The sequence below is a fragment of the Planococcus citri genome, chromosome 2 (genome assembly GCF_950023065.1).
Source record: "Planococcus citri chromosome 2, ihPlaCitr1.1, whole genome shotgun sequence".
Classification (NCBI taxonomy): Eukaryota; Metazoa; Arthropoda; class Insecta; order Hemiptera; family Pseudococcidae; genus Planococcus; species Planococcus citri.
The window spans coordinates 73,550,704-73,611,104 of NC_088678.1; the positions used below are offsets into that span (position 1 = coordinate 73,550,704).

At 35.0% G+C, this 60,401-nt stretch overlaps 1 protein-coding gene and 3 long non-coding RNA genes across 4 annotated transcripts; 3 read left to right on the forward strand and 1 right to left on the reverse strand.

The window, feature by feature from the left end:
• Positions 1-6,958: 6,958 nt before the first annotated feature.
• On the reverse strand, positions 6,959-9,180 carry LOC135837696 (uncharacterized). The gene is made up of 2 exons (XR_010557238.1): positions 7,656-9,180; positions 6,959-7,233 (listed from the first exon to the last, which is right to left on the reverse strand). It is a non-coding gene; the product is annotated as an uncharacterized LOC135837696 (long non-coding RNA).
• An 11,245-nt stretch (positions 9,181-20,425) lies between these two features.
• LOC135837697 (uncharacterized) lies at positions 20,426-22,865 on the forward strand. The gene is made up of 4 exons (XR_010557239.1): positions 20,426-21,180; positions 21,643-21,800; positions 21,897-22,040; positions 22,125-22,865. It is a non-coding gene; the product is annotated as an uncharacterized LOC135837697 (long non-coding RNA).
• A 20,722-nt stretch (positions 22,866-43,587) lies between these two features.
• On the forward strand, positions 43,588-46,645 carry LOC135834378 (uncharacterized). The gene is made up of 3 exons (XR_010556661.1): positions 43,588-43,816; positions 43,894-44,068; positions 45,146-46,645. It is a non-coding gene; the product is annotated as an uncharacterized LOC135834378 (long non-coding RNA).
• A 6,037-nt stretch (positions 46,646-52,682) lies between these two features.
• On the forward strand, positions 52,683-55,293 carry LOC135837698 (uncharacterized). The gene is made up of 2 exons (XM_065353061.1): positions 52,683-52,910; positions 53,020-55,293. Exon 2 carries the CDS (start codon positions 53,067-53,069, stop codon positions 55,035-55,037), a length of 1,971 nt encoding a protein of 656 aa, XP_065209133.1. The 5' UTR covers positions 52,683-52,910; positions 53,020-53,066; the 3' UTR covers positions 55,038-55,293.
• Positions 55,294-60,401: the final 5,108 nt, after the last annotated feature.

Here is a 60,401-nt window from a genome sequence, read left to right on the forward strand (position 1 = left end):
TGAAGTCATGAAAGAATACAATATGCGGGTGTGTTCTCCCTCTTCTCTGTTAATATAACTATGAGGAAAAATGAGATCACATGTGATATTTATAGTTTTTATCACAGAAGCTGAGGATGGTATTGAAGTTGGGGTTATTATCTGACGTTTTCTTCTTCTTTGCTCCCCATTTTCATCTGATGCCTGGTCATCATTATCATCACTGCTTTCTTCATCCCCCTCACCATCAGCATTCTTTTTTCCTTTCTGTTGATTTATGTTTGATTGGTTTGATGATTTTGGATCGTTTACCTGCTTCAATGGGTCAACCACAACTGATTTTGAATTATTTATCTGTTTTAATTGGTTGAGCTCAGCTGATTTTGAATCATTTACCTGTTTTGATTGGTTGAGCTCCTCAGGTAATTTTTTATCATTTGGTACATAATAAATTTTTTCAGATTGCTGGTGACTTGTTGATGTTTCTTTCACGAGTGTTTGTGATGATGATGATGGTGGCGGCGGTGGCGGAGGATCAGATGGTAGTGTAGGTACTGATGAAGAATTACTAGAATTGGAAGTAGGATTTGAATTGGCAGGGTTAAGGGTTGAATTAGATTGATTAACTGCATTTGAATTATTGCTAGCAGACTGATTATTTGAATTATGGGAATTAGATCTGTCATTTTGGTTATTTGAGGAGTGATGTGTTGGTGATGGAGGTGGTGTTGGAAAAAGGTTGTCTGAAATTCGAGGGCTTGGATTATAATTACTGGATAATGTGTCAATATATGAGAAAGATGTTAGAGCAATTTCATACATTCTTTGAGGTTCCAAATGTATTGCAGGGAAAATTTGATAATCAATCAAAGGTTGGTTATGATTAATAATGAAACTACGTGATGTGTTCATAATTTTTTATTTTCAATAATATTTCACAGAAATGCTAAGTTTAGAATGAACAAGTATTTTTAGAATTATGCTATTTATACTAAAATTTATCTAAGATCAATAATTGATCATTTTAAAATAAAATTATAATTACAATTTACTTATTATAAAAGGGGTATACATTTACAAAGAACCAAAATATTATTAATTTTAAATTTAAAAGTGCACATCCCTCTGTATGAAAGTAGCAGGATCCATATAAATGGGCTATTCCTGGGAACTGTTTTCTCAGATCAGGAAAACATGGCATCTCTAAAAATTCTGATTGCATTTCTTTGATGATGGGAAACTTCTCATGATTTGAGGTGTGGTTAAAGGGATTTTCAGCAAAGTGTTCGCTATTCAATAAATTTTGTAAATATTTACATTTTTCCACACCTTTTACATAGATCAATGTTGGATTATATTTGTTGATTTTCTTCATGACATCATTCATAACTGAGTCATATGGTTTCAATCCACAATTCCATGGAATATTTCCCAAGTTTCGTGTGCACCATTCATTTGCATTTCTTTGCTCATAATTCACACAGGAATGAATGTATGGAGGAAGCAAAATTTCATGTAGACTGAAACTTCCATCCAGACTAATAGCTGCAATCTCCTTCACAACTAAAGTGTGATTTAATCCATAGTAGTAGGAGAAATCGCAGAATACAATTTTTTTATCGTTTGGTAATTTTGCACACATTTTTAAATTAATTTCTTGATCAACTTATTACAGAAACGAGATGAAATATTCGTTACCACACCACACATTAGAATAAAAAGTCTTTATTATAGTTACTTGCTTATATACCTTTTCTGAGGCTATTATTTTAATTTCAGTGAAGATTAATTTGCACAATATGGTATCTAGATTGCGAAATAATGTAACCTTTGAGGGTTCAATGTATGCTATATCTTCATATGTAATTGAGGATGGAGTTGATTTATTGAAATTTTTGAAGGTTTTCTTTTTCAAAAAAAATTTCACCATTTCAGAGAATACAAATTTGGCATATAGATGATACTTATTTAATACTTCATAATGTGAAGTCAGAATATCATAGTACTGAATCATTTCTAAAAATAGACTCTGAGTTAGTGTAAAAGGTTGACTGTCTTCTACATCTCCCTCAACAATAATACTCCTAGTCTCAAAGTTGAAATGTAGTTTATATCTGCCAATTTTCATGTCATTTTCAACTGTGTCAGCTATAGAACAAGAAGTGTTGAAAAATTTCATCATAAATTGACAGTTTTTTCTCATTAAAATGAACCATTCTTCTGTTGTAATCGTCCATACAAAAATTTCATTCTTCTTTGCTTGATGTATAATACGTAAAACTGGGGTAAAATTTGTGCTAAGCAATAGACCAGTTTCAAGAAAATAATTTTCTAAACTAGTAAACACTTGAGATTTTAAAATCATCGCTCATAAATTTAATTACACCAAGTATGATTACAAAAACACACATTAGCTTGGTATAATATCCAGAAGCATACTAAGAAAATAAAAAACAACATTTTCTGTACAATTTTTTATGTAACATTTCGCAACATGACAACAAATTACAATAAAATTGATACACAATCTTAAATTATCTAACATAGCTGAGTAATCAATTGACATTTTTTTAGGGGTTTTTTATTCATATCTATCAGAAATTTAATACACATATGGCCACAATTAACAGAATTAATTTTTTGGGTAGGTTCGTGATTATAAATTATTTTTCTATTTTTAAAATATTTAATCATTTCTAAAGGAGGGGATATGTTTCCAATGGGGTCATGCCAAATTATGGTGTTGTAATATTTATAATAACAACACCAGTGAGTTCCCTTGTTTTTATAAGCATCTAAATTCACTATTCCACATTCAATTTTTCTAGGCTGTTTAGGTAAACTATCTCTAGAAAATATTCCTCTAAAGTGATTGACATTGAATTTTTTTATTAAATACCACAACTGAGTTGAATCCAAAGGTTTGTTAGATGGTGGCAATCTTGAAGCCCATCTGCTTGTCATCGTAATGTATATAAACCAAAACCTCGTTTATATGGTCCAATGGTAAGACCTTGTCCAACACTAACTGGTGTAAATTTACTACTGATTCCGCTACCTTTTTGATTTGTAATGACTGAACGAATATTACGTATTGCATTCAACACAGAAGAAATTCCACCAGTTATCGTTCCTACGTGAGATAAAGCGGATAATATAGGTATGAGTGGTATAGCTCCGCCTGTCTTAGGTACTGGGATCACACGTTTAACACGAGAACGTGTCTGTTTCACCTTATATTTTTCAACGGTACCTAATGACTTGGCAACCAGACTTTCAAGACTATCTTTAGGATACCTTTTAATAACTTGGCGGGCCTTGTTTACAATTTGATTGAAGGTTAAACCTTTACCTTTAATTTTACGAGTACCACAATTGATTTGATTGATTCTTTTACGCTGGCAGGATTTTTTTTTCAACCCTGCTCCAATTTTTCTTTTAATCTTCATAAGATTTGTTGTCAAATAAGCTGCTGCTTTCTCAGAAAAATTTGAGTCTTTACTTTTAACTCTGTCCCAAGCTTTATACTCCAATTCCTTATCTGCTTTGTGTCTACTTTCCAGGTCTTGATGTTTTGAGTAGGCAATGTCATGTAATTTTGCTGCTTCATCTAGAGGATTTATTCCAGAAATATTTTGATCCAACTTTTCTTCAAGTTTTGTACCTGGACCCAAATATCTGTAGCCTGGATAATGCAATTCAAATGGTAGCTTATTTATGATTGTATTTATCAAACCTTCACCAGTTTGATGTCTTTTATTTTGAGAAGAGTGATCTAACATATCTCTGAACAATTCATATATAAATGAACTAACTTGATGAAAAGTAACAGTATTTATACTTTTCTCACCCATTATAGGTGGAAAAATTTCAAAATGTTATCAAATAATGGTGATTTCAAAATAATTGAGCAAACTACAAAACTGCCTACCAACATAGCTGTTTTTGAAAATAAAATGACAAAAAAAATGTCAAAATCACAAAAAATCCATGGTCTATTGTTTCCTGATTCAATTAGAGGGTTGATCGTTGGAAAGTCAGGGTGTGGAAAAACTAATTTGATTGTAACTTTATTGTGCCATAAAAATGGGTTAAAATTTGATCATGTATATTTGATCAGTAAAACTTTATATCAAACTAAGTATGAGAAAATAAAAAATGTGTTCAAATTGATCCCAGAAATTGGTTTTCATTGTTACTCAAATTGTGAAGATTTACCAAGCCCAGAAAATTGTAAAAGTCATAGTATTGTAATTTTTGATGATATTTCTTCAACAAATGAAGCAAATGAAAAATTGAGACAATACTTTTCCATGGGTCGTCATAAATTCATATCATGTTTCTTATTATGTCAGAGTTATGCCAGAATAAGTAAGTCACTTATTAGAGACAATGCAAATTTTGTGGTTTTATTCAAACAGGATGCTTTAAATTTGAAACATGTTTATGATGATCATTTGAGTGCAGATAACATATCATTTGAAAAATTTCAAAACATATGTAAGCATGTGTGGAATAAAATTTATGGATTCATAATCATAGATACAGATGGGAAAAATGTATATAATGGCAAATTGAGATCATCATTTCATCACTTCATTATTTTGAATCAATGAATCAACACTGTTATTAATCAAATTTTTTCAATACATACACTATGATATCTACAGATAGCATGTCAAATATAAATAAAGAAATTAAGGAAAAAAGTGAAATTTTAGAAGTAGCTAAAGATATCAAAGAAAAATTTAATGCATTAAAATTAATTAAAGAACAAACAGCTCAGCATGTTCAAGAAAATTTACAACCAATAGTTGGACCTCTTACAAATATTGAATCAAATTTAAAAACAGTTCTAAAAAAAAGGGGGGAAATAAACGTGTGACTCTTTCATTATCTAATCAATCATCAAATCAACAATCTCTCAAGTCCCAGTCCAAAATTGAAGAAATAATAAACGATTCATCACTTATTCAACCACCACCTTCACCACAGCCATCCATCACAATTGAGGGATTACCACCATTAGCAGATAGTGTCTATGGATTAAAATATAACCCTACAACTGAAGAATTTACAATAGGAAAAAAAAATGTTGTAGTTGTTGATGACTATCTAATAACTCATGATAATAAAACATACAATTTAACACCAGGCTTGAAATATCTTTTAACAAGTAAATCAATTGATCAAAATAAAAATCTGTACACTGGAGATGATTTGGAAAGCTATCGTGAAATAATATACAGTACAGATGCTGTAAAAAACAGCTCTGGAGCCTGGAAGAATGTTGGAAGTCGTTCTGATAAATTTCAATTTCTTAAAAGCCTTGTTGGACATTTGTATGTTTCTACCCCTGAAAGAACACCTAGAACAAGAAGTGTTTATAGCACCCCCTCAATAAATGAGGGTACAGTTTTTGATCAGGAACCTCAACATCACAGTCAACTTCAAATACCACTCAAAAATTTAGAGAGTCCATCTTCTATAAATAAAAAAGGCTCTGGTTTGAAAAGACATAAATCAAGCCATCCTTATAACACTAAAAAAACTTCAAGGACTACATCAATACAAAATCCGAATCGTCAGAATATAAATAGAAAAAAATTGAAGAAAAATAAAATCAAACATAACCTTAACATCATTCCTCAGCCTCATTACAGATACAAGGTATCAAATAATAAGAAATTTAATGTAATTTATTTTAATGATCCAAACGAACTTGTTTCTCGTTTGAAAATATTACATGCTGAAAAGCAAGCTGGAAATACATCTAGTGAAATAACAAACAAAATTAATGCCATATTAGAAGAACTCCAGGAAGAGTACATATACTAAAAATTATTGTCATGGGTTTAAGCATTAAAAATGAATTGATCAATCAATTGTACAGTCCAGCAAGAAAAAATTATACTCGTAGACATGTAGAAATTAGATCTTTGTATGATTTGTATGCTGCAGATTTGATAGATATGCAAAAATATGCTAATATAAATAATAAGTACATGTATATTTTAGTTGTCATAAATTGTTTTTCTAAAATGGTATATACTGAACCATTGAAAAGCAAGAAAATGACAGATGTAACATCTGCTTTAGAAAAAATATTCATCAGAGCAAACCCCCCAAAAAATTTACAAACTGATGATGGGAAAGAATTTTTCAACAGAGAATGTGAAAAAATTTACAAAAAATACAACATTAATCATTACAGTACATATTCTGTAATAAAAGCTTCAATTGTAGAAAGAGTGATAAGAACCTTAAAAACTGCTCTTTATAAAGAAATTGCTAAACAGGGTTCTTTTAGATACCTGAAAGTATTACCTGAAGTTGTTAATTTGTACAACAAAACTATTCATCACACTACCAAATACAGACCTATAGATGTCAATTTTAGCAATGAAATTGACGTTTTGAAAAATATTTTGAAAAACACAGCCCCAAAACGAAAATATCTATCAGAAAAGTTTAAAAAAAATGACCTAGTTCGGATATCTTTCTCTCGTGGGAAATTTGACAAGGCCTACCATCAAAACTATTCAAATGAAGTTTTTAGAATAAAAAAAATTCAAAATGTATCATATCCTACTACTTACGTGTTGGAAGATTTGAGAAAACAACCTATACAAGGATCTTTTTACCGTGAAGAAATTATCAAAGCTAAACACCCTCAAGTTCATTTAATTGAGAAGATAATTCGAAGAAAAAATAACAAAATCAGAGTGAAATGGCTGGGTTTACCTATATCAGAAAACAGTTGGATTAATGTATCCGATTATGTTGACTAAGCTAAGAATGATAATGTATTTTTTTTTTTTTTTTTTTAATGTAATCCATAATCATCAATAAACTATAAAATTGTTACAGAAATTTTTTTATGTATCAGGAACATGTCCAAATTGAACTTTTTTTAGGTAGGTATACTACACATATATCAGTCTGTGTTATTTTCAAATTGAAAAAAAAAAGCACAAAGTTGTTTTTAAAAAAATTTATTTTCATTAGGTATAGTGCATAATTACAAATTCACCATGAATAAAATAGTAACAGTAAGAAAAAAATGAGTAGGTACCTACATATGAATAAAATGTACTTGTAATATTGAAAAATCAATGATGAAATAATTTTTTAAAAATCATATTGAATATGATGGTACCTCTGGATGTGGGGAGTAGACCAGTTTCATTGCAGACTCCACAGCTCGCTTAATAGAATCTTCAAATTGTTGAATTACAATTCTCCGTTCCTCCTCTAAAATCAATAATAAAAAGAAAAAAAAAACGAATCAGTGTGTAGTTGAAATTTAGCACGGAGAATTATGGGGTGGGACAGACAACCATGTGCGTTTCAGTTCCACCACTCACAATCCTGTTCAAATCTTATGTCGTGTTGCTTAGCAACTAGGACCAGTTTCCCTATACACATTGACATTTTAAATGGCTGATCCAATCCACCCACTACTACCTAGCAATGTAGTACAACATGCGTGAGAGTTGGCCAGTGATAGGTCTATAGTAACCAGTATGGTTGCCACAACGCAGCATACTGGGTATAGGTATGCATTGGTTCAAATGTTAGGTAGGAAATAATATGCTTACTAGTTTTATTCAAATTAAAATTATTAGAATAAAAATCATAATTTAGTTTAAAAAAAAAAACAACACACATCTTACCTATCATCTCTTTTCTCAGAGTTTCCAAACAACCTTCAACTGCAGACTCCATCTCAAATGGAATGAGTTCCTTCATTTTTAGGTCCTTAAATTTCTCTAGTATTTCCTGGAATTCTGTACGAGTAAATGGCTTCCTTAAAATCAACTTTTTTATATAAAGTTCACCATCAAAAATTCTTGTTAAAAAAGTGTTGAAAATTTCAGTTATATCTAGAGAAGACATGATGAAAAATGAAAATAATAAGATAGGTATCACGAAATTACTATACAAACACCACCAAACTAACAACAACACAGAAATTAATTTTACTATGCAGTTCATTCTCGTATTTATATTATAAATTGTAGTCGTTCTCCCTACTAAAATGAACGGATTTTTTTTTCTCATAAATTTTGTGTAAGGTACCTATTTATATTTCATGTCTGTTGATTCACTTTGTGTAATACTGTTCTTGCCTAATTTATAGCAAAACAAAATAATCAAGGTAGGTAACTATAACAACCTTCTAAACACTGTTAAGATATAGGTATGTAGAATGCACAAAAAATGCAAGATCCGAGAGTGCAACATAATAAAAAAATGTAAGTCTATTCTGAACCTGTTTTAAGACTTGGTTTTCTTTAGTTTGATGATCACCTATAATACCCACATCATAAAAATTGCATCATTGAAAGTATGTAAGTAAGGTTATGAAAGTTGAGTAAATAAACTTACGAAAATCTGTTTCATCGTAATTTTTACTGGATTTAATGAAATAATTTTCTGGGGAAAATTTGAGGTCATGTAAAGTTGACTGAAGATTTCTAGTATATAAAGCCTTGCAAATACACAGTACCTACCTATACCAGTATCTGTATTTTAGACAGTTCAGTGTGTTTAATTTGAAGTGAATTTATATAAATTTCGAACATTTCAATTGTGATCAGGTATTTTTGAAAAAAGTTGTGTAATATTTTTTTCATACCATGGCTAATGTATTAAAATTTGTAAAGATGTCAGAAAACGCATTTGTTCCAACAAAAGCAACTTTAAAATCAGCTGGTTATGATTTGAAGAGGTATGTAATTTTTTTTCTTCTACTATATTTATTTCTTCTTTTTTTTTTCAATTCTTTATTTAAACCTACACACTTATTTTTTCAAGTCTTGCTGATTTTTTCCAATATACCTATTTTTAAAATTTTTTATTCATATCCCTTTCTTCTTTTTTAAAGTACCTACTGATTTATTTTTTCAATGTTTTTTTTTTAATTTAGTGCATATGATTATATTGTTCCTGCAAAAGGAAGGGAATTAATTAAAACAGATTTACAACTTCAAATGCCTAACAACTGCTATGGTAGAATAGCTCCAAGATCTAGTTTGGCACTAAATCACTTTATTGATATTGGAGGTAGGTACCTATCTAACTAAAGTATCTTTTAAATTATTGTAATGAATTTCTTGAACAAAGTTCTCTTACAATTCTGTAGGTGGCGTGATTGACGAAGATTACAGGGGAAATATTCAAATAATTATTCACAATCATAATAATGAATATTTTAAAATCAAAAAGGGTGACAAGGTAGCTCAACTTATTATTGAGCTAATACTTCATCCTGAATTAGAAGAGAGTGATGTAAGTATCACTATAGATGAACCAAGTTTTTTATTTTATTATTTATTTATGGTATCTGCTTTTTCAGTGTTTTAATGTATCCTCCCTTAATATTTCTGAAAACTTTTGCTGACTCAAGCACTAATGATTTGTTTTAAACTTACAGAAATTAAATGATACAGAAAGACAAGAGCAAGGATTCGGATCTAGCGATAAAAAATTAGAGAAAAAAAATACTTTTCCATCAGTATGGGTGCCTCCTACTTCTGCTTTCGAGAGGGAGTTCATTGTTGATTTCTTGGGATTTAGAGATCAATTAAATAATTTTATAATCAAAGAATTTGCAATAGCATCCAGAGATGGAAAAGATGATCCAACGTGTTTCATAGTGAGTCCTCCATATTCAATCACCCAACTTCCAGAGGTAAGAAGAAAAGAAGTCGCATGGTTACAAAAAAATTACCATGGACTAAAGTGGGAAGATGGCAATATGCAACTACATCATGTCGTGAAACTTATAAAATTGTTTTTGTTTCATGCTACAAAAATTTACTTAAAAGGTAAAGAAAAATGTAAAGCTTTAGAAGAGCTTTTAAACCGAACAACAATTGATCTAAACAGCCTAAACTGCCCACCTACAAAGGAGTTACCCTTTTTAACACATTACCTGGATTGTAAAGTAGCTGTTCATCATCCAATTGGTAACCATTTATCATTTGCATGTGCCTACATCAATGTTCAGAAATATAGAACATGGATCAATAATGAGGAACATCCTGAAAACAGCAATCAAGAGTTGACAGATAAAAACACAGATGAACAGACTACAAGTCCTGAAAACAATCAACAGTTACCAGATGAAAACGCAGATAAAACAACATCAGGTACACGTAAACGATTGAGAAAACCAATTTACTGTTGTGGAAAAGAATGCTTCCAATTGAATGAAACTGAGGTAGATGCTGTTGGGTGCTTCAAATGCGGAGCATATGGTCAATGTTACTGCAAATGTAAAACTTACACAGAGACAGAAAATGAACATAAGCTTGTGTTAAAAGAACTTCAAGATGACGATTTAGAAATGGAAAACCTGATAAAGCAAATGTATGAAAAATGAAATTTCCAACTCTATTTAATTTTTATTGAGCCATATTTTATAATACATTTCAATTTTTAAAAATATGTAATATATACTTACCTACTAACAAATGTACCTACTCAAATTTTTTGTTTCGTAATAAATAAATTCAAGTTCTATCCATGTTCAATTTTTTCATTCTTCTTAGTTAATAAAATTTAAAACACAGTACACACCTTGAAACTGTCGAGTATGCAATTTATTCAACATACACGTCTTGGTAATAGACTGTTCGTAGGCACTAAAAATATGTACAAAAACGAAAAAATATGTACAGAAATGTGGGATTAATTCAAAACCACCCCAGAAACCGTGTTTGTATACTACTAGCGTACAGCCAAACGGATGATGAGGTGCGATCAACTCACTCAAATTGAGAAATTCAAGATTGCTTGTGTGTACTGCTTCGAAGATGATATCAAACAGATTTGGCCATCTGTCAGCGAGATGGAGGAGTTGAATGAAATTAATCGTTATAGGTGTCCGGAAGAGTACTACTGGATCTGCTATCTTAGAAACAAATTAGACTTGATTCCTAATGTCAACGAGTATCCTATTGCCCAGGTGATGCTTATTCGATCAAGTGCGCTTGAATGTAAATGGAGAAACCGTTCAGCCCTCTTGTATTTTTGGAATCGTTTACCATCTGATAGCCAGCCACCATCAGAAGTCTACTCAAATGGCTATTGGCGGGAGCTATTCGTTAGATTTATCTTACCGAAACTAAACGAACATCAACTGGACATTTTTGTGGCCGAAAGGGGTTGTTGTTTGGTAAAATCTCTGATGACATACAAATCAGCTCTAGTGTATGGTCTTCCAACTTGGATGTACATTCGTAGCAGGATCGATTTAACACATTTTTTGCATTTTATTATCGGACTGCTAGAAGAAAAGTATATCAATGGCTCAGATTTAAATTCCGAAAGAGTGGCGAGTTTGTGCAACGAGATATGGAAGAGTGCTCCACAGCATTTTAAACGATCGGTGTTGGATGATGTATTATATAATGATCTATTATCTCGCATTAGAAGTACGAGCCGTTGGAGCGATAGAAGAATGAAGTTACTCATCATAGTATTGCAAGATGCTACTTCCGAAGAGAGAAACGCATTTTGGCATAAAAATTGGCTAAATTTGATTTTCAGCGCGCATACCAAAGATTTAGTTGTTATGATGAAATTGTCCTTTCGAAATGAAAATGAAATTAGATTGTTCAAAGAGAACGTTATGTCGATATATGAAAATATCGCGAAAGATTGCGCCTTGTTGTTGGAATGCAGATTTCACGAAGGATTTGAAGCGTTGAACGCAGTTTTGTCGTTCTGCTGTCTCGATGAGCGACAGAGAAAGGAGTTTAAACGGCGATTATTGAGGTCGAATTATATCGGAGAAAATTCTATACTGACAATTAACGTATTCTTTCACAATAAATTGCTGAATGAGTTCATCGATGATGCTTTTCAAGATGCTGCCGATCTCGGCGTTGAATTTAGAAACCAACTAAGATCATCTCCTGTAACCCAAAACTGTTTACTCGAATGTATTCGCCAAGGATGCTTCGTTAGGCTGATAGAGTTCTTCGACTCTTTCTATTCAGATGAGCAAATCGTAGTGTCTCTGAAAAAACGTCGATTTTTTCAATACTTCAAAGAGCAACTCATTGCTGGTGGTATTTCGAGCATTGATAGTGTCAATATGCAGGTTTTTCTGGTTTGGCTTTTGGGTAGTGAAGATGAAGTTATGGGATTCAAACAGTCGATACCAGTTGAAGATATTGTTCGTACTATGATGCAAGGTGAGAAGATAAGAATAGCACTATATTGCGGTGGTCATCGTAAACCGGAATTTCCTTGTAAGGTGCATCGTTTCTTAATGTGGTATTTGAACAATGATGAAGAAGAAGTAGACAAGTGTGCAGTGCTGTTTCATGATAAAGTGAAATCCTTCATTACTTCTAGTATAAAACGTAGAAAAATCGTGTAGTTAGGTTTAATAATTGCCTATCATTGTTGAAATCAAAAGTTTCTGTTGTTTTCTATACCAATTCAGTTTGTGGAAATTGATGTACGTAGTTCACTTTGTTTTGTGTTTTGTTTTTAATTCGCTCACCTTACTTTATTATTGTGGTTAGGTATTGATTGTTAGTTGCAGGTATGTAATATCCGATTGTTTAATGTTATAATGGTCGTAATAAATGAATTCAATAAATTTTTCCAGCGAACTCATCATGTTCATTCATTTAATGTTAAGGTGTTCCAAGAAAAATACAATTTCTAACGTTGAATGTAGTACAATATAGGGTGGACCGCAGAAAAAAAGTTATCATCGATCGACTGTGGAGGACGAAAATAGAGTTCAAACCCAATTTCAGTCCTTCATGTTAATTAAATGAAATTTTGATTTTTTTTAAAATAAAAAATGGGCTTAGTTCAATTTTCTGAAAAATCTCTGAAAATTTAAATAGGTAGGTGGGTAATTCTCAAAAAAAGTTTAAATTTCAGTACTAAAATTTTTCAAAAATGAAAACCTTTTTTTGATTTTTTTTTTCAAAAGGGACTTGATTGTAGGCATACCCAGGACCCCTAAGTAAAATGACTTCAGGCTCAAGGCATCCTCAAAGGGGGCGGGGGCAGGGGCTTCAAAAAAATCGGTGCCACCATAGTGTCACATGTTGGAAAAAAAGGCTGTTCACTACTTTTGGGTAGGTATAGGTATAATTGGAGCAGTTATTGGTAGCTTTAGCTCACAAAAAGGTCATCAAGTAGGTAACAGGTACTTTTTAATGGGAGTACTCGAACACAATAGGGTAGGTATTTTCCTTCGCCGTGGACAAAAAAATCACGATAGCCACGACGAAATACCAAACTGTACTATCCACGACGTAAGAAAAAAAGAACTAAAATTTGTTTTACTGGTAATAGAAATAATAGAATCAATAATTTTTCAATTTTCAAAGTTGTGGTCATCAAATACTTACCATTTGAATATTTTCTTTTTTTCAAGGAAAAAAAGTCTCTTTTAAACGTGAGAATGATAAGCCACGGCGATGGATCTGAAAAATGGTAATCTGTACAATTTTCACAGATTACCATTCGGAGGAGGGGTGACTGTATTTCCTTGATGGTTGTGAAATGGGGACAGCACTGCTATCACTGAAACAATACAGTGTAGCCTTTTCACCGCAAAAAAAGTCGAATAGGAGAGCCAGGAAAAAATAAACAAAAATTGGCCACTGCGATGGACAAAAAACTGATTACATCACTTTATGACCTCGGTTTCAGGGTATTAAGTATCATTCCAAAAATTTATATCAGTTGTGTCATTTACTCTCATATCATATAATAATATGTATGTACCATTTTTTTTTTTCAGAAAAAGTGATAGTGTAATTCATTTCTTAAGATGAAGTTGAAAAATTTAAGTCATTACAGGTCACGACGATGGAGTTTTCAGGGTTGGGGTGACTTGACACATAGTGGAGGGGGGTTGGGGACGTTAAACTATATGCACGTGACCCCTGAGTTGGTATCTACACAATACCACTGAAAAAAATTTCAATTGTCAATAGTATTCAAGTAAACCACCCATTACACGATTTTTAAACTTTTTTTGAGAATTACCCAGGTAGGTACATATTAAATTTCACCATTATACAATTTTTTAGTGCTTAAAAAAGAAGCCACATTTCGTTTACAGGAAAAAAACCGCTTCTATGGACCCACTGGACCCTCTAACTGAGATTTCCAAATTTGCACCATTTGCAGTTTTGAAGTCACCCTCGATTAGACATTAGGATATCCCTGTTTTTCACCAAAAATTATCTGAAAAAGTTGAAAAATGGTATTTCTTCATCGCGTCCATGGTCAAAAAAATTCTAAAAAAATTACCCCAAGTACAACTTTTTATGCTGATTAACGTATCAATAAGAAATCCAGAGGACGTTTTTTTCGTGTTCTTGATTTAAAAAATTTCAAAGATTCTCAAAAAAATACATATCTACCATACGATTTCTCTCCTTGAAAGCTCGATATGTATTGCGCTAATCGACTTATTTTATCAATTTTCCATGAATTTTTCTCTTGAAGAATAAATTTTCCACCGAGAGAGAATGTGTGGCACACTACTTTCGATAGGTAGTTCGAAATTTTTTTCATTTTTCTCTTCTCCTTTTAGGAATGAATATTGGCATCTAGCTTAATTTTAAAATATTTTTTAAAATACCTACTAAATGTGAGAATAGCCTTTGTCGTTTCAAGTACTGAGACCTTTTGAAAGGGGCGAGGGGACACATTTTTACATGATGGATTTTTAAAATGATTGATACCTGCATTAAAAATGGCCTAACCCAAAATACCAACAACATTGCAAGTTGTTTAGAGTTATAAGGGTGCATCTCAAAAAACGCCGCCTTTTTTGAGTACATTTCGTACACACAAAGTCTTAAAAAACAGTTTTGATTGTTTTGAATGTTTGTTTGATAGAAATAGTCACAAGATGTGTATTTTTTATTGGTTTGTATCAAATGGAAAAATTTTTCAACTTGATCACTTTTCAGAAAAATGAATTCGCACATAATAATGAATTTCTAGTTTTTTGAGAAAAACTCAAAAACTAAGCACTCTAGATAAAAACTAACGACCGTATGTCAATTGGAAATTTAATTCTCTACAACTTTGTTAACATGAAATTTTTTGGACGCTTCCTTTCGCCTCCATTTCAATTTTAATGAAAGGTTATACTTAACACTTATAACTCAAAATGTTTTCCAAACATTAAAATATTTCCTCTTCAAGATTTTATTTTTCAAAGTGTTCTTATGCTAAATGAAGGTACGATACTAGATCTTTAAAATGAGGTGCTATTCATTCCTCACAATTAATTGTAAGTTGATGAAAATAATGAATCAAGTTTTTTAAAAAAAGTAAATCGCACTCTCCTGTAAAAATTATTTTTTTTGATTTATGTAACTTCATTACAGTTATTACTCCCAAGGTGCGATATGTACTTGAAAAATCATCATGCAATCTATCATTGCAGGCTAAAATTTTGTGAGGAAAACAAAAATGTCAATGATTTTCTCAAGTGACCACTTTCACAAAAAAGGGTCCTAGAATTCCATAACATTTTGAAAAACTTGAAAAAATCATCATGCAACCTCTCTACGTAGATTAAAATTTCTGTGAAAAGTTCAAAAGAAAATGCCAGTGACTTTATTTTTTGACCACTTTCCAAAATTTGGGGCCCAAAATTTTTTATCTCTGAAGAAAAAAATAGAGACAAAAATCAACACGAGACCTATCGATGTAGGTTAACATTTTGCGTAGACAATGCCGAATGTCAATTCACCATTTTTTCAAAACTTTATGAACTTTTGAGCCCAAATGAATGTGATCAAAAAATAGAATCATTGGCATTTTCGGTTTTTCACGAAATTTTAATCTACCTGATTTCGACCAAAATCAACAGATACCTTGATTTTGAGTTGAAAGTTACTCATAATTAATTTTAGCTCCGAAGGTACCCCTGGACCTGGAGAAGAGATTTCAGCCCCTAAAGAGGCGGCATTTTCGAAAAAAAAATCATGGTCCTGGCTCAAATAAAACTAGGTAGGTAAGTATGTACATATTTGAGATTCTACGTCGATCAAAGTATGCTATGACCGTCAAAATCCGAGACCACTAAGACCACTTACAGATTTCTATGGAGCGGTTGAAAATGTGCCAATCGCATATTTTTGGGTAAGGAAATGTGTTTTGATTTGAAAATTTTTCTTGGTAAATATTTCGCATTAATCATGTTTAAATAAATATTGAAAGATATCATTCCCGGAACTGAAGAAATATTTTGGAACGCAGTGGTACCGGTACAAATCTTGAATTTTTTGATTATTTTTGCCAACTACAAAAAATTGAAAATAAATTCGATGACATTTTGAGCCCCATTTTTTTTGGAGAGATGATTCTGTAAACAACTAATTTTAAGATTTCTCACATAAAATACAAATACCAATTTCAGCTATTCTAGGGGGCCAGCTTGGTTTTCAAGGGAGTGGTCTAAAAAAATCGTCATGCGAGTTTATTTTACTCAAAAGAGACTTTTTAGTGATAATAGAACTTGAAATTTTGAAATTTTACATTAAATTTGTAGATATTTTTTCAATTGTTTAATTTTTGGAAATTGAGGAGCCCACCACAGCCACAGCTTGAATTTTTTGAAAATGGAAAAAATGAAAAATACGGAATTATTTTTTCACCAGAGTTCACCACTTTTGACCCAAGATGGCGTATGAGTACACCAATCTCATCCAACCCAACCCAAACCAGTTCCTTGAGTTCTTTGTAGTAGGGATTCCAGTTCCTCCACGCCTCTAGCGCTTCTCCAGTATGCTATGTAACTATGTAACATCTTAGGGGTTGATAAGGGATGATCAGATAAGAGATGAGAGATGCTCTTGTTCTTTGACAGTTTTATCAAACGCGAATAACGTCTAGTTTACTCATAGCCCAGTAAAAATGATGCGAAATATGAATTTAATTCGTAAAAATTGTATTGAGCAGTTACATATATGAAGAATTTTATATTTTCCATTATTATTTGAAGTCTTTATCTAATGGTGCTTTTATTAACAACAATACAACAAGTGATTTTGTCGATTGATTCATTATTGGATATCAATCAATTCGATGGTATGTAAGATTATTATCATTTACCTAGTATTTCGTTGTAAAAACACACGATCACGTTCTGTGACATCGTTCTGAGCATTTACTTAATTCAATTTTTGGATTTTCTTTCAGGAGTGAATCGATATACCAATCATCAGAAAATAATCAAGAATAGGTATACTCAACACGATGGAAACCGTGTCCAATGTGTACCGTGTGTACGACCTCACCTATCCCAGTCCGGCCACCCTGAAAGAAATCTCGTCTATCGTAGTTGCGGTTGATTTATGTCGTAAACATTTGAAGAATGATTTGTTTCCCTATTAGCCATCCGCGGTTTACGACTTGCTGGAGAAATACGTGCACACATTCAGAAACTCGATTTTGTCATGGCAGCAATATCATTTCCGTAATGTATTCGGTCGTAGCGGTTGGAAGAAAATTTTGAGTGGATTCGACGATTTCGCATGGGACTGGGATGGTACCATTCACGAAGAGCGTACAGCGAAACGGATGATGAGGTGCGATCGATTCACTCAACTTGAGAAATTCAAGATCGCTTGTGTGTACTGCTTCGAAGATGATATCAAACAGATTTGGCCATCTGTCAGCGAGATGAAGGAGTTGAATGAAATTAACTTTTATACTTGTCCAGAACAGTACTACTGGATCTGCTACCTTCGAAACGAATTGCACCTCATTCCTACTTTCAACAATTATCCTATTGACGAGTTGATGATTATTCAATCAAATGCGCCGGAATGTAAATGGAGAAACCGTTCATCCGTTATGTATTTTTGGAATCGTTTACCATCTGATAGCCAGCCACCTACCCTGCTGGTCTACTCAAATCACTATTGGCGGGAGCTATTCGTTAGATTTATCTTACCAAAACTAAACGAACATCAGCTGGGAATTTTTGTGGCCGAAAACGGGTGTTATTTGATCAAACATCTGATGGCATATGAATCAGCACTAGTTCATGTTCTTCCAACTTGGATGTACATTCGTAGCAGGATCGATGTAAGACATTTTTTGGATTTTATTAACGAACTGCTAGAAGAAACAATCTGTGGCGCAGATTTAAATTCCGAAAGAGTGACGAATTTGTGCTACGAGATATGGAAGAGTGCTCCGCAGCATTTTAGACGATCGGTGTTGGATGGTGTATTATACCATAATGATCTATTATCTCGCATTAGAAATATGAGACTATGGGACAATAGAAGAATGACGTTACTGATCATAGTATTGCAAGATGCTACTTCCGAAGAGAGAAACGCATTTTGGCATAAAAATTGGCGAAATTTGATCTTCAGCGCACATACCAAAGATTTAGTTGCTATGATGAAATTGTCTTTTCGAAATGAAAATGAAATTAGGTTATTCAAAGAGAACGTTATGTCGAAATACGATAATATCGCGAAAGATTGCGCCTTGTTGCTGGAATGCAGTTTGAGTTATACGAATACGAATACAATCTGGAACTTAGTTGTTGATATGAACAAGCATATCAACCGTTAATCGTTGCTTCTTAACGAATGAAGCCAGTTGAATTGTTTGTAAACCAAAACAATACTCAGTCAGATCGTATACAGCCAAAGACAGCCAGTAATTACTAGAATAGTTGGTAGGTGTGATCTTTATTAAATAGGATATCAACACCCCCTCCCACACCAGCCAACTATTTACACGTCATTGATTCGATCCGAAGAACAATCAAATAACTTAAGATTCATTCAAATCCGAAGAAATGAATTCTGTGACCAAACTGATGAAAAAATAAGATTCCAATCCGAAGAAGTGAATCTGTGGTTAGACTTTTTATAAACAGAATTTGATAAGATGAGAATGCGAATTCTATAGGGCAAAACGCCCTGACGTCACAAGGTGTATAAATGGTGGTATCTCTTGATTCCCCTTACATATTGTAGGCTACATGCTAGTGATTGTACTGATTGTTTGTCCACTTTGCATTTTGATATGCCAAAACTTTCAAACCATCTCGAGGATCCCATTATTTTATGGCTCTAAATTGTAGAGGATGTTGTCCTCTTTCCAAAGGTACTAAATTTTTTGAAATCCGCAAAAGTCTTCCTTGAGGAAATTGACTTAAGGAGCAGAAAAATGCGGCAAAATTCAACTCATTGTTCTATCAGCTTTGCACTTTGCGGTGGCAGAACTTTTAAACCATCTTGAGGACCCCATTATTTTATGGCTCTAAATTGTAGAGAAATTTGTCCCCTTTCCAACAGTAATAAATTTTTTGAAATCCTCAAAGGTCTTCCTTGAGAAAATTGACTTAACGAGCCGAAAAATGAAGCCAATTCAACATATTTTTCTGTACACTTTGAACTTTGAGGCGACAGAACTTTTAAACCATCTCGAGGACCCCATTATTTTATGGCTCTAAATTGTAGAGAAATTTGTCCCCTTTCCAACGGTAATAAATTTTTTGAAATCCGCAAAAGTTTTCCTTGAGGAAATTGACTTAAGGAGCAGAAAAATGCGGCAAAATTCAACTCATTGTTCTATCAGCTTTGCACTTTGCGGTGGCAGAACTTTTAAACCATCTCGAGGACCCCATTATTTTATGGCTCTAAATTGTAGAGAAATTTGTCCCCTTTCCAACGGTAATAAATTTTTTGAAATCCTCAAAGGTCTTCCTTGAGAAAATTGACTTAACGAGCCGAAAAATGAAGCCAATTCAAAATATTTTTCTGTACACTTTGAACTTTGAGGCGACAGAGCTTTGAAACCATCTCGAGGACCCCATTATTTTATGGCTCTAAATTGTAGAGAAATTTGTCCCCTTTCCAACGGTAATAAATTTTTTGAAATCCTCAAAGGTCTTCCTTGAGAAAATTGACTTAACGAGCCGAAAAATGAAGCCAATTCAACATATTTTTCTGTACACTTTGAACTTTGAGGCGACAGAACTTTTAAACCATCTCGAGGACCCCATTATTTTATGGCTCTAAATTGTAGAGAAATTTGTCCCCTTTCCAACGGTAATAAATTTTTTGAAATCCGCGAAAGTCTTCCTTGAGAAAATTGACTTAACGAGCTGAAAAATGTAGCCAATTCAACATATTTTTCTGTACACTTTGAACTTTGAGGAGACAGAACTTTTAAACCATCTCGAGGACCCCATTATTTTATGGCTCTAAATTGTAGAGGATTTTGTCCTCTTTCCAACGGTACTACATTTTTTGAAATCCGCAAAGGCCTTCCTCGAGAAAAGTGACTTGACGAGCTGAAATGTAGAAGTAATCGGCATTGTTTACAGCTACACTTGTAAGGTTTAGCCTACGAAACCAAGGGTGCAAGTATGCAACCTGAAATTCGCGTTTTGCCCTATTCGAAAAATAAATTCCAACATCTCGATACAAAACTAGTATTTATTTGAGAAAATTACAAATGAAGTTGAATAAATTAAACAATATAAACTTAGTACCTATAATTATTTTTCCTGAGCTCAAGATCGATTTACAAATGAAGACAAACGAATTTACGAATGAACAGACCAATGAACCAACCACATCACCAAGCACACACGAGACGAAGAACTACTGTTTTTCTGAAACAGATAAGTATTTAGAAATATTAACTTTTTGCAAGTACTCTATTTTTAAATGCTATAAATTGATTTTCCGGTAAAGCTTTAGTTAAGCAATCCGCCAACTGATTTTTAGATTCGATTTTATCAATTTTTAAGATGCCTTCACGGACATACTCACGAGTTTTCAAGTACTTTAACTCAATATGTTTAACTCGACTATTGCTAGTTGCATTACTAGAAACACTAATAGCCGCATTGTTATCTTCGTAAACAGATATTGGCATTTTTATATCACCAATGGTTTCTTCTATTATACGAGCTATAAACAAGATTTCTTTTGCTGCTTCACAGATACTCATAAATTCAGCCTCTCCAGAACTCTCAGCACAACATTGTTGTAACTTCGAGCTCCAGCCAATCAAATTACCATTATAACGAATTAGATATCCGGTAGTAGACTTCCTAGATCTTGGATCTCCGGCGAAATCAGCATCAACGAATGCATCAAGCATTGTTGTACCTTTTTCATACTGAAGACCACATGAACTAGTACCTTTAAGGTATAGAAAGATACGTTTTAATAAATACCAATGAACAGATTCTGGGTTAGTTTGTGCTCTAGACAGGTAATTTACTGAGAAAGCTATGTCAGGACGTGTAGTATTTGCAACATACAACAGTGCACCAATAGCTTGTTTGTAAGAACAGAAATTATCTACTGATTCATACGTGAGTTTCTTATGTACTGAAATTGGTGGCATTGGATAACTTTCCGCTGTACCATTTTCGAAACCAAAATTAGAAACTATTTCTTCCACATATTTTGACTGATTTAAAAATACACTATTTTCGATCCAATTTACATAAAATCCTAAAAATTTCTTAGGTTTACCTAGATAACGAGTTTCAAATTCAGTTTCAATTAATTTACGTACATTTTCGATTTTAGCAGGATCGTTACCTGTGATTAAAATATCATCTACATAAACAATTAAAATTATAATATAAATTTCGATTTTCAGAATATATACACAAGGTTCACGTTCGATTCTAATGAAGTTAATTGAGATTAAAAATGCATGAAAACGATTATACCAACATCTAGGTGCTGTTGCAAAGCCATACAAAGCCTGTATTACCTTGCACACGTAATTTTTCCTGTCACCTGTAGCCCCTTCAGGTACAGTCATATATTTTACTCTATCTAATTTCCCATAGAGAAACGCATTTTTGATATCTAACTGTACTACATGCCAACCATACTGAATGATTACAGCAAATAACCACCTTACAGTGATTAATCGAGGAGTAGGTGAAGTTGTATCCTTTGAATCGTACCTTTCAGGATCGCGACACCCTACAGCAACGATTCTAGCCTTTGCTGTACCATCATCTTTAACTGTGAAAACCCACTTACAAGGTACAATTTGCATGTCTTTTTCTTTCTTAACTAGTTCCCATACGTTACGTTTATACATCACATTTAATTCTCTTTCAATTGCAGGCCCCCACTTACTGACATTAGTTTGTGATGTTGCCTGACTATACGAAATAGGAATTTCTTTCGATGGAGTAAACAACTGTTCGATGTTACAGAAATTGACCTTGGAATTAGTTTCATCCCAATCATAATCAATAACGTTTTCAACAATTTCATATTCGTTATCATCCTCATTATTTACTAAATTAGATGAACTAGAACTAGAATCAACTACTTCTGGTGTATTTACGTTTGTTTCGTTTATTTCAGATGAAAATTCAAGACTATCAGTTTGATTTGATGGAAAATCATTTTTGTACAATTTTTCCTCATCAACTTCTACATGACACGAATCAATGGTTTTCTTTGTTTTTGGGTCAAATAAAGTATAACCTGTTCTAGTGAAACCAACCAGATACAGCATACTAGAACGAGAAAAGAACTTTTGTCCTTTTGGTATTAAATCGTTTTTCGTAGACACCCTAGATCCAAATAATTTTAAATAAGTCAAATCAGGTGATACATTGAACAGTTTTTCAAAAGGAGTAACAAAATCAATACTCGAATGCGGAGTTCTATTGTATATGTAGCAAGCAGCGTCGATAGCTAGCCCCCACATATTCACAGGAAATCCTGACTCAAAAATTAAAGCTCTCGCACGTTCCTGTAAGGTTCGATTCAACCTTTCTATAAGGCCATTGTGTTGATGACAATGAGCCTCTGACAACTCTCGTGTCAAGCCATAATAAACTAGAATTTCATCTACTTGTGAATTGTTGAATTCTGTACCTCTATCGCACCTAAAGATGTCAAACTGCCCCATCCCAGGATATTTAGCCTGGAGGAAACGTAAAGCTTCTTTTAGACAAGGAGTTACCTCCTCCATCGATTTTGATTTAATAACAAAGACTTGTAGATAACGGGTGAAATCGTCAATTACACACAGTACATACGAATTCTTTTTCTCAAAAGTTACAGGTGTAATAGGACCAATCAAATCAGCGTGAATAATTTCACAAGGACGTACTGCTCGATACCGATCTTTGTCAAAAGATTTACAGGTTTGTTTAGCCTGTGCACAAACCGGACAATTATTTATCCGAGCTGTAGCAATTAAATCATTCACCCCTTTCGTCACTGATTTCAATTTATTTACAAAAGGAATTGAGATATGGCCCATACGTCTATGCCAAATATCCCCCTCCTCTTGTAACAGTTTTAATTTTTGTGGAGAAATTTTAGATTTATTTCGTCTACGTTTTTTATTTTCTACTTCTGCAAGTAGAACTACAAGATCATCACGAATATTAATTTCATTTGAATTTAATTCGGATTCAGATTTTTCACTATTTAGGGACTGATCAAACGTTTTTGCATATAAAATGTATAACTTGTTTCGTTCATAAATATTTGCTATCTTAGTTTTTAATTTTCTACAAGAAATAAAACCAGATCTAGGATTTAAAATTAACGACGTTTTGAATTGGGTATTCAACGCAGATGCGCTAATAATATTAGAACTCGCTTTAGGAATAAATTTTACATTAGCTAAATAGACAATACTTTTGGTTTTACCGTTATTAAGTAAAACAGGTAATGTACCAGACCCTAAAGCCTGTACGTTGGAAATGTTATCAATAGTTCCTACATTTTCAGCAGATTCGAATTCTACATAATTCATTAAAAAATTTTTGTTTGATACAATATGGTGCGTCGCACCGGAATCTACAATGAAGGCTACATTATAATTAAACATATTCATTGATAATGCATTAGTACCTTTATTTTTAGGACAGTCCTTTTTTTCGTGTCCATAAGCGAAGCATTTGTAGCACATTCTACCAGAATTTTTGCAATCGGCCGCAGAATGAAAATACTCGCCGCATTTCTTACAACGTATTTTATTTTTTTCTTGTGGAGTCATCTTCGCAAGCTTTTCGCGCTGTTCTTCGTTATACTTCATATGTAGTGGTACAGCATTCGAAGTAGTCGGATCAGTAACTTTCTGCTGCTTGGATGGACCATGACCATGAGAAGTATCATCTTCTGCCTTTCGTTTATTATTTGGTTTACCTACCCTACTTTTAGAATTAACCGCTACTTTGGTAAATTTTTTCTTTATAGTTTCAAAATCTACTACAGGTAATGAAGAAATCGTAGTGTAAAACGAAAAAAATACGGATTTAGGATCATTAATACCTTCGATCTTGTGCAAAAAAAATGTCTTAACATAATCATCAGAATAAGTCGTACCTATATCTATATAATCATTAATTAATTTCTCAAAGTCTCCAATGAAACGTTCTTCATCGAAACCTAACCTGTATCTCAAACGTTGAGATCTATCATGTAAAGAGATGTAATCTTGGGTTCGACTACTTCCGAATAATTTGCTTAGAGTATCCATGGTATTAAAAGCGGTAAGTACAGTTGAAATACGATTCGCAATTGATTTAGATACAGAAGCGCGTATATACTGAACAGTTTGCGCATCCAAAACTACACGCTTGTTAGGAGAAACATCAATTTGCATACCACAGTCCGTTTCTATAAAGGGAAGCAGATTTAGCGCTCGTAGATCTAATTCCACCATCGACTTCCATGTTTTAAAATTCTTGTGACCATGTAATTTCTCATGCTCTTGCATATTGCGTATTTGGAAAGGTGGCGTAATATACAACTTATCGAGAGCAAGTAATCGCTGCATTTCATCGGAACTGGAAGCTTCACCTCCGTCGCCACTACCACCGCTAGCTTTTTTATTTCTCGTAGACATGTTCTGGAATAAGCAGGAATTAATAACGAGTACAGAAAAAAAAAATTCTATTTTTTTAAAAAAAAACTTGGATAAAACGGTTGAAGTTATACGAATACGAATACAATCTGGAACTTAGTTGTTGATATGAACAAGCATATCAACCGTTAATCGTTGCTTCTTAACGAATGAAGCCAGTTGAATTGTTTGTAAACCAAAACAATACTCAGTCAGATCGTATACAGCCAAAGACAGCCAGTAATTACTAGAATAGTTGGTAGGTGTGATCTTTATTAAATAGGATATCAACAGTTTGTACGATGGATTTGAAGCATTAAACACAGTTTTGTCTTTCTGCTGTCTCGATGAGCGACATAGAAAGGAGTTGAAACGGCGATTATTGACGTCGAATTATATCGGAGAAAATTCTGTACTGACTGTTAACGTAATCATATACAATGAATTGCTGAATGAGTTTATTGACGATGCTTTTCAAGATACTGACGATCTCGGCGTTGAATTTAGAAACCAACTGGGATCATCTCCTGTAACCCAACACTGTTTACTCGAATGTATTCGCCAAGGATGCTTCGTTAGGCTGATAGAGTTCTTCGACTCTTTCTTTTCAGATGAGCAAAACGTAGTGTCTCTGAAAAAACGATTTTTTCAGTACTTCAAAGAGCAACTCACTGCTGGTAGTATTTCAAGCATTGATAGTGCAGATATGCAGGTATTTCTTATTTGGTTGTTGGGTAGCGAAGATGAAGTTATGGGATTCAAACAGTCGATACCAGTTGAAGATATTGTCCGTACTATGATGCAAGGTATGGAGATACCAATAGCACAATATTGCTGTGGTCTTCGTAAACCGCAATTTCCTTGGAAGGTGCATCGTTTTTTAATGTGGTATTTGAACAACGATGAAGAAGAAGTTGACACGTGTGCAGAGCTGTTTCATAATAAAGTGAAGTCCTTTATTACTACAAGTACAAAACGAAGAAGAATCGTGTAGCTAGGTTTGATGATTATTATTGTTTGAAATCAAAAGTTGCTGTTGTTTTCTATATAAATTCTCAGCTTGTGAAATTGATGTACCTACGTAGTTTACTAATTTGTTTTGTGTTTTGTTTTTATTCGCTCATCGTAACTTCGTACCTAAGTATTGTGGTCAGGTAGATATTGATTGTTAGTTGCAGGTGCCTATCTATGTAATACCTATCCGATTGTTTAATTTTAATGCTCGTAATAAAAGTACCTATTCAATAAATTTTTCCGGCGAACTTATCATGTTCATTCGTTTAATATTAATAACGTGTGTTCCAAGAAAAATACAATTTTTAACGTTCATGGGTCATTTCACGTCAATTGGACCAAGAAGTGGTAGGTGGGTTCGGCGATTTTTTTGAAATTTTTCCTGTGGAAAGACCTTCCGAAGGGATGACCAATGGCGCAAATCGCAGCCCTCTAGCCCTTTTTTAACGGCAGCCAGGGGGTGTCAAAGTTTTCAGTGAACCTAAAATATCATCCATTTCAGCAGTGGATTGCTCGATAACCGCGATACCTACCAAAATGGAACTTTTTCCCATAGTTAGAGGTTTTGAAAGGCTTTTAGGTGATATCATAAAAAGCAGTGTTGCCACTTTTTTATGTACAAAAAATTAGCTCAAAATGTTTCAAAACGTAGTTTTCATATCGTTCCGACTCTCAAAAATTCTAAAAAAAATATATTATGGACAACTGTTCATGCTGAACAACATATTAAAAAAATGGGATGGTAACTTGTAACAAAGTCGATTTAAAAAAATTTAAACTTTGTGAAAAAATGTGATTTTTTGATTTAAAACATGAAAAAAAGTTTTGATTGGTAATGACCCGTTTGACCCCTATTTTTACGTATCTGTTGAAAAAGTTGAAAAAACCCCTTCACTCGATGAAATGAACTCAAAAAAATTCAAATTCAAAAAAATTCAAAAAATGAACGAATTTTTATTTTTTTGTTGTTATTGTAATTTTTATCAACTATTTCATGAAATACGTCAGAAAGTGGTCAAAATAAGACAACTGAATAAATTTAAACTTTTTTTGATGTTTGAAATTGAAAATTGAATTTTTTCGAATTTTGATTTTTTGTGATGAGTTCATTTTATTGAGTGAAAGGGGTTTTTTCAACTTTTTCAACAGATATGTAGGGGTCAAATGGGTCAACTTTACCAATCAAAACTTTTTTCATGTTTTTAATCAAAAAATCGCATTTTTTCGCAAAGTTTAAATTTTTTTAAATCGACATTTTTACAAGTTACCATCCCAATTTTTTAATACAATGTTGTTCAGCATGAACAGTTGTCCATAATATATTTTTTTTTAGAATTTTTGAGAGTCGGAACGATGTGAAAACTACGTTTTGAAACTTTTTGAGCTAATTTTTTGTACGAAAAAAAGTGGCAACTCTGATTTTCATGATATCACCTAAAAGCCTTTCAAAACCTCTAACTATGGGAAAAAGTTCCATTTTGGTAGGTGTCGCGGTTATCGAGCAATCCACTGCTGAAATGGATGATATTTTAGGTTCACTGAAAACTTTGACACCCCCTTGCTGCCGTTAAAAAAGGGCTAGAGGGCTGCGATTTGCGCCATTGGTCATCCCTTCGAAAGGTCTTTCCACAGGGAAAATTTCAAAAAAAATCGCCGCACCCACCCACCACTTCTTGGTCCAATTGACGTGGAATGACCCTCATGTATGATGTAATAGAATATGGTGGACCACAGAAAAAAAGTCATCATCGATCGACTATGGAGGACGAAAATAGAATACAAACTCAATTTCAGTCCTTCCCCTATTATGACAAAATTTTGTAGCATTTTGCTAGCAGTGTTGCTAGCACCTCTAGCACCATTTTGAACACCTTAGTAGCAAATTTGCTAGCATAATGCTAGCATTCTTTGCTAGTATTATGCTAGCTCATCTGCCATGCTAGCACTTCATGCTAGCTTGTCACTAGAATTATGCTAGCATTTTCCTAGCATTGAAATGCCCAAAAATTTCAAGTTTGACCTCTTCTACAGTTGAACTTGAAAAATGATCTACTCTTCACGACATCGACTTTTTCAAGGGACTGAAAGCTAGCCGAAAGCTGAAAGCCAAAAGCCTAAAAAAGCCGAAAGTTTCATGTTTTTCACCAAATTTTGGAAGTTAAAAGCTAGCCAAGTTTCATTTTGAAAAAGTCAAAAGCCAGTTAGAAGTTTCATTTCATGCGGCTTTTTACTAAGCTTTTTTTTCATGGTTTTCGTTACTGTTTTATTTCTACTAACTGAATTTTTTGAAATTTTCTAAATTAATAAATTGAGAAATTGGGCTTCGATGCTCCAAAGGTATCAATTTATCATTCTAAAAATATGAAATTTTTATTAGTTTACGAGAAAAATCGAATCAAAATTCACTTATTTTATTTTTCATTCTAAAATTTAATATTTTTCATTCAAAATTTCAGCTTTTAGAAAGGCCGAAAGCTAGCCGAAAGCTAGCCGAATTAATTGCAAAAGCCAAAAGCCAAAGCCAAAAGTTTCAGTTTTTTCTTTTGGAAGTTAGAAGCCGAAAGTCAAGTTTCATTTTGAAGCTTTCAGTCCCTGCCATTTTGAACAGGTGCTACCAAAATCTGCCAGTCATGCTACTCTCATGCTATAGTTATGCTAGTAAAATTGTCAATAGGGTCGTGTTAATTAAATGAAATTTTGATTATTTTAAAATAAAAAATGGCCCAAGTTTAATTTTCTAAAAAATCACTGAAAATTTAAATATTAAATTTCAGCATGTGCAATTTTTTAGTGCTTAAAAAAGAGGCCACACTGATTTTCATCACGTTTACAGGAAAAACCCCGCTTCTAAGGAACAACTAAATGAGATTTCCGCACCATTTGCAATTTTAAAGTCACCCTCGATTAGACATTACAATATCCCTGTAAAGATTCTCAAAAAATAATACCTACCATACGTTTTCTCTCCTCAAAAGCTCGATATTGCGCTATTTGACTTATTTTATCAATTTTCCATAACTTTTTCTCTTGAAGAATAAATTTTCCACCAAGAGAGAATGTGTATGGTACGTACTATTTTCGATAGTTCGAATTTTTTTTTCTTTCATTTTTCATTTTTTTTTCTCTTCTTCTTTTAGGAAGGAATATTGGCATCTAGAATTAATTTTAAAATATTTTTTTAAATACTAAATGTGAGAATAGCCCTTGGCATTTCAAGTACTGAGGCCTTTTGAAAGGGGCGAGGGGGCACATTTTTACATGATGGATTTTTAAAATGATTTATTCTTGAGAGATCAATACCTACCCATCTAATTACGTTTTAGTTTTTATCTACGTATGCGTGGTTTTTTTTTTTGTCGAATTTGTAGTCTCGACTCGGATTGATTGATTTGATACCTATCAACTTTTAATTAACTTTACTGATGTTACATTGTATTTTTTTTTGTTTCAGGTGAGTCCAAATTTTCGTCGTTAGAATAGTAAGTGTACCATACGTGCAAATATGGGTAAGAAGTAAGTACCGAATAAACATTCGAAGTACATATTTGCTTTGTATTTCTGATTTTATCTTATTTCGTTAATTTTTATACTACTTGTGATTGATTAGAAATTCAGACGGAGAAGGGAACGAGAGGCTGCATTTTTCCAAATCGGAAAATAATTTAAGCTTGATGCGAAAGAATAAGAAAAAAATCAAAGATTTTTATGGGTCAATGCACTTGGAAGAGAATATCGATAAAATTAGTTAAAATTCTTATTCAGCTGATACTTATTCTCTTTATATGTGTAGCAAAATTTTGGGTCTATTTTGCGGATTTTATTACGTTAAGTTCACAGTTGTATCATAAAACCATAGGGAGCGCCTTTCGATTTTTTAAAAAAATTTTAAATGATGGCTCCAAAATTTTGCTACCGTTTGAAAATTGAGCTTTCAAAAATGCTTGACTTTGAAGAAACCGATTCTCTCCAAGTGGCAGCAGTGTCGAGCGATTGGGCTTCAGATGTGGGCATTAGGTATTATGACGAGGAATTTCAAGCGTTGAAAAAAACAACGGTTTGGGAGCCAATGATTACGAATTTTCCATTTTTCCAGTACCTATACCTATATACGAAGCTTACAAGAAACTTTTGAGCAAAATCGATAACTACTTAGGTAAGTATAGGTAATCTCAAACTTGACTTATTTCTATAAGTTTTACAAAGCCGCCTTGCGACCTATCAAAATGAGTTAGAATTTCGCGAGGACAACGAAAATGCCACTAATTTTATTTTTTAACCACTTCCAAAAAATGTTTAGCCCAAAATTTCATCAAATTGGGAAAAAAAATTGAAAAGTTATCAAGTCACCTATCAATATATGTACCTACTATGTAAGTTAGGTTAAAATATTGCGGAAAAAAACGATAATACGAATGATTTCATTTTTTGACCAATTTACAAAAATTGGGGTCCAAATTTCATCTCTGAAAAAAAATTCATAAATCAATACGTGACCTATCAATGTAGGTTAAAATTTCGCGTAGACAACGGAAATGTTATTCGTAATTTCTTGTTGGGCCATCGTGAAGATTTTGATTCGTGTATTGTGCTCATCAGTGTTGAAATATGTATTTACGCGTGACGTTTCAGAATGGCGTAGAATACTTATCGCAACATTAATAGGTCCCATTGTCAATTTACCATTTTTTCAAAACTTTACGAACTTTTGTGCTCAAAACATTTTACCGGCCAAAAAAGTAACGCGCATTGCCGCATTTTCGTTTTTCTCACAAAATTTCAACCCATCATTCATAGATCGAGTGAATTGATTTTTCTTTTTTTTTTTCAAATTTAATAAACTTTTGAGGACTAATTTTTTTGAATAAGATCAAAAAAGAGAATCATATTCTGGCATTTTCAGGTTTTCACGAAATTTTAATCTACTGGATTTTGACCAAATTCAACAGAGAGCTTCATTTTGAATTGAAAGTTACCCATAAATAATTTTAGCTCCGAATGTGCCCCTGGACCTGGAGGAAAGATTTCAGCCCCTATAGTGGTGAAATTTTTGAAAAAAAGACCTAGTTTTTTCGCTTTTATCGCTGCACAACCTGTTTTGGGGGAAATGGTCCAGGCTCTTAAATAAAACTAGGTAGGTATGTATTTGAGATTCTGCGTCGATATATGACCAATGACCGTCAAGACGTCAAGAGTTCTACGGAGCGGCAAAAAATGTGCCAAACGCATATTTTTTGGATTAGGAAATTTGTGTTTTGAATTTTTTTTGGCAAATATACATGTGTAGATACCTAAGTACATATTTGATATTTCGCATTAATCATGTCCTAATATTGAAAGATGTCATGCCCAAAACCGAAGAAATATTTTGGAACACAGTGGTGCTAGTTTTTTGATCATTTTTGCTAACTTTAAAAAATCGAAGAAAAAAAATAAATTCGATGAAATTTTGACTATTGAGTCGCATATTATATTTTTTTTTTTGGAGAGATGATTCTGTAAACAACTAATTTTAAGATTTCTCGCATGAAATAAAAATAGGTACCAATTTCAGCTATTATTTTAGAGGGCCAGCTTGGTTTTCAAGGGTGGGGGTCTAAAATCGTCATGAGAGTTTATTTTACTCAAAAGGGAGTTTTTATAGTGATAATAGAACTTGAAATTTTGAAATTTTACAGTGAATTTGTAGACATTTTTTCAAGTTGAGGACTTGAAGAGCCCAGAGCCCTCCGTAGCTCAGCTTGAAGTTGAATTTTTTGAAAATGGAAAAAATAAAAAATAGGGAATCATTTTCTCACCAGAGTTTACCTTTTTAGGGGTTGGCAGGGGTTGAAACTGTTAAAAAATTGATTTTTGGTTTTTGGTTTCAGTTATTTGCTACTTTTATTTGGTTTTTGGTTTACAGTTTTTTGCTACTTTTATTTGGTATTGGGTTTTTGGTTTCAGTTTAATCACTGTTTTCAGGGTTTTTTTCCTGCCATTTATTACATTATGCCGCCTAATTCTAGGTAGCATTAGTATTATTATTAATGATTGTATTCATTTCTACTAGTCCATTAATGCATAAAATGTCAAAACATTACACATATTTTGACATTTTTGATGATTTAAATTTCAAATTTTTTATATATGGTTTTTGGTCAAGTGGTTTTGATCAAATATTTTTTATTTTTGGTTTTTGGTTAAGTGGTTTTGTTCAAATATTTTTTATTTTTGGTTTTGAGTTTTGCACAAAACAGATTTATATTTGGATTTTCCTTCATTTTTGGTTTCGGGGTTTTTAACAGTTGCAACCCCTGGGGGTTGGTTCATGGTTGGGACTTGGGACTTGGGAAGAAAGGAAAATTTCAATTTTGAAAATAAGGACCACCCTAGCGATTACAATTTACAACCTAAATGACCTAACTCCCAAGATGGCGTATGCATGCCATGCCATATGCGATGTGTACACCTCATCCATTATTCAACCCAAAACCCAAACCAGTTCCCCTCCTCTTCTACAGATGTGTAGTAGCATTACCCACTACAGATACAGCCTGGAAGTGCAATCTGGCAACGTTGCGCATCTAGTCCGGCTTTATCAATTGTTCTTATGTAGTTATCGATGCGTAACGTTGAAATTCGGATTTTTCTCGGAACTGAAGGGGTTTAGGAAAATTTTTGTCTGAACATAAATTGAAGAGGATGAAGTTTCCTATCGATTGGTATATTTTCTTCGAGTTTCGTACAGAAATGGCGATTTTTTAAACATTTTTATGGACAGATTTTTTAAAATGTCAACTTTAAATTGAAATTTGACGTGCAAGAAAAAAAATAAATTAAATCTTTTGTCCTAAACAGACCTAATATACCATCTCTCACACGCATTTAAAACAACCCTTAGGTTGACTAAAGACAATCCCAAGGGAAGACCTAGCTATCTAGTAGCTTCGCGAATGTCTGGCGAATTACCGCCTCGCCATTCGCTTTTCGGTGAAATAAAAAAAACGTAAGTACTTTTTAAGCACTGGTAAATCCCATATATTTCAGGAATAAAACAAGACAATATATGGGTTAAAACAAAGGAACAAAAAGGCAAAAAATAAGGAACAAAAAGCAAACAAAAATAGTTAACAATGAATGGGATTATCCCAGCGCTACCCTACCAGTCCTATACCCCTCGGTACCAGGCACGAAAGCAGCCGAGAGACAGGAGCACCCTCACTCCATACCTACCCAAAAGGTGTAGGTACAAGGTCGGATTCCCTATTCCGTAGCTAGCGGATAGGTAACCCTATGAGCTATGTACTTGCACTCGTAAGCGAAGTACATAGACTGAATTTTGACACATAGAGCCATCGCGTCGTTAGCCATAATCATAGCTAGCGAATCCCTACCTAACAACGTCCCTATACATGCCGTAGCGGATAGGTACGCGGTCTGTTAGGTAGGTGCACTGCTCTAAATTCTAAAAGAAGTTACTTTTCTTCCCCCTTAGAGGAAATAAAAGTTTACTTTTTCTCGCACTACATTGCCCCGATTTATTTTACAAAAAATGCAAGCATTCTTTATAAGATAAATCTTCGACACGAAATACGGAAAAAGTGAAATTTTGAGAAAAAAAAAAAAATTACCCTGAAACCTACACACCCATGGGTGGTCTATGAGGAATGCCCCGATTTATTTTTTAAAGAAGGCACCGGTAACAAAAGGTATAGAATAACAAAAATATTTTGTAAAAAAAACAATAACTAAACAGAAGAAACTAAAAAACTAGTCAGTCTTAGACTTTTCAAAAAAGAAAAAATGTTACGTAACGTTATCAGTAAATAACCAAATAAAATAATACTTCTAAGTAGACATTAAATGTTTGTAACTAGTCATCTTAGAGCAATGAAACTCAAAAAAAATAAAAACACACTTGAAAAGATAAAATACTAGAAAAGACAAAATTAAACAGAATTAATACTTCTAAGGAATATTAGAATGGCTAATATTTAAAAGGACATCTTAATGTTAGAGAAAATACGAAAAAATGATGAAACGGCTAAGGCCGGAAAACAAATCAAATTACGAAATAATAAAAAATTGTCTATCTAGACATTGAGTATATGGAAGTAAAAATAGAAAAATTATGTACAACTTATTGATTTCGAAAATCATAGTATACCAATGGGTATTTATATAATATATTAAAACTAAAATACTAAAGTATTTGGTAAGACAAAAATAAATTTCCAATTGAAAACACTCGAAATTGATCACAATCTAATCTTAATTAGGTTTGTATACAAAAAAAATAAAAAATTAATTGGTATATTATTGGCAGCCCTGCTGTCTTGGGTTTTTCGTCGCATTGGTCAATCGGTTGGCAACATTGGTGCCGTGGAACGTTTGCCGGTGATAAGAAATCGAAATCGAAGGTGATAATAAATCGAATTTGAGTTAGTTCTTCGAACTTGTGAATAATTTTTCAAGTTGAAATCGTTAAAACGCCGAAGAACACGCAGATGACGATCGAATATTTTATTTAGCGTGAGAAACGATCGGTAAGATCCTCGTGATGATCTCTAAAATGATCTGATTTAAAAGTCGCGGAATATCCGAGGTGATATCGTACATTGGACCAGTGCGATCCAATGAATCCTCTACGAACTCCAGGTACATTACCACGCCGGGGGCGGCCAACTTTGTTGCCTCTTCTCGCAACCACTTTCGGAGAGATCTTCTCTTGAGTGGGTGCACCCCATACAAGATCGGTGGAATTATCACGATTCTTAGCGCGTTGCGTTGCAACAAGAATTCAATCAACTGTTTAATTCCAACCCACATAAGATTCTCTGGAATGTTTTGAATCTCATGCTCCCCTATGCAGAGGAGAATGAATGAAGGTACGGTGATAAGATGATTTTCAATGTTCTTTCCGAGTAACTCCGCACTGATCATTTCGCCGTTGAACGAAGACTCGTATAAAGCCATTCTTCGATCTGGCTTGTTTCCAATGCAGTCCAATATCATGGTAAAAACGACCCCATCACCCAGCAGTAAATACTGCTGCAGATAGTAAAGGTATTCGTCGGCGCGGCGTTTTAATTGAACGCGGGCTTCTGCCAAGTAATAATGAAAACGCTGCATCACCAGCTCAGGACGATGGATGTAAGGAGGAATGGTCTCTACAAGGTTGAAGCCACTATTCCTTACTATTGACTGGAAATTCGAAATATTAACCGGCAAATTGACGATATTATTATTGAACATGACTCGTGCGTCATGCCGGGTGGCGTACTCTCGGCGCGGATTTCTCGACGATGGCACTTTAAAATTTGCGCTATTTTGAAGCCTTCGGTTAGCTAGTTGTTCTAATCGCTGCTTACAACGTTCGCTGCGATTTATAGGAGGCGATATTGGTCGTAACCGATATGGTTTTTCAATTCTACTGTTGGCTACATCTCGCGATGGAAACTGTACACCCGAAGGACCTGCACGAGGAGAGTTTCCACCAGAAGGTACAGTTTGTTGATGGTTCGAATCAGAATTTCCAGCCTGTTTTACGTCCGCCGGTGGGGATGACTTAGGTTTGAACGGAGTCACCTTAGCTGTTGACCGTGATACTTTGGAAATGCTATTGATCGTAATGCGTGGTTGCCTCGAGTTCTGTTGCGCAACATGGCGTTTCCAAACGTCAGAATCATTCGAGTCTGAATTAAACTCGATGTTAGGAGACGTCATGAGATCCAAAGGTTCATCGACATCGGATTTCATTGGAGAATCATCGCGGTAAGTCAGCTCGTCTCGAAGGGGGGTTCCTACGTTATTTTCGGTATCGATTGGTTTCCATAAAACTAATTGGTTCTCGATTTTTTCAGCCTGGTTCGGTGTTGATGAAAACGGCGGTAGAAAACTGGCGTATGGTTCAGCAGGCACCGGAAAATCATCGTCCTCCTGCATAGCTGCTTCGTTTACAATGTCGATGACGTCACCATCGTTTGCCGGATGCTCAAGATCATGGATCATTTGGTTGATTTTATCGCTTTTCGCGGTATCAACATACGCCTGTAGGGTATTCCAAACTTGTTCACCATCGATCGAGATTATAGAAGAGGAGTCATCAATCATAGCCAACAATTCGTCGATGGCACCGTTCAAACGTGGAAATTTAAGCCGAAGATCACGTAGAGCGATATGTACATCATGGATATGTTCGCGCTGCGCCTCAGCCTTACGATCGAGTTCTGCATTTTTAGATTTTGCTTCAGCGAGCTCTTGATTGAGCTGATGGAATATATTCTCTATTTCTTTCCTAGCAGCTGCTGTATAAACTAGGTGAGACTCAATAGCGGTATCGATAACTACGAATGAACTCCGATTAAGTCTTTGAATGCACAGTCGATACGCACAAGGAGCGGTATTCTTAAATGAAACTAGCTCGATATGTTCATCGTAGCATCTACGATGATACGTATGACCGCATTTTACTGCGGCTACGATTCCAATTTTGGCATAAATTCCCTGGAAATTACCAGCCAAAGACTGATTGCATTTTACACAAGTGGCTATCTTCAATCGAATTGAATCCATCCTGTGAACAGCAGAAATGAATTCGAAACGGGAGCGTTGAAATAAATGTTCGCTTACAGTGGAATGTAAAACCTAAAAGGCGTATTTATTTACCTGTTACAACACGTATGTTGTCTAATAGAAATGCGAACAAATATCTCCTAGGATATGCTATGAGAATAATACCAATAGTGCTTCGTAAAGCACACTAACCATTAACAAGAGAGACTGGGTTGTAAGCAAGAGGTGTTGCTTGTTGAACTAAAAAACACGTAATGATTTCTCAACTGGTTGGAGGTTTGAAATCAGCTGCACAATATTCGAAGAGAAGTGGGGATAGAAATGATCAAGATCGGCCGTTACCATATATGGTAGTGATGCTTTCCGTAGAAATGCCTACAGCTTTTGCCTTATCTCGACCCCACCCTTTGTACTTGCATAACGTAAATGTATGTACCGTAAATGCACCGACCGTTAATGTTTTGTTTATCTGTTTCAGGACGTTCGAGCTACGTCAAGAGTAGGAGAGCCGAGCCTTTTCAAGATACCTGCCGTTGACATACCAATATTCCATGACCACAGCGACGAAACCGAATACTTTGATAATTTAGAATGTAAAACATGAATTTTGAGTAACTTCAATTGGAATGTATATAATATGTAATAGAATAAAAAAAATAAAATTAAAAATTAAAATATCTTCTGAGAAGAAAAAAGAAATTTTGAATTATTCGTAGATTTTAATGCATAAATCCCGTAGGACTTTCTGTCTTTGTGAGCGATATGCGAAATTCTTCTCTATGTTGAGTTTTTCTTCGTATTGACACAACTTAGGCCTAAAAATTCGAAATGAGTGCTCGTAAGATGGTTTTTTGAAAAAATACAGGTTCGAGATGCCCATATTTAAGCGAGGAGGTCGTTCGAGATTTATTGAAGTAAAATTTGACCTACTGTCTAAAAACGTAATAGATGAGTAATTATTATTTGTACTCATTTCATCGATAATGTTATTTAAGGTTGGAACAGAATTTTCAGCCATATTAAAACACCTTGGTGTTGCTAGTGTTAGAAGAATAAAGATACTGTTGCTATTGAAAGACAAAGACATACCACGAGACTTCTACAAAAATTCCTACCACCAATTTATGACGCTGCCATTATCACTTCTGTCTGATGCAACGTCACTTCTATCAGACTCGATTCTACTCTGATCATTATTTGAATGAGAGTCTTGCTCAGAGCGTGAATCAGAATGACCATGGTGATGGTGATGACAAAGTTGGGTTTGGAGGGCTTTAAAAACTATCGCTTTTTCTTTTTTAATTTGATTGAGCTCAGCTTTAAGCTCTAGATTTTCATCTCGTTGTTTAATGATCACTCGATCATTGGTAGCGATGGATCTTTGCAAGTTTGCATTGTGTCGACGAACGTGTTTCAGTTTTCGTTGTAAATACTGAATTTCTGCTTTTAGGTCGTCGTTTTCATTGCGTACGGTGGTATAATCGTTGAGGTGAACAAACGGTCCAGCCGTGTATTCATCTATGGTCATTACTGACATGTTTAATAATCGAGAATATTAGGCTTATTCGCAATGAAAATACTCAACACTTGTGTTGTCTAACCAGGCTAATGTTCAGCACAATTACTCGTAAGTAATTCTAAATCAGTAATGTGATGTGGTAGGTCTGTCCTCTACGTTAGCTGTTGAATTTATCTTTTAGTAGTGGGGGGTATTTTGTTCTGAATTCTTCCACCACCATCAACGTTGAGTTTTAACTATAGTTCTTCGTAGTTACGCCTATGGGTTTTTCCTAAAAATAATAAGACAAGAAACTCTTTCGAGATATATTTATTTTCTGACATTGAAAATGCATCTTAATTCAATGTATTTTATATCAAGCGTAAGAACAAAAAACAAAAACACGAAAAATGCAATACGATTAAGAATACAAATTAACTCACAAAAAACTTCTTTTAAATTGATGCAAAATTAAATTGTCGAATCTTAATTCGAGCTACAATCCAAGTCAACCAAAAAAGCAAGAAAACGAAAGGAAAAAACCGTTTGAGTAATAATAAAAATGATATTGAATAATTCAACAACTATAATGGTAAACTAATGCAGTATTAGATACCGAAAGATCCAACATCGTAAAAAAATTGAGTCGTAACTTAAAGAATAATCCTGAGTAGTCAACATAAATGATCAAACTCTGAGTACCAATAAAACAAAAACAGAGTAAGGTAAATAGTGAAAAAAATATAGTAACTAATTCAAAGGACGAACACTCGTTTATTTTTACTGGTAATGGACCACATAACGATAGTATCGTAAATAGAAAAACAAGATCGTCGCGAAAATGACCTATAACTTGTCTTAACAAGTTGCTACAAAAGAAATGACTCGAAATTAATAAAAAATAAAAAAATCTTCAACATATCTCGCTTTGTACGTTAACAAATATTTTAGGTAATGGACCACGAGAAATAACCCTTTTTTCTATTGAGTACAAAAACAAAGAAAACCCTTATACTATGAATACCATAGTCATGCAAAACTAAAATAATTACAAAAATAAAAACAACGAATCAATGATTAAATGGCATGAGTACCGAGGTCGTAATCTTGAGTACGAGAAAACTAAACTAAAAATAGAATTATCGACAATATCGAAATCGCGAGTATTTTTTGAAACGAAACTTAAAAAATAAATAAAAAAAACAAACTCTACAATTCTACGACCTTGACCGAACGAATATTTACTACTTATCCTCCGCGATTAGTATACCGGGAATTCAGCAACGGCATGATATGCAGAATTGCTTCGAGCGAGGTCTTGAAACCGATAAACGGATTTCCATTGCCATCCGTACCGAAAGGGCTCCTGTCGAAAATAGGTTCTAGGCAGCTGAGATACTTCACAACGACATCAGGGTACTGATTATTAATTTCTCGCGCTTCACCCTGGAGGAACTGCCTGAATTTTCGTCTGCGTTGCAAATGGTTCTCGTCATCTCCCAGGACGGTCGGAATGAGTATTAATTTTTTCACTCCATTTTGGATGAGTACCGCTAAAAGGTTTCGAATCCTTTTATAGTTTTCCTCTTGACCGGATATGTTTCTCATCTCGTAGAAGCCGCACGATAACACTACATATGGTGACATCGTCTTCCCCATGTAATTAAGACACTCAGCGATGTCGTTCGCTTGAAGATTTGGGCCGGTTAACATAGACGAATGTAAAGATGCCAAATAACTTTCTTCATTGTTCAGCGCCGTCTTTAAAATAGAGAATGCCGCCCCGTCACCGTAGAATGCGTATCCGTTGATAAAAAATATACGTAGCGGTGTTGATTTAGATGTTTTCTTGTATTCGGTGACGGTTACGTATTTGATTACTTCCTTACAACCATAGTGTTGGGATACTTTCGAGGGTAGATGATTTAGAATTGAGAGACCATTCAACGCCATTCGTTTGAAAAAGTCTTCAAAAGCTGCGGTTTCCTCCAGTTTTGATCGTGGGCGGACGTCCGAATTTTGATCATATGTCGATGACCTTTTTGGTGCTGCGAACGGCTCCTCTGTCGAATTTGTCCTATTCTCGGCAGTACGCTGCGAATACGATGAACAACCGCCTTGATTTTTGCGATTATTATCGTAATAGGGACGCTTACGTTGGTTCTGGCTATTACTTCCACCAGATCGATAATAATGTCCGGAATTTTTTGGACGTAGCGAGGAACCACCGTCACTGCCGCGACCGTCATCATCATTGGGCTCGTTTTTCGGACCTGGGTTCGCTGGAGCTGCGCTACGATGTTTGTAGTTGGCTAATTGTTGTTTTAGGTCGTCTATTTCTTCATTAAGAGCCGCCAACGCAGTTTCATGTTCCGCTTTCGTCGTAATCGAGAGTTCAATTAGCCGTCGCGTTTCGTGTTCGAGAGTAGTAATGCGGACGTCTTTTTCCTGCATCAGTTGTTTCAGTAAATTATTTTCACCGATGATCGGAACGGTATCAAGACAGTTGCCAGGCAGCGGTAAGGCAATGCCGATCGGTTTTCTGCAATTTTCCACGGGACAAAGAGCAGCTACAGGAGCTCCACTAGGAGTCTGGCAGTGTGCATATTCGTTAAAACAACGCTGATGTAGATAATGCGAGCATACATCGTTAGCAACAACTCCCAGGCTCTCTTTGCAACCTCCACAACATGCCGGTCTTTCAGCCATCTATACGACGAAAATGTTGTTAATTATACGAAAGATAGCAATACCATACACGTATGTAGGTCTAATGATAAAAAATTCTTACTTTTCGTCGTAATAAACACGGAGAATCGAGAAAAAATAACGCAAAATTCGTCGTAAATGAATGGTAAATTTCGTTCTTCAGTCGTAACTGGAACCTATTGAATAAATGGTCAGTACGAAAGACAAATCGTTCACACAATTTAGTACTGACTAAGTACTCACCAGTATTGACACGATAGAAAGCGATGTAAAGACGAGATCAGTAGATAACTAAATATACTCTGCCGGAAAACGTACCGAGATTTTTACGTAAACAAGCCAAATTCTACGAACAAGAATAACGTGCTGTCGTTAATACAAAATACACCATCGTAATGGTATCTAACGTATAAAATGCTCACCTCTTTAACGTAGAACTATCCTAAATCAATCGTACTGATGACAGAGCTTCGTTTGATTACATGTCCGTTGATGACGCTAAATCTATTTAACACACAGACAATTGATGTAATCATCCATCGTAATGAGATCTAATATTGAGACAGTAAACGTACCTTCCGAGATTAACTCTGACACACAAACAATAACGATACGGATTAGTTTTCACCGTAGATTCTCTCTTCGTATATAGCGTTCAAATACACTTCACCTAACAGAAACAAATATCAACATCCATCGTAATGGAATCTAGTATAGAGAAATGCACTATTATCTGAATAAAATACATACCTTGGTATGTCTACCGTACGCAATATCGACAGACGCTACGCCAAATCTACACCGTAAAGATCACTCTTCGGTACTCTGAAAATACATAACGCATTAGAAATCGAAAATTATTACACTCTTTCCTCTACAAGGGAAAATGGCCAACACGTGACATGGTGTTTTGTTTTGAATTTTATTCAAAGCACGTGTATTTTGCTAATTATACTACTGAACCAGTCGTACATACCTGCTAACAGTCACTACGGTCAATCTTAATAGAAAACGAATATTTAAACGTAGAAAAATCACATTAATACGCATTTACAATTAAATAACACATTTAGTCCAAAGACAGCCATTAAACATATTCGAATAAAGTGATGAAAATTACATCTAATTCAATATTCGCTTTGTAATGCGTATTGTATCGGTTATCGCCAAAAACATCTGCTTCGAATCTAAAAGCAACCAGTTAGACGGAGTCAGCGGCAAGGGGTTTAGTATCCTCGTCGCTGATTGGCCAAGAACCGTAGGATCTGTACAGGTCTACGAAAAGCGTACTGTACTCGATCCCTACGTTGTTCAACAAGAGCTGATTGATATTTTTAGTGCGTTTGCGTTTTTTAATACGAATCTCTCGACCATTTTTAACTAAATTAACGTATCGTTTCTTATTTCGAGTATAATATTGGTGTTCGGATTTCTTTCTAAGTTCAGCAAACTCAGCATCATTAGCTATAGCCTTTTCAAGTGATTTTTCAAACTGTGTTTGTGTTTCCTTCGTGAGCTTTCTACGAGTGTGTTTTCTTATCTTACGATATTCTTTTACAGTTTCCGGTAATTCAATTTGAGATGAAAGATCGTTATTTTTTATTATCTCATCGTTATGAGATTCCGGTAGTTCTTCAAAGAAATCTTCGAGTACGTCTCGGTGTTTAGCGAATTCTTTGAGCTGTTGTTTCAAAGTTCGCTTATCAAATTTCGACCTCAACTTTGGATCCCGTCGAAGCTGTTCAATTTGATGTAAATTCAAGTAAGTAATTATTTGTCGTACATTTATTAAGCGTTTATCTCTTTTATCAGCTACGTGTTGGACTTCGTAGCAGTTCGGTTTTGCTTTAGCTTTAATAATGTACGGTCCATAACGTTTTGGATAGAGCTTTTTTGAGGTACCACGATCATACGATGATAAACGGTGATCAGTGATCAAGATCAATTCACCTTTTTCGAAGATTCTAGGATCTCCATGTTTCTCGTTAAACTTTTGCTCTTCCAGTTGAACTTTCCGATACCTTCGTTCACGAACCAAGTTCATCAAAGCTTGATGATCGGTCATATCTTCGATTCGCGTCTTTTCGAAATCATCAGTGTACACAGCTTTTCGAGCTAAACGATCAGCTGCAAAATTTCCAGCATCAGTTTGACGTGCATACGTGTGCTGAAGTTTGAATTCATCAAACTGAGCTTTCAAGCTGATGATTTCTTCAAAGAGATCTTTGTGAACTACCTCTTTTCTCGATGCATTTTTCCATTTATTTTCCTTCCATCGCTGGACCGATGAATTAATCGCCTCTGTGAGGTATCGAGAATCTGAAAAGACCTTGAACTTTGGAACCTTATGATCGATCATAACCTTCATGGCTATTTTTAGTGCCATTACCTCTGCAAGGTTATTAGTAATCCGATATTTATCATGTTTTATTGTTTCAGATACATTTTTCGAGCCTTCGGGATGCCAAGATATGCCAATTCCAGCAACAGCGTCGTCGGAACCGTTATTAGCGCAAGCGCCATCGATCCATGCCCAAGCGAAATTATCAGTGCCATAATACACATCTTCAAGGAGATTAAGACGAATTTTATATAACTCCGTAGACGTTACTGAAGGTGTATCATTCTCTTTAATGGCTTCTCGTAAAGCTCTTAAGCTTTCTTTCGCGATGACTGCTGTATTTGGAACCGGTAAATCAGTGTCAAGGGCTTTTATGCCCCACAGCTCGTAAGGTACGATATCGACATCATTTGGACAACTGTTAATTTGTTTTTCGATGATATCAACGTGTTTGTGCCAACCATGGTGAGTATAAGCTCCATTTGAATCGAGATTCAAACGTACTCTGAGTTTTTCACCAATGGTTCGCATCATTCGCTCAACTGGATTCGATTGAGGATTATATGCCGTGGAATGATTCAGGTTCGTTTTATATTTCTTTAATAAATCTTTCCACATTTGGTTGGTAAATTGTGTAGCATTATCGGTTAGAACACGACGAACAGATACTTTGTGTTCATTTATCTGTTTCAGTACGAATTCCATTGATTCGCATACAGTTTCTTGGAGAATATTTTCCATTGGACGAAGCCAAACTCTACCGGAAAACATATCTTTGGCCACTAAAAGATATCTCGCCTCATCTGACTCATTAGCGATTGGACCAAGTATGTCTACCGATAAAATGTCTCCTAACGTATACGACTCTATTGTTGCGAATTCTAATGGTTTTTTCTCACTGTAGGATTTGTTAGCTTTACACTGAATACATGCCCCGGTGATGAATCTCGCGTAATGTTCGATATTCGGCGAATAATATATACGATGGAAAATCACAGCAAGTTTTTTAGAACCTACGTGACCGAATACTTCATGAATATAGAGCATAGTATCCCGAAACAGCGAATCAGGAATTACAGGTACTAATGAACCATCATTATTTCGATGCATCAGTGTTTTACGACCCTGTAAATGTTCAATAGTATATTTATTAAGAATATTTTTCTTGGCTTCGAGTTCGGTTTTGTTTAGGAGATGATCAGAAGTTAGTATTTTTCTCATCTTCGAACGACAATGAGAATCACGTTTCTGATAAACCTCAATACGATTCAAACTTTCAATTAACCTATCTTTTACGCGAGAAATAAAATCACTCGGTTCAGATACGAAATGGACAAAATTCAGATGGTTGATAGTTAATTCAGGGGCTTGTAAACCAAACCACGATTTGTGTTTCGTTTTGATGTCGAAAATAAGGTCATACCCTTTAATTTCAACAATCCACCAAGCAGCTTTACGGTTAATTTCAGATAGAATTCTAAATTTCTCAACGATAGCTTCCAAATCGCGACGAACGTGAATTTTTCGTCCAATTAGCCAAAGTTTGAGCTTTCGTAAAAGCTTAGTTAACGTATACATTTCTTTTTCAACAATAGTGTATTCTTTTTGATGTTCTTTAAAACAATGGCTTGCGAACATAACAATTTGTTCTTTGCCATCTACGATTTGGTAAAGTACACCGTTGCTAGCATCGTGTGATGTGTACGTGTCTAAATACAAATCTAGACCGTTTAAAGCTGGTTGTAAGGTAAATTCTTTGGTATATTCTTGCTCCAGCAATGCAAGGGCTTCATCTTGGCGGGGACCCCAAACGAAGTCAGGACCCTTTTTATTCACCAGTTCGTAAAGTGGTGCTAAAATTTGCTGATAGTTCTTGATAAAACGTCGGTACAAGACAGTTAAGCCAATAACTTGAAGGATTTCTTTGTCGTTACGAAGCTCAAATTTACCATTACGAATGTGAGATAACTTGTAAGCCATGAATTTGTCTAATTTCTTCGAGTCTTTGCATATTTCACGGTGTTTTAAAACAAAACCAAGATGATTTGTAGAGTCCCGAAAGAACGTAGTTTTATGTGCGTTGAGTTTCAAACCATATTTTCTCAATAGTTTGAATATTTTCTCAATTAATGCAAGCATTTCTTTGAATGTTTTAGATCGAAGAAGTATATCATCCACGTATTTGCTAATTCCATCGTCATCGGGGATGACTTTATTTACAAGATTAACAAATTCGGCTGACGAGATTTTTAAGCCGTACGGGAGACGTGTAAAATGATAAACGCGACCATCTACTTGGAAAGCACAATACTTTCGACAACTTTCATCCAACACGAGTTGCCAGAACCCTGAAACAAAGTCCAAGGAACTGAAAAATCTCGCGTCAGGATCATCAGTAATTATTCGGTCTAAGAGACCTGCTTCGTTGTAATTCACTTCTAAGATGGGATTCAAATCTACGGGATTAATGCAGATTCGAAGTTCACCGGTTTTCTTCAAGTTCGCAACGATTGGATTTATATAACGTGAGTTTGAAGGCTCGATTATGCCAAGTGCTAACATGATTAATAATTCTTGTCTAATACGATCCATTAATGATTTTGCAGGATTGTATTTTGCACCACGGTATTCAATTTCCTCAAGAGGAATATTGAATTCAAACTTCACCTTTTCTCCAACGTAACGGCCTGGGAAACGACTAAATATATCTTTGAATTGAGAAAGTACAGCGAATGCATAATCACACTCAGCTTGAGTAATTTGCTTCTTTTCAACGGCGAGTTTGAGATCTTCCTGTAATCGTTGGATGAAAACAGTTGGACCATCATCTTCAATACCTTCGGGTAGTCGTCGGTATTTACGAGCTAAATTTGCACGATTGAGAATTTTTGCAACTTCAGGCTCAAGTGAGATATCGAGTCTAATTTTATTAATTATTAGCGAGTCTTCGTATTCGTGTGGTTTTAAATACCTTAACATCTCCTTAGAGTGTTCTGACGTAGGTTGACAATATGCCACGCGCTCACTAATTTCAGGTTTGATTTTTAATAGATCCATAGTTCGAGTACCAATAATAAACGTTTGATTACAACCGGGTAAAACGTAAAATGGGATTTTCAGTTCGTGTTTTCCAAATTTCAATTTTGGAACGATTACGTAATCAGCGGTTTGTATTTCTTTATCATCAGCTAATGTACAATGGACCGGATTGTCCAAATTAATATAATCTATTTCATCTGCGTGTTTTTTCCGCAGGAGATTAGCTGTTTCTTCAGAAATTACATTGGGTACCGCACCGGAATCTAACTGGGTTGGATAAAATGATTCACCTAAGCCGAGTGAAACAACACAAGTAATTATTTCTTCTGGTGGATACGTTAATTGATTTTGAACTAATGGATCCGCGTGTTTTTTATTATAAACCTGTTTCGACGCTTTCACTTGATGAACTCTCAGCTTCTCATACGAATCTTGACCAGGGCGTTCGTTGATAGGTGGTTCACACATTAGCTTACCGACAGAAATTTTATCGCGAAGAGTAGTACGTCGATCAGGTAGTTCGGAAAAATGTGTTACAATACCAGCGATTTCTCGCTTAGTACTCACGTGTGGATAATAATTTGTACCTTCTTTTGATAGGTAGAATTTGGACAAAATTGGGCTTACATTTTGATCCGCATCTAACGCTGGCACGATTTGATCAGCAGTACGAGCATGACCAGTGGCTTCGAGAAATAATAACGCGGGTTCAAGTAAAAATCTTACTCCCCGTAGCGAGCAGACTTCACTAAAGATTCGTCGAAACGAATACCATTTTGCACTTGGAACTTTTTCACCGGAGACTGCAGGTTTTACAAGTGGAAACAACACGATGATATCTTTAAAGCCTTTATTGATTATCATTATTAATATTTCATCGAGTTTAGATCGTATCCAATTGAAGTTCGTATTATTATTATCACGATTTAATTCAGATTGTAGACATGACAGAACTGCATGTGGTTTCGTAAATTTAACTTGTTTTATTGCAGTAATTAAATCATCAATATGAATACTTTCTCGACGAAATGGTTTACGACGACGTGCAGTAACGTCAACTAATGAAGAAATAAAATAGGCCAGCGAATCTCCAATTACCTCGTAATCTTTCAATGGCGGAGCTCCGGTAGCAATAATTGAGTGGGTTGGTAACGTTTCTATTCCTCCGACTCCCCCTCGCTCGAGGACTCGGAGTTCGCTACCTCGTTTTTTGGAGGCTCTTCGTTATTAGATGATTTGTTGTTAATTTTAGCCAACACGTCCTCAAGCTGCGGTGGATTTGGATCCGGAGTACCGGTTGAATGAATCGGAGGTTTGTACCCGGATGCCCCAGAGCTCGAAGATTTTGAGTTATTGTTGGAGTTAGATTGGCCACCATTATTGGAATTATCGAAATTATTCCTAGATTTGCGAAAACCATGATTTTTCTTCGGAGTTTCGGAATGAGAACTCGTATTTGGTGTTATTTCGTATGGGCAATCGTTATATTCTTCGGTTTTGGTAAGTTCACCTAACTTTTTATCAAATAAATGGTAGTCTCGACGTGCACGGCTATTAAACTTTACTTTTAGATCTTTTGGAATGCGTTCGTATACGGTCTCAATCAACATATGATCAGGAACGTCAGTTTCAGCCAAGATATGAAGCCATTTTCGAAGTTCAGCACAGATCTTTTTGGATGAACTGTGATTAATTCGTAATCGCAGAAACGTTTTACGGGCCTCAGTATGTTGCTCGCCATTCCAAAAATGCTCATAAAAAGATTTTCTTAATTCTTTATACGATTTAATTGGTTTTGTGTTATCTCTCCAGAATTTTGCGTCGGTGGTCTGAATGGCCGCTCGAAATAAACGGATCCATTTTTTCTCAGTAGCGTCGTATTCATCCATGAACTCTTCGAATTCAAAAATGAAGTCCACCACCTCGTATCGACGACTATCATCGAAAATGACACCATTACTAATGATGTGTTTGGTTTTAACGTCTTTTTTACCTTTACCAAACTTAATTTTTCGGTTGAGTTTGCGACGACGTCTAAAAGCATTACCTTCGCCTTCCTCAACGGAATCAGAAGACTCTCCGTCGTCATCGTCGTCGTCGTCGGTAGATTCAGGTGTTTTAGTTACTTTCTTTAGTGACCTTTTACCACCACCTGAGCGATTAGTACGAATAGGTGTTTCATCAGCACCGCCATCTCCATCACCACTATGGTCAGCTCCACCAGAGGATGACAAAGGTATCGTTGTTGAGATGGCACTGGTTGAACCCTGCTGCTGACGAGTCTCGTTCAACGCTACAGCTAATTGAGTATAGCCATCTCTAATCGTCTGAAGTTCTCGTAATATGAACTCACGATCTTCGTGCATAAATTGACGTGTATTATTAGACCATGTTTTTAACCTCATCAGCTGATCACCAATACCCATCGTGCATAGCAGACCAGTATTATTGAGTTTAAAAGTTTGCTCGGCTTTCGAATTAGCAAGCTTTATTACGCGATCAGTTTCGTCTAATTCAGCACCGAGTACCTCACGCCACTTATGATCCATTTGTTCCATGTTCTTCTTAAGGAACTGTTGGACTTTACCGAAATGTGTGTTAATATCGTTTACGCTATCAACGTATATTTGATTAACGTCACGGCGTGTTTTGGATAACGATTTTTCGAGTCTCTTAATTCGCTTACGGGCTCCATCATCTTGCATACGATAATGGATAGCGAGCCAATCAAGCAATTTATTATAATTATCTTGAGTGACTATTTGCACATGAGCAAGTTGGAGATCGATTGGAGGATCTTCCGTATCGAATGCTTCATCAGAATTAAGTGGATCAAAATCAAATTCACTGACATTATCGTTATTGTCATGATTTTCGGTAGTAGGTACTCGTGCTTCCAAACTGACAGTATTATTAGGCGCACTGGCAGCACCATCTCCGCTAGCACCAGCTTGCGTTGAAAAAATTGTGCTGGTACTATTTACCGTAATAGTTGGGGCTACGGTCGCAGCACCAGTTGTACTTGAAGCAGTGGTTACCAAAGTTGTAGTCGGTACAGCAGCTATGGTGGTAGGCGGAGGAAAAAATATACTCGAGTATCGACGATGACGAGCAGCTGATGATGATGTAAAATGTAAATCAGAATTATCCCATGATAGAGATCGAGCGTTAAATAATGGCATCGTCATGTCACGTCGAGTTGCACTGGGAATAGGTGAGATTTCAGGGCGTTCAGTCGACGGAGCTGTTGATTGACGCACCGTCGAACTAGCAACATTTTCCACGGTCGTAACCGGTGAACCAATTACTGTTTCGGGTAAAACCTCAGGAATCAAGGGTACTTTCGACACATCTGTAGGTTGGAATAGTACCCTCGGTGTAACCTGAGTTGGTGGATCTGAGAATTGAACATTTGTCCCAGAAGTGGAGGCTTCCGGTGAACCGTCCATTATACCTCGTTCAATTAATTCTTTCCGAATTTGCTCAAAATTAATTGGCAAATCACTTGTTAGAATTGGATCATCGGGAATTCTTAAATTCCTCATTTGCGCTAAATTACGAGTTATTGCACGGTTTGGAGCACCTTGGGGAGCTGGTTGTCCCCCTTGCACATCCGGACTATTAGTAGGTGTTTGAGACATGAATACGCTATCTTCGGAGCAAAAGCTCGACAACGAATTTTGTCTTGAAGGATATGGCGAACTCGCGTTGGAATGTGATTTCAAATCACTAGCTACTATGCAGGAATTATTTGAAACCGTTGATCTGATTCGTAAATTGCTCATACACTAAGTACGAAACACGTTTTGAATTTCTTCAATAAAACGAAACGAAAATTCAAAGGCACGAATAATAACGCGAAGCACAATTAACACGATTCGAAAAAATAATTCTTTACTATAACAGCATAGCAGTAGGAACAAAACCACGAATAATTCGATCACGTATGACTTTAACGACGGCATAAGCACCATAAAGGATACGCGAACTGAACACAATGAAGTAAAAAATTATAATGTTTCTTCTTGATTAAATTTACAAGGCTTGCAGACGACACCAAGTACCGATTAATGGAAGGGTTGAATCTATAACAATGGATAGGGCTTATCTCCCACTGCTCGGCACGTAGGTCCGACTGCAAGGAAATTTTCTACCTATTTAATTGGTAAGATAACGGATGTGATATTTGCCAATTTTCGAATGTAATTATCGTTATCTTTTCGTTGCTGGTTGATATTGTGGTGGATAAAAAACCCTTGGGTTTTTCTAGCACTTAATTTTACAATAGGCTAGACACTTTTTAATTTATTCGGTTGATAAAAAAAACCGCAACGCTAACGATTAGGTAGGAACGTCAGTATTTTTAGTAACAGAATAATAGATTCTAGTTACTTGATTGATTTTGGTGCACAAAATTTTATCTCTGTAGAAATTTTCCCACGACAGTACCTATGATAGGTAGTCTGCATCAGATAACAGGGTTTTTACTACTTATTTTCAACCTACAACGTATATAATTTTTTGACATGAATTATACACGAAAATTCGCGAAATGAAGAACTTTACAGATATTTGCACATTTAAAACAACGTCATAATCCCTTAGGACAGCTACACATTGGCCGATGCATACCTATACCCATGAAAATAGACACGTTCGCATAATAACTTGCTCAGTAAATATTTCACTAGGAAGAAATACCAATTATAGGTACAAAAAATCAATTCGTAAATTGAGCTAAATTACCTATAATAGGCTTCAAGATAAAATTTGTTTCAAACTTGCGTTCGTAAATCGCACTACATGGTGATAGGATTTCTCCATATGAAACACAAAAAACACAATTGTATCTAGAGTCTGTTACTACCTACTCGTATGTATAGGCGAACCTACCAGTGACTTGAGGTGTTCTTCACAGAACTAGATACCCAAACACAAACACTTATGTATGTCTAATTACTGGGGCTACTAATCGTATAATAGGCGCAATGACTATCAGTGACTACTTTTCGCTATGTAATATAGAACACACTAAAAAAAAAGGTTGATCTGGTCTATCTGATCAGTACGTTTGATCTGCGTGAGCTGAATCAGTATCCTATTTGCTAATATGTGTTACATATAGCGCGAAAAATAGAGAACGCTTGCGAATGAGTGAAACATTCGACTTGGGCAAAACAAAGGAAAGAAAAAGCAAAAAAAACTAACCGTAGCTCTTTAGGCGAGGCGTGATGTTAAATATAACGCACTTTTAGATCACTAGTATATCTAAAGGACGTTCCCGGGTTTCGGCACCAAAAATGACGTGCAAGAAAAAAAATAAATTAAATCTTTTGTCCTAAACAGACCTAATATACCATCTCTCACACGCATTTAAAACAACCCTTAGGTTGACTAAAGACAATCCCAAGGGAAGACCTAGCTATCTAGTAGCTTCGCGAATGTCTGGCGAATTACCGCCTCGCCATTCGCTTTTCGGTGAAATAAAAAAAACGTAAGTACTTTTTAAGCACTGGTAAATCCCATATATTTCAGGAATAAAACAAGACAATATATGGGTTAAAACAAAGGAACAAAAAGGCAAAAAATAAGGAACAAAAAGCAAACAAAAATAGTTAACAATGAATGGGATTATCCCAGCGCTACCCTACCAGTCCTATACCCCTCGGTACCGGGCACGAAAGCAGCCGAGAGACAGGAGCACCCTCACTCCATACCTACCCAAAAGGTGTAGGTACAAGGTCGGATTCCCTATTCCGTAGCTAGCGGATAGGTAACCCTATGAGCTATGTACTTGCACTCGTAAGCGAAGTACATAGACTGAATTTTGACACGTAGAGCCATCGCGTCGTTAGCCATAATCATAGCTAGCGAATCCCTACCTAACAACGTCCCTATACATGCCGTAGCGGATAGGTACGCGGTCTGTTAGGTAGGTGCACTGCTCTAAATTCTAAAAGAAGTTACTTTTCTTCCCCCTTAGAGGAAATAAAAGTTTACTTTTTCTCGCACTACAAATTTACGCAAAATTTTGAGTGGATACACATTACACAGGTACTTTAATATACCAAAATGTTCAGAATTTCATCATCTTTCAAATGGTTTTTTATCGAAAGCGCTAGCAGTTACCGTTCAAAAGTTTCTGAAGCTCAAAGCTTTGAACTTTCACAACTTTTGATCGAAAAGCGCTAGAGCTCTGGGGAGAAAACGAGATTGTAGAAATGTAGAGGCGAAAGAGTAGATCATTTTTCATGTTTCAAACACCTATGTGCTCGATCAAATTTTCGATTTATTAAAGTTCAAAGTTTCAAGGTTGAAATTTTTTTACATTTAAATTGAAATAAATAAAAATTTTGATCGAGTACATACCTAGGTGTTTGAAGAATGAAAAATGATCTACTTTCTTTCCTCTACAAGCGGGTTTTTAATTCAAATCTGTAGCATTAACCATTCAAAAATTATTCAAGAATAACTAAGAAATTGGGCAATATCCCATAAGACAATGCAGCCCTATAGGACTACATCGTATGGTTTTTGAGACGTTGCCGCTCTGCACTTCCAGGCTGTATCTGTAGTAGGTAATGGTAGTAGGGATGTACCATTCCAGTCCCTCCAGGTAGAGCGCTGTGGCGCTACTACTCCAGGTGGCACGTGGCAGGTGCCCTACTCCAGTTTGTTATGTATTGATCAGGAGTTGATACGCGATGCGATGATAAGAAATGCTTTTTGACAGCTTCATGCGAATAGAATTGAGCAGTTACATATCTGAAGAATTTTATATTTTCCATTAATTTCAAGCCTTTGTCTATCGGTGTTTTTATGAACAACAATAATTCAACAAGTGATTTCGTCGAAACATTTTGGATACCAATCAACTCAATGGTATGTAAGATTAGATTATAATCATTTAGTATTCGTTGTAAAAATACACGATCACGCGTTCTGTGACATCGTTTTGAGAATTTAATTCAATTATTGGATTTTCTTCCAGGAGTGAATCGGTATCGATCATCAAAAATTATCAAGAATATACCCAACATGATGGAAACCGTGTCTGATGTGTACGATCTCACATATCCCAGTCCAGTCAGCCTGCAAGAAATCTCATCTATCGTAGTTGCGGCGGATTTATGGCGTAAAGGTTTGAAGAAGAATATTAAGCTGGAAAATTTGATTCCTTATTTGCCATCGGCGATTTACAATTCACTAAAGGAATACGTCCGCACATTGAGAGACTCAATTTGGTCATGGCGGAATTACCACTCCTTCTGTCGTGTATTCGATTGTAGTTGGTTGGTGATTTTGAACCGATTCAACGATTTCGCTTGGGACTGGGATGGCACCATTCACGAAGAGCGTACAGCCAAACGGATGATGATGTGCGATCGATTCACTCAAGTTGAGAAATTCAAGATCGCTTGTGTGTACTGCTTCGAAGATGATATCAAACAGATTTGGCCATCTGTCAGCGAGATGATGAAGTTGGATGAAATTAATTTTTTTTATTGTCCGGAACAGTATTACTGGATCTGCTACCTTCAAAACAAATTACACTGGATTCCTATTGTCAACAGGTATCCTATTGCCGAGGAGATGCTTATTCGATCAAGTGCGCTTGAATGTAAATGGAGAAACCGTTCGTTCCTCGTGTATTTTTGGAATCGTTTACCATCTGATAGCCAGCCACCATCACAGGTCTACTCAAATCACTATTGGCGGGAACAATTCGCTAGATTTATCTTACCAATACTAAACGAACATCAACTGGACATTTTCGTGGCCAAAGATGGTTGTCATTTGATACAATCTCTGATGGCTGATGAATCGACACTACTTCATGTTCTTCCAACGTGGATGTACATTCGTAGCAGGATCGATTTGAGAAATTTTTTGCATTTTATCAACGGACTGCTAGAAGAAAAGTATATCCACTCACATTTCAATTCCAAAAGAGTGTCGAATTTGTTCAGCGAGATATGGAACAGTGCTCCGCAGCATTTTAAACGATCGGTGTTGGATGATGTATTATATAATGATCTAATATCTCGCATTAGAAATACGAGTCTATGGGACAATAGAAGAATGAAGTTACTGATCATAGTATTGCAAGATGCTACTTTCGAAGAGAGAAACGCATTTTGGCGTAAAAATTGGCGAAATTTGATCTTCAGCGCGCATCCCGAAGATTTAGTGGTTATGATGAAATTGTCTTTTCGAAATGAAAATGAAATTACATTATTCAAAAAGAACGTTATGTCGGTGTATAAAAATATCGCGAAAGATTGCGCCTTGTTGCTGAAATGCAGTTTGTACGAAGCATTTGAACCAGTAAACGACGTTTTGTCTATTTGCTGTCTCAATGAGCGACAAAGAAAGGAGTATAAACGGCGATTACTGAGGTCGAATTATATAGGAAAAAAATCTGTGCTGACGGTTGACGTAATCAGAAACAATAAATCGCTGAATGAGTTCATCGACGATGCTTTTCAAGATACTGCTGATCTCGGCGTTGAATTTAAAAAGCAACTAAGATCATCACCTGTAACCCAACACTGTTTACTAGAATGTATTCGCCAAGGATGGTTATTCCTGCATCTGATAGAGTTTGTCGACTCTTTCTTTTCAGATGAACAAATCGTAGTGTCTCTGAAAAAACGTTTTTTTCAGTACTTCAAAAAGCAACTCATTGCTGGTCGTATTTCAAGCATTGATGGTGCCGATATGCAGGTATTTCTTATTTGGTTGTTGGGTAGTGAAGATGAAGTTATCGGATTCAAACAGTCGATACCAGTTGAAGATATTGTCCGTACCATGATGCAAGGTGAGGAGATAAAAATAACACAATTTTGCGGTGGTCATCGTAAACCGCAATTTCCTTGGAAGGTGCATTGTTTTTTAATGTGGTATTTGAACAACGATGAAGAAGAAGTAGACAAGTGTGCAGAGCTGTTTCATGATAAAGTGAAGTCCTTCGTTACTACAAGTACAAAACGTAGAAGAATCGTGTAGCTAGGTTTGATAATTATTATTGTTTGAAATCAAAAGTTGCTGTTGTTTTCTATACCAAATTCTCAGCTTGTGAAATTGATGTATGTAGTTTAGTTACTTCGTTTTGTGTTTTGTTTTTATTCGCTCAATCTAATTATTGTGGTTATAGGTACCTATTAATTGTTAGATTGTAAACGTATGTAATAGGCATAGGTATCCGTTTGTTTAATTTTAATGCTCGTAATGAAAGTATTCAATAATAAATGTTTCCGGCGAACTTATCATGTTCATTCATTTAACATTAACGTGTTCCAAGAAAAATACAACGACTGTGGAGGATGAAAATAGAGTACAAACCCAATTTCAGTCCTTCGTGTTAATTAAATAAAATTTTGAGTTTTTTAACCCTTTCGGCTATGAGACAAACTGACGGATAAAATTTGAAGTGCTTTAAACTGAGTGAGGTCGGTTGCTGCCTAGAACTCAAAATTTGCTGGAAATCGCACATTCAGAAAGTATTCATGTCACAAATGGCAATAAACCTTGAATTGACTATTTTTCGATTTATGACACCGAATAGCATTATAAATCAAAATCAAGCCTTCTGACGTTCTGAGGCATCTGATATTTCAAGATGAAAATATTGATAACAAGCATTTTTGAACATAGAAAAAAAGATGAGCTAAAATAAAATAAGTTTGTGTAAAAAAAGAAATTTTTGAAGAAAAACAAGGCATGCGACTTCAGATGGTTATTCAAACTGCAAATGTTTGAAGGTGATTGCTTGAGGGAGGATTAAAATTGATGGAAAAATCTTTGTGTTATACCTAGAGAGCATTTTTTGAAATTTTGAAAACTCGTGTCACAATTCAACCTGAAAAGTATGACATAATTTTCATTTTCTGACACATACATCTCTCTTGAGGTGATTTGCTTGGGTGAGTAAGTTACCTCAGAAGATGACTAGGTGAACTTTTGCGAGCATTTGAATTTTTTGATAGATACTGTGTCATAATACAGCCCTCAATCTGTTTGTCATAAGGAGATAATAAAAATAAAATACGTACATCATGTTGTGGAATTACTGGAATCACTTTTTAGAAGTCATCTTACAGATAATGAATTTATTGAGTGCAGTCTTTATGACACACAGTATCCATCATAAAATTCAAATGCTTGCAAAAGTTTATCCAGTCATCTTCTGAGGCAACTTACTCACCCAAGCAAATTAAGTATCTCAAGAGAGATGTATGTGTCAGAAGATGAAAATGATACATATTTTTCACAATTTCATTGAAAATTTGTGTTGAATTGTGACATGGGTTTTCAAAATTTCAAAAAATGCTCTCTATAACACAAAGATTTTTCCATCAATTTTAATCCTCCCACAAGCAAACACCTTCAAACATCTGCAGTTTGAATAACTATCTGAAGTCGCATGCCTTGTTTTTCTTCAATAATTTCCTTTTTTTACTCAAACTTATTTTATTTTACCTAGTTCATATTTTTTTCTATTTTCAAAAATGCTTGTTACCAATACTTTCATCTTGAAATATCAGATGCCTCAGAAAGCTTGATTTTGATTTATAATGCTATTCGGTGTCATAAATGGAATAATAGATAATTTAAGGTTTATTGCCATTTGTGACATGAATACTTTCTGAATGTGCGATTTCCAGCAAATTTTGAGTTTTAGGCAGCAACCGGCCTTACTCAGTTTAAAGCACTTCGAATTTTATCCGTCAGTTTGTCTCGTAGCCGAAAGGGTTAAATAAAAAATTGGCCCAGTTCAATTTTTTAAAAATCCGCTGAATATTTAAATATTAAATTTCAGTAGGGTTATATGCAATTTTTTAGTGCTCAAAAAAGAGGCCATACTGATTTTCATCACGTTTACAGGAAAAAAAACCGCTTCTATGGCCCCACTAACTGAGATTTTCAAATTTGCACCATTTGCATTTGTAAAGTCATTCTCGATTAGACATTACGATATCCCTGTTTTTTACCAAAAATTATCTGAAAAAGTTGAAAAATGGTATTTTTCCATCGCGTCCATGCTCAAAAAAAATTCTGAAAAAATTACCCCGAGTAGGTACAACTTTTTATGCTGATAAACGTAACTACCTATCAATAAAAAATCCAGAAGTGGTTTTTTTCGTGTTCTCGATTTAAAAAATTCCAAAAATTCTCAAAAAAATACCTACCATACGATTTCTCTCCTTAAAAGCTCGATATTGCGCTATTCGACTTATTTTATCAATTTTCTATCAATTTTTCTCTCGAAGAATAAATTTTCCACCAAGAGAGAATGTAATTTTTTTCATTTTTCTCTTCTCCTTTTAGGAATGAATATTGGCATCTAGCTTGATTTAAAAATATTTTTAAAAATATCAAATGTGAGAATAGCCCTTGGCATTTCAAGTGCTGAGGCCTATTGAAAGGGGCGAGGGGGCACATTTTTACATGATGGATATTTTTTTAATGATTTATACCTGCATTTCTCTCTTGAGAGATCAATAGGTACCTATTACCTTTGGTTTTTATTAACGTATGCGTGTTTTTTTTTTTTTTTTTTTTTTTTTGTTGAATTTGTAGTCTCGACTTGGATTGATTGATTTAATGATACTTATCAATTTTTAATTAACTTTACTGATGTTACATTGTATTTTTTTTTTTTTTGTTTCAGGTGAGTCCAAATTTTCTTCGTTAGAATAATACGTGTACCATACGTGCAAATACCGCGGGTAAGAAGTAGGTACCGAATGAAAATTCGAAGTATTTGCTTTGTATTCCTGATTTTATCTTATTTCGTTACCTAATTTTTATATTACAATTGTGATTGATTCGAAATTCAGATGGAGAAGAAGGGAACGGGTGTGTGCATTTTTCCAAATCGGAAAATAATCAAGTTTGATGCAAAAGAATAAGAAAAAAAAATCAAAGATTTTTATGGGTCAATGCCCTTGGCAGTGATGGAAAACTGAAACTGAAACTAAAACTGAAACTGGTTAAAAACTTGAACTGAAATGGAGAAACTGAAACTAAAACTGAAACTAGAACTGAAATGAGAAAAACTGAAACTGAAAACTGAAAACTTGAACTGAAAAAAATGAAACTGAAACTAAAAACTGAAAACTTGAACTGAAAAAAATGAAACTGAAACTGAAAACTAAAAACTTGAACTGAAATGTAAAAGTTTTGCCATTCACTGAATTTTGTCGACAAAATCATCGATCTATTCTCAAAATTCTTATTTTTTTCAAAAATTTTTGCCCTCGCTTCGCTCGGGCCAATTTGAATCAGTCTTTTCTTTCCAAAAAAAACATTGATGAAAATGAAATTTAGAAAAAGTTGAAATCAGAAAAACAGAATGGCGAATTCTCTCATTAAAATTGATATTGTTCTACTTTTTGAACTACAAATTATCCAATCTTTTGCCCTCGCTTTGCATGGGTCAATTTGATACTCTTCTCAGAAGTCAGAGTTACAATTTCAAGAAACCTAAGGTTATTGAATTTGAAAAATGTTGAGATCAGAAAAACCAAAAAGAAAAACCAATTTTTTCCCATTAAAATCGATTGATGTCGTTCTATTTTTTAAATCACAAATTTTCCAAAGCTGAAAACTTTTGCTCTCGCTTCGCTGGGGCCATTCAAGATGCTACTTGGGTCATTCCATGTCAACTCAACCAACGTTTTTGGGTCATGTCCTTCGATTTCGCTCAAATTTTTTTTACAATATCTACCCATCCAGTAAGTAAGAAAGCCGCAATCAGTTTGGTCCCAGCCCCCTCAGGGGGCGGATGGAGGGGCTTCTATTATTTTCAATACTTTGATCAAAACTGATTTCACAGTTCGAAAAAGCATTGAATTTAGAACTTTTCAAGTATGTTGAAATTTTCAAAAGTTGAAAGTTGAACTTTCAATTTGAAAGTTCAAATTTCAAAATGGCGCTGTAAGTGGGAGCTACCATTTAAAATTTTGAAAAAATTTCCATAGATGTACATTTTGATACTTTTTCGAAATATTTAGGTTTCGAGATGGCACTCGTTGACGGTGGGGGAGCATCCCCACCCCCAATTTTGGGTGAAACGTTCGAAAATCGAAAGAAAATCTGGGGCATGTGATATATCGAATTGTATGTTTTCGGCGACGCTGAACACGAATATGACGTTAGATTTTTGATAGAACCCCATCCACGGCCCCCAGCACCTCCTCAAAGGGGGTGAAAGTTCAAAAATGCGTTTTGTTCGTGTGACACGTGGAATAATATGTTTTTGGTTACGCTGAACACGAATATGACGTCATATTTTTGATTTGACCCGTCCACGGCCCCCTGCACCTCCCCAAAGCGGGTAACCCCAAAAAAAATGGTAACATTCGTGTGACACATGAAATAGTATGTTTTCGATATCGCTGAACACGAATATAGCCATAGTTTTTTTAATCGACCTCACCTATGGCCCCCAGAACCTCCCCCAATAGGTAAAAGTCCAAAAAAATTGTTGGGGGCCTTGGATGAGGCCCAATCAAGAATCTGACGTCATATTCGTGTTCAGCGTCACCAAAAACATATTATTCCATGTGTCGCATGAACAAAACACTTTTTTGAACTTTTACCCCCTTTGGGGAGGTGCGGGGGCCGTGGATGGGGTCCTATCAAAAATCTAACGTCATATTCGTGTTCAGGGTCGCCAAAAACATACAATGCGATGTATCACATGCCCCAGATTTTCTTTCGAACGTTTCACCCAAAATTGGGGGTGGGGGTGCTCCCCCTCCGTTAACGAGTGCCATCTCGAAACTTGAATATTTCGAAAAAGTATCAAAATGTACATCTATGGAAATTTTTTCAAAATTTTAAATGGTAGCTCCCACTTACAGCACCATTTTGAAATTTGAACTTTCAAATTGAAAGTTCAACTTTCAACTTTTGAAAATTTCCAAATACTTAAAAAGTTCAAAATTCAATGCCCTTTCGAACAGTGAAATCAGTTTTGATCAAAGTATCATAGTTTTGGAGGAATGGGCTGCTGTAGTTGAGTACCTCGAGACAATGTGAAAATAATGGAAGCCCTCCCCCCATCCGCCCCCCAAGGGGGCTGGGGCCAAACTGATTGCGGCTTTCTTACTTACTGGGTGGGTAGATATTGTAAAAAAAAATGAGCGAAATCGAAAGACATGACTTTCAAAATCGCCTTTTTTTGGTTGAGTTTACATGGAATGACTCACTTGTATGTAAGTAGGTGTACAAAAAAAAATGCAAATTTTTCACTTTTTCTGAACAGAACAGAACTACTGGATTTTCAAAGTTTTTTGATACTATACAGTGCTCACTGCTCAGCATGTTAATTAAAATTTTGATTATTGTGGCAAAATAACAATT

Coding starts and splice junctions, on each gene's coding strand:
- LOC135837698 (XM_065353061.1), top strand. CDS start 53,067: ATGATGGAAACCGTGTCTGATGTGTACGATCTCACATATCCCAGTCCA.